Raw genomic sequence first — 58,433 nt, forward strand, 5'->3', positions numbered from 1 at the left:
ATTGGTTGTGCTTGGTCTTTGTGGCTGCGTGCAGGCTTTGTCTAGTCACAGCGAGTGGGGGCTACTCTGTGGTGGTGCAGGAGCTTCTCACAGCTGCGACTTCTCCTGTTGTGGAGCACAGGCTCTGGGCGGGCGGGCTGCCCTAGCTGTGCCTTGTGGCCTCAGTAGTCCCGGCTCTAGAGAACGGGCTCAGGAATTGCAGGGCGCAGGTTTAGTTGCTCCACACCATGTTCAATCTTCCTTGATCAGGGATCAAACCTGAGTCCTCTGCAGTGACAAGCAGATTCTCTACCACCAGGGAAGGCCCTGAGATGTTTTCTTTGTTGTAGTAAAGTACACACAACAAAATTTACCGTTTAATTCATGTTAAGTGTCCAGTTCAATCATGTTTTGTGTGTGTGTGCTGAGTCACTTGAGTCACGTCCGACTCTTTGCAGCTCCACCAGGCTGCTCTCCGTGGGAGTCTCCAGGCAAGAATACTGGAGTGGGTTGCCATTTCCTCCTCCTGGGGATCTTCCCAATCCAGAGACTGAATCCAGGTCTCTTACATCTCCTGCATGGGCCCCCGGGTTCTTTACCACTAGTGCCACTCGGAAAGCCCCTCAGTCATGTTAGGTATATTCATATTTTGTGCAACCAAATTCCAGAACATTTTTCATCTGTCAACGCTGAATCTCTATTTCTATTAAACAACAATTCCTTCTTTTTCCTTTTCCGGTTCCTGGCAATCACCATCTACTTTCTGTCTCTGTGAATCTGATGATTCTAGAGCCTTCACTTAAATGGAATCACACAATACTTCTCAAGTATAGTCACACTTATTTTACTGAGTATGATATCATGTGTCAGAATACCCTTCCTTTCTAGTATGATCAGTGGGCACTTGGGTTGCTTTCATGTTTTAATTATTGTGAAAAATGCTGCTATGACCATGGGTGTACTCTCAGCTCTTTTGGGTATATCCTCACAGGTAGAATTGCTAGATCATAAAGTCCTAAGATTTTTATCTGCTTGTGATGGAGAAAATGTTCACATATTGAATATTTTCAATGGGAAAGTCATTTGGCCTATACATGGTTCATCTTGAACTGTGTGTGAACTAAAACAGCCTGTCTAACCCTCACAGCTCATCTGCTTTAACCATTGAGTTAAAGAGCATCTGGTTTGAAGATAAGAATGAGCATCTCCCTTCTCATGGCGTCCATGTTAACACTCCCTCCAAGATAAGGTTCCCTTCCCGGATACCAGGGCCCTGCTGTCTCACTGTCTACATACTAAGTCTGTTTCTTTTTGAAACCTGAAAGAATACACCCTGTCGTGTGTGATGTATGTTCTCTGTTGGATGAGGCATAAGACTGTGCCGGAAACCATGCTTCAGTGGGATAGTTCTGAGAATTCCCTGGCAGTATTCTGTGTGTTCACTGCAGTGGGCATGGGTTCGATCCCTGGTATGAACTAAGGACCCTGCACACTCCCCTCCTCCCACACGCCATGCAGCAGGCCCAAAAAAGAAAAGAAAACCAGAGCAGTTCTTCAGACTTATTTAAGAGGCTGCCTCCCAGGCTATAGTGCTCAGCTTGGCTCAAGTAAAACTCTTTTATTCCTGTTAGATTGTATATTGATTCTTTCCATGAACACTTGAACTCATTTGATCATAAAGGACCATGAGACATGTGAGCTGTAAGACTTGGGACCCGACTTACAACCCTGCTCCCTCCCAGTCCTCTTGCTGGATACCCACTGTCTACACATGACCTGAGACACTCCAGTGCGGGGGAACACACAAGCCCAGCTGGACCCCAACCAGGAGAAGGGGAGCTTAACGACTCTGATGTTAATTTAAGCAAAGCAAACATGGAACCAGCATCGCACCTGCACCCAGCCTTGCACAAAAGGATGGAAGAGGGTAAAGGGGGTGTGACTTGGACTGCTTCTTCAGGGAGCTCTGTTTGTTGGGAGAGCTGAGCACAGAGATGGAGAAGGAAAACGATGCAAGAGATCAGGAGCCCTGCTCCTCCTGGAAGGAAAACCCGAGAGTGAGAGGGAAATGTTGCAGCTTTGGAGGATGCTAGTGAAGTGGTGACTATATTCTGACCCAAGTCAAGTGACCCACATGCTAGAACACTGGGCACAAACCAGCAAAAGGAGACATAGATGCAGTACTTGATGGACTCTCACATTTGCTTCTTTTTTTAACATTGAAGTATAGTTGATTTACAATATTGTAAGTTTAAAAGAAAAGAAAAACTGCTACACAAGAAGAAAGAGGCTTAACCTATTTCAGAAAGTTTTAGTTTGTTGAGTGAGGATGCACTTGAATCCCCAAAGTTGGTTAAAAAAAAAAAAAAAAAAGTCTAGTGTTCGTCGTTCAGTCGGGTCTGACTCTGTGAGTCCATGGACTGTGGCCCGCCAGGGTCCTCTGTCCATGGGATTCTCCAGGCAAGAATACTGGAGTGGGTTGCCATTTTCTTCTCCAGGGGATCTTCCCAAACCCTGTATTTGAACCAGGGTCTCCTGCATTGCAGGCGGAGTCTACCATCTGAGGCACGTCTGTGTTTCTTGTTGGCTGGGCAGGGTCTTCATGCTGCGGGAGCTTTCTCCATTTGCAGTGATGGTGGGGAGGCTGCTCTCTAGCCGTGGTGCTCAGGCTTCTCTTGTTGGGACCACAGACCCTAGGGTCACAGGCTTCAGCTGTGGCACAGGGGTCTAGAGCACAGGCTCAGTAGTCAGGGGGATTACTTTAAAAGAAGACATTGGAGATACAATGGATGCAGAAAGAAGCCTTCTCGGAGCCTCCCTTATCAGACTTAAAGCAGAAAGTTCTGGTAAGTACAGCTGCCAGAAAGTCCCTCTCTGAGGAGAGGCTGTGCCCAATGGCTCCCAAGAGCCCAATGGTGAGTAAAACTAGGACAATAATCGTGGACACAGTGGGGGAAGGAGAGGGTGGGACACATTGAGAGAGGAGCATGGACACATACATGTGATCATATGTAAAGCAGATGGCCGGTGGAAATATGTATGATGCAGGGAGCTCAGACCTGATGCTCTGTGACACCTAGAGGGGTGGGATAGGGTGGGAAGTGGGAGGGAGGCTCAAGAGGGAGGGGACACATGTCTGCCCATGGTTGATTCATGCAGATGTATGGCAGAAACCAATACAAAGTTGTAAGGCAATTATCCTCCAATTAAAAACAGAGACATTTGCATTTTTTTTTTTTTTTTAATTTTGCTCTCTGGGAGTTTTCTAGCCTGAAGAAGCTGGAAAGACCACTCATACCTGCAGACACAAATACTATTACAAAGCGTCTCATCTCTGATTTCTTAATTTATTTGTCTTTCCCAAAGAAATCCATTTATTCTTCCCATAAAAGCTATTTCTTCCTACACCCCTCTACTAAGTTAGGCACAGAAGCCTGCAGCTTTAATCACTTAGCAAGTTATACTTTCGTTGTCTCCTGCATATAATCCTTCCTCCTGGTAATTTGTCTTTTCTGTGTCTTTTTTGCAGACTTCAGTCAAAAAACCTAAGAAGATAAAGTGGGGAAGTGTTTCTGTTCCAAGAGCAGCAAAGTTTAACTGTTCCCACAATATGATGTTGCTACTGAATAAAATGTGTGGCCAGGTAAAGGAAGTAGTGGACAGAATTCAGGCATTTAACGTTGCCATAGAGACGACTATGTGCCAGGAACTAAAATAGGCATCAGAGACTAAGAAGGAAAGAGCACTGCCCACTTTACAACAGGGGGCATTGGAGACAGTTTATCTGAAATCCATTTCACACATCATATATTTTTTTAATTTTTAATTGGAGGATAATTGCTTTACAATGGCTTATTGGTTTCTGCCACACATCGTCATGAATTAGCCATAGGTACACGTATGTCCCCTCCCTCTTGGGCCTCCTCTCCCACCTCCCACCCCATCCACCCCTCTAGGTTGTCACAGAGCACTGGGTCTGAGTTCCCTGGGTCATACAGCAACTTCCCATTAGTGATCTATTTTACACCTGGTAATGGAAATGTTTCTTTTTTTTAATTAAATTTATTTATTTTAATTAGAGGCAAATTACTTTCAATATTGTATTGGTTTTGCCATACATCAACATGAATCCACCACGGTGTACACGTGTTCCCAATCCTGAACCCCCCTCCCACCTCCCTCCCCATACCATCCCTCTGGGTCATCCCAGTGCACCAGCCCCAAGCTTCCTGTATCCTGCATCAAACCTGGACTGGCAATTCATTTCTTATATGATATTATACATGTTTCAATGCCATTCTCCCAAATCATACCCCCTCCCTTTCCCACAGAGTCCAAAAGACTGTTCTGTACATCTGTGTCTCTTTTGCTGTCTCCCATACAAGGTTATCATTACCATCTTTCTAAATTCCATATATGTGCGTTAGTATACTTTATTGGTGTTTTTCTTTCTGGCTTACTTCACTCAGTATAATAGGCTCCAGTTTCATCCACCTCATTAGAACTGATTCAAATGTATTCTTTTTAATGGCTGAGTAATATTCCATTGTGTATATGTACCACAGCTTTCTTATCTATTGATCTGCTGATGGACATATAGGTTGCTTCCATGTCCTGGCTATTATAAACAGGGCTGCGATGAACATTGGGGTACACGTGTCTCTTTCAATTCTGGTTTCCTCAGTGTGTATGTCCAGCAGTGGGATTGCTAGGTCGTATGGCAGTTCTATTTCCAGTGTTTTAAGGAATCTGCACACTGTTCTCCATAGTGGCTCTACTAGTTTGCATTGCTACCAACAGTGTAAGAGGGTTCCCTTTTCTCCACATCCTCTCCAACATTTATTGCTTGTAGTCTTTTGGATCTCAGCCATTCTGACTGGCGTGAAATGGTACCTCATTGTGGTTTGGATTTGCATTTCTCTGATAATGAGTGATGTTGAGCATCTTTTCATGTGTTTGTTAGCCATCTGTATGTCTTCTCTGGAGAAATATCTATTTAGTTCTTTGGCCCATTTTTTGATTGGGTCGTTTATTTTTCTGGAATTGAGCTGCAGGAGTTGCTTGTATATTTTTGAGATTAATTCTTTGTCAGTTGCTTCATTTGCTATTATTTTCTCACATTCTTAAGGCTGTCTTTTCACCTTGCTTATAGTTTATTTTGTTGTGCAGAAGTTTTTAATTTTAATTAGATCCCATTTGTTTATTTTTGCTTTTATTTCCAATATTCTGGGAGGTGGGTCATAGAGGATCTTGCTGTGATGTATGTCGGAGAGTGTTTTGCCTATGTTCTCCTCTAAGAGTTTTATAGTTTCTGGTCTTATGTTTAGATCTTTAATCCATTTTGAGTTTATTTTTGTGTATGGTGTTCGAAAGTGTTCTAGTTTCATCCTTTTACAAGTTTTCCCAGGACCACTTGTTAAAGAGATTGTCTTTTCTCCACTGTATATTCTTGCCTCCTTTGTCAAAGATAAGGTGTCCCTAGGTGCGTGGGTTTATATCTGGGCTTTCTATTTTGTTCCATTGATTTATATTTCTGTCTTTGTGCCAGTACCATACTGTCTTGATGACTATGGCTTTGTAGTAGAGCTTGAAGTCAGGCAGCTTGATTCCTCCAGTTCCATTCTTCTTTCTGAGGATTGCTTTGGCTACTCGAGGTTTTTAGTATTTCCATACAAATTGTGAAATTATTTGTTCTAGCTCTGTGAAAAATACCATTGGTAGCTTGATAGGGATTCCATTGAATCTCTAGATTGCTTTGGGTAGTATACTCACTTTCACTATATTGATTCTTCTGATCCATGAACATGGTATATTTCTCCATCTGTTAGTGTCCTCTTTGATTTCTTTCACCAGTGTTTTATAGTTTTCTATCCTTCTCCAGGATAGATCACATCCTGGGCCATAAATCTAGCCTTGGTAAATTCAAAAAAATTGAAATCATTCCAAGCATCCTTTCTGACCACAATGCAGTAAGATTAGATCTCAGTTACAGGAGAAAAACTATTAAAAATTCCAACATATGGAGACTGAACAACACGCTTCTGAAGAAGCAACAAATCACAGAAGAAATCAAAAAATAAATCAAAATATGCATAGAAATGAATGAAAATGAAAACACAACAACCCAAAATCTATGGGACACTGTAAAAGCAGTGCTAAGGGGAAAGTTCATAGCAATACAGGCATGCCTCAAGAAACAAGAAAAAAGTCAAATAAATAACCTAACTCTACACCTCAAGCAACTAGAAAAGGAAGAAATTAAGAACTCCAGGGTTAGTAGAATGAAAGACATCTTAAAAATTAGAGCAGAAATAATTGCAAAAGAACAAAGGTGATCATAGCAAAAATCAACAAAGCCAAAAGCCGGTTCTTTGAAAGGATACATAAAATTGACAAACCATTAGCCAGACTCATCAAAAAACAAAGAGAGAAAAATCAAATCAATAAAATTAGAAATGAAAATGGAGGGATCACAACAGATAACACAGAAATACAAAGGATCATAAGAGACTACTATCAGCAATTATATGCCAATAAAATGGACAACGTGGAAGAAATGGACAAATTCTTAGAAAAATACAACTTTCCAAAACTGAACCAGGAAGAAATAGAAAATCTTAACAGACCCATCACAAGCACGGAAATTGAAACTGTAATCAGAAATCTTGCAGCAAACAAAAGCCCAGGTCCAGACAGCTTCACAACTGAATTCTACCAAAAATTTAGAGAAGAGCTAACACCTATCCGTGGAGAAGGAAATGGCAATCCACTCCAGTACTACTGCCTGGAAAATCCCATGGACAGAGGAACCTGGTAGGCTACAGTCTATGGGGTCGCAAAGAGTCGGACACGACTGAGCGACTTCACGTTCACGTAACACCTATCCTACCCAAACTCTTCCAGAAAATTGCAGAGGAAGGTAAACTTCCAAACTCATTCTATGAGGCCACCGTCACCCTAATACCAAAACCTGACCAAGATGCCACAAAAAAAGAAAACTACAGGCCAATATCACTATGAACATAGATGTAAAAGTCCTTAACAAAATTCTAGCAATCAGAATCCATCAACACATTAAAAAGATCATACAGCATGACCAAGTGGGCTTTATCCCAGGGATTCAAGGATTCTTCAGTATCCGAAAATGGAAATGTTTCAATGCTCCTCTCTCAATTCATCCCACCCTCTCCTTCCCCCACTGTGCCCACAAGTCTGTTCTCTATGTCTGTGTCTCTATTGCTGCCCTACAGATAGGCTCATCAGTACCACCATCTTTCTAGTTCTATATATATGCGTTAATGTAGAATATTTGTTCTTCTCTTTCCGACTTACTTCACTCTGTATTAAAGGTTCTATGTCCATTCACCTCATTAGAATTGAGTCAAATGATTTCCTGTTTATGGCTGTGGATCATACCATTTAATTGGTATAAATACTGGACCATTCTTCTGCCCTGGGGACTGCCCCTGGGACTGCCAGGGAAACCCCTGAAGTACAGCTCTTGTCACAATATATGGTTACCTCTGTTTCCTTCCCCTGTGACAATCTATGTGTCAACATTCTGGTTTTGGCTGATTGTGTTTCCAGTGGAAATGTGAATCTATCCCTTATGTTCACGATGAGCTGTAGTTGATCTAGAGGCTTGATGACTTTCTGATTCAGCTTTTCATCAGGACTGTGTTCCAGGCGGTGTTCTGTGTTGCCTGTTAACAGCACACTGGGTAACACGGGATATCTGGCTGTCCCCCAGCGGTAAGGGAAGAACAGCAATCAGGTGATGTCAGCCTCTTCCATCAAAGTTTCATCCAACAGTTTCAGTCTCCATTGTTTCCCAAGTCTGTATTTCAGTAGACCTTGCAAGACAGTGAACATGCAGAATTTTCCTGTTCATCGTCTTCTATTTTGAAATTCATTTAGCAACTTTGCTGCTCAGTTTCTTGACCTCCATCTCCCCTTCTCTCTACTGCAGCTGCTCATTCCCACAAACAGTCCTCTACTTCATGATTACCAATGTCTTCCATGTCCATAATCTCCGTTTCAAGCATTATTTTCTTCAGTAACATCTTTTTATTTTTACTTCTCTAGTTTCACTTCCTATCTTTTAGTTCCACCCAGCCATAACCATTCATCAACCAACCATTACTTCCCAACCCTCTTCCCTCACTTCTGGCAATGCAGGGTTTTTATTTTTCCAATTAAAGAACTTTTCCTCATCAACTCTACTATGTAATTCTAAGAGTCTGTGACAGAAAAGTAAAGTGCTTATTACACAGTGTGATATATGTCTCAGTAAAGCTGGCAGGGGGAGAACGCAATGGCACCCCACTCCAGTACTCTTGCCTGGAAAATCCCATGGATGGAGGAGCCTGTTAGGCTGCAGTCCATGGGGTCGCGAAGAGTCAGACACAACTGAGTGACTTCCCTTTCACTTTTCACTTTCATGCACTGGAGAAGGAAATGGCAGCCCACTCAAGTGTTCTTGCCTGGAGAATCCCAGGGACGGGGAAGCCTGGTGGCTGCCCTCTATGGGGTCGCACAGAGTCGGACACCACTGACGCGACTTAGCAGCAGCAGCAGCAAAGCTGGCGGGAAAGATGAAAATGACCATTTCTCTTCCTCAGTAAAATAATCCATTTTATGTATTATTATTCTCTTTTTCTTAAATTCTCCTTCACCTGATATTAATATGGCTATGCATCTTTCTTGTGTTATTGTTTGCACAGAGTATCTCTTCCTTTCCTTCTGCTTCCAACCCATCTGCTTTCTCATATTTAAAATGCCACTCTTTTTTAAAATTTACATTTATGTTTTTTTCTTAATTTTTGGCCACATTGCACAGTTTACAGGATCTTAGTTCCCCAACCAGGGAATGAACCCTGACCAACCATGGCCGTGAAAGTGCTGCATCCTAAATCCTGGACCTCCAGGGAATTCCCTAAAGTGCAACCTTTTTTTTTTTTAATAAGATTTTAAAAATATTTTTAAAGTCTTTATTGCTTCAGCTTTATGTTTTGTTTTGTTTGTTTGGCTGTGAGGCATATGGGATCCTAGTCCCATGACCAGGGACTGAACCTGCATCCCCTGCTTTAAAAGGTAAGTCTTAATCTCTGGACTGCCAGGGAAACCCCTGAAGTACAGCTCTTGTCACAATATATGGTTACCTCTGTTTCCTTCCCATGTGACAATCTATGTGTTTTCACTGGAAACAGGCACAAGAAGAACTGCTTATGTTCAAGTTAATACTTCATTTCTTCCTCTGGTTTCTGGTTACATTTTTGTATATTTTTCATGAAAATCCTCTTTTCTGGATGTGTATTATGCTTGTAAATGTTTCCTTCAGCATTTGCAGCATTAAAGTCACTTTGTCCACTAGCAATAAATACACGGATGTAAATGCATTCCACCTTCACGTCCATAGAGGCTCACAGTGCCCCTCGAACCAGCAGATCCTCCAGGGCATGGAGGGATTCCACACAGCATCTCTCTCCTGTGGTTAAGATGACTCAGCACCAGGGATGTTTTTGTCCAGTAATTGGGAGTTGGAGGCTGGTGTCTTGCTCAGTGTTCTCCTCCAACTTGTGTCGGATCCCATATCCAAAGTATATGGTAAATCCTAGTAGGGAAATGAGACGAAGAGAAGTAAAAGCAGGCGCTCTCCTCACTTATAAATGCCCAATAGGCCTCCTCTTATGGCATCTGACACAGTTTAGGGGAGAGGTGGTAGGAAGAGGATTGGGTTCAGTCAACCAAGAGGCCTCTTGACTCCAAAAAATCACTTACCAATCCCCATCCAGATGCCAAATAGGACGCTGGTCCAAGTGGTCATGTGCACCATCAGGTAAACTTTCACAAAGATGCTTACCAGTGGGAGGAAAGGCAAAGCATGGACCTGTGGGCAGTGTCAGTTCATCCCTGAACACACACTAGTCACTGGAAAGGGAGATTCTATGCCATGTGGGTGGGACAAGTTCAGTGCCATTCAGGCTGTGTGTTCAGTGCCTACTTAGATAGTGCATGTAAAGCACTGAGTGTGGATCAGGGAAGGGTCCATAGGTTTCAGCAACTCCCCTTCTTCCCTGGTCCAGCAAAGGAAGCTTAGACCTAAAGCACGCAGACCTCCTTCACTCAAGGTGGACACTTTGGGCACATGAGGTCACCTACCCTGAAGTGAAGAGTAGTGGTGTCCTGGGGCTGCCTCCAGATGATGGCCATGACCCCAGTGATGAGCAACAGCAGCAGCAGCACAGCCACTGTTGTGAGCACGGGGTTTCCAGAAAACACCTGGCTGGGCCACTGGGCCAGGATCAGGCTCAGGATGGTCAGCAGGAGAACTGCAAGGGTCAAGGTGGAAGACAACAGGCTGGACCTGGAAGACAAAGATGTCAGGATTCGGGTCACACCCTTCCCTAGGCTACCCACATCAGGAACGGACATCGTATTTCCAAGACTCAATAGACAAATATACATTCCTATCCATCCTGGGAATTTCAGAATATCACCAAAGAGAAGTCCCACTGCTCAGCAAGCAGGAAGGCACATCCATAGACAATCTGGCCAGATTTCCAGGTGGGGATGGTGCTGGGACAGAACCACAGACTCTTTAAAATCCTTGAGGTGTCGGCTTCAAGTATAGAGTCCAAAGACCTTTCTTTGACTACAAGCTCCATCTCAGTTTCTTCCTCTGTTTTTTGCTTCTTGCTTAAATTCTGGTCTGAGTGATACCTGAATTAGAGGTATGATGGCAACATGAACAGCAATCCCTATTCACCCAACATCACACAGCTGAATCCATCTCTTTTCCCACAAAAGCAGAGCAGGACATTTAGAAGGCACCGTGAAGCAGAGAGGATTAGCCCCCATCAATCCCCACAAGCCAAAGACCCCCAGTCAGGGTGGATCGGAGTCTCACCTGAGCACAAGGGCAGAAAAATCGACCACCAAGTTAGCAAGCAGGGACCGAAGTGACATGAGATCCATCAGATCACTGAAATGGAAGAGTAACGCCAAGACCCCTAGAAGGAGGGCATAAACAAGGTGGGGGGATGGAGTGAGAAACAGCTGGAAATATGCAAGCCAAGGAAGATAATCCAAAGGCAGTGGGTTTTGTTTATCTACCTTCAAGGTTTCCAGAAATCATGATGATCCTGATGTGGGTACGTGTACGGGTGTTGATCTGGGCAAGGACTCAGAAAAGGAGCCCGTCCTCTGCCATTGTGTAGATGAACCAAGACATGGCAAACATGGTGTTCTGGAGGCTGGAAAAGAAAACAGAGGAGTGAGAACGTGCAGAAGCATGAGAGACCAGGGCATCTGCTCCCTCGTCTACATGGGGTAAGGTGTCTTTCTTTTTTGTCTCTCAATCCCAAGGGCTGGGATACCTGAGCATCTGACAGTCAATGAGGAGAAAGCCATGACACTGACCTGGATGAAAGAGCACAGAGGATGCCAACAGCCACAGCATATCTGGCAGGGCCCCACCCAACATGGAGAAAAGCCTGTAGAAAGGGGCTGTGAATTTGGTAGTAGGGCACCATGAGGGTGAGTGCTGCTGAGACACCAAAGTGTCACAAAGTGTCACAAAGCAGATCAAGACTGAGACCATGATGCTAATGGGATGGACCGCTGGGGATTTGGGGCTTTTTCCCCTGCAGGACTGGAGGAAATACTGGGTCAGGAAACACACCAGAGTGAAAGCACAAAATCCCCTTTCCTGTTAAACCTCGAAAAGAAACCCCTATGCCCAAGGGCAGCCCAATCCATGCCCACAACCTGGATGGGACACAGGGTGACCATGTTACCTGTAGTAACAATGGAATCAAAACCAATAGACATGTGGAAACATAAAGCTGCTCCTTGGAGAATCCCATCAAGGCCAAAAGGCACAAACCCTCCAGAACCCAGAGAGTTGAAGTTATCATGAGAGAAGAAGCAAGAAAGAACGTGGGTGAGGTGTGTTCGGCCATGTATACTGGACTTCTCCTTTAATATGACAAGTCCTGGGCCCCAAAACCCCCTCAACCGGCATCCATTAGGCCAGGTTTCTTTAGGTTAGTTTCTCAGTTGTGTCTGACTTCAAACTCATGGACTGTAGACAAACAGGCTCCTCTGTGCATGGGATATTCCAGGCAAGAATACTAGAGTGGGGTGCCATTCCCTTCTCCAGGGGATCATGAAGACCCATGAATTGAACCCTGGTCTCCTGCATTGCTGGAGAAGGCAATGGCACCGCACTCCAGTACTCTTGCCTGGAAAATCCTATGCACAGAGGAGCCTGGTGGGCTGGAGTCCATGGGGTCACTAAGAGTCGGACACGACTGAGCGACTTCACTTTCACTTTTCACTTTCATGCATTGGAGAAGGAAATGGCAACCCACTCCAGTGTTCTTGCCTGGAGAATACCGGGGATGGGGGGATCCTGGTGGGCTTCCGTCTTTGGGGTCGCACAGAGTCAGACACGACTGAAACGACTTAACAGCAGCAGCTCCTGCATTGCAGGCACATTCTTTACTGTCTGAGCCACCAGGGAAGCCAGAGATCTCTTCAAGCCCCACATTCCCAGCTTCAACATCTGGAAGTTCTTGTTTCACGTACTGTTGAAGCCTAGCTTGGAGAATTTTGAGCGTTACTTTGCTAGCGTGTGAGATGAGTGTAACTGTGTGGTAGTTTGAACATTCCTTGGAAATGCCTTTCTCTGATATTGGAATGAAAACTGATCTTTTCCGGTCCTGTGGTCACTGCTGAGTTTTCCAAATTTGCTGGCATACTAAGTGCAGCACTTTCACAGCCGTGATTAAGACTATCCCCAAGAAAAGAAAATGCGAAAAGATCGTCTGAGGTGGCCTTAGAAATAAGTTAGAAAAGAAGAGAAAGGCAAAGGAGAAAAGGAAAGATAATATCCATCTGAATGCAGAGTTCCAAAGAATAGCAAGGAGCGATTAGAAAGCCTTCCTAAGTGATCAAAGCAAAAAAAAAAAAAAAAAAGAGGAAAACAATAGAATGGGAAAGACTAGAGATCTCTCCAAGAAAACTAGAGATACCAAGGGAACATTTCATGCAAACATGGGTGGGCACAATAAAGGACAGACACAGTATGAAACTAACAGAAGCAGAAGATATTACAAAGAGGTGACAAGAATACACAGAAGAACTGCACAAAAAAAGATCTTCATGACCCAGACAACCACGATGGTGTGATCACTCACCTAGAGCCAGACATCCTGGAGTGTGAAGTGAACTGGGCCTTGGAAAGCATCACTACGAACAAAGCTTGTGGAGGTGATGGAATTCCAGCTGAGCTTTTCTCCTCCACCAGTTCCTGGAAATTACCCTTCTCCTCTCTGTCTTGATGAATGTGACCACTTCAAATACTCCATTTAAGTGGAATCAAAGAATATTTGTCCTTTCCTTCTGGTTTATTTCACTTAGAGAATGAGTTCATGAGGTTCCTTCATGTTGTAGTATGTGTCAGAATCCCCTTCCTTTTTAATGATAAATAATACTCTATTATTTGTGCCTGCCACATCGGTTCATCTATTTCTCAGTCAGTGGGCACTTGGATTGCTCTCATGCTTTAGTTATTGTGAATAACGCTGCTATGAACATGAGTGTACAAATATCTCCTCCAGAGTGTGCTTTCAATTCCTCTGGGTATATCATCAGAGGTAGAATTGCTGGACCATGGGTTTCTAAGGTTTTTATCTGTTGGTGATTGATGAATGGAGAAAATGTTCAAATATTGAGAGGAGGTCAATTTGGCTTATACATGGATCAGCCTGAACTTTATGTGAACCAAGGTGCATTGTCCAACCCTTACAGCTCATCTACTTTAACCCCTGGGGCAAAGAAGATCTATTTTGAGGATAAGGATGAGTAACTCCCTTCTCATGGGCTTCCCAGGTGGCTCAGTGGTAAAGAATCCGCCTGCCAAGCAGAAGACACCAGTTTGATCCTTGGGTCAGGAAGATCCCCTGGACGAGGATATGGCAACCCACTCCAGTATTCCTGCCTGGAGAATCCCATGGACAGGGGACCATGGCAGGCTACAGTCCATGGGGTCACAAAGGGTGAGACTTGACTTTGAAAACACACACACCACTAAGACAGGCTTACTGATTGATTCTGAAAGAATTGAGAGAATTCTGGCTTTTTCAATTCTAAGAATAAAGAAATCTCTCAGGGGGTTTCCGACTAAGTGGCCATGAATTTGAACAAACTCCAGGAGATAGTGAAGGACAGGGAAGCCTGACGTGCTGCAGTCCATGAGGTCGCAAAGAGTCTGACATGACTTGGCAATTGAACAACAACAACACGATTCTACAGAAATTCGGTACCTAGTTTTTTCCACATTGTCCAATCTCTCTGTGCCTTAATAACCTCTACCCAATCAGACCCATTGAACAAATGACAAAAGCCGTAAAGCTATAAATGCTTTAAAATATGCGATAGACCAGGCTCCAGCATTAGGCCATCCTAACTATAAATTACCATTTTCACTCTTTGCTCTTGAAGATAGAAGATTCCCCCTGAGCATATTAACTCAGAGACATGGTGACCCATATGGACCCATTGGCTATTCTGCACCCGGAGTTAGATTTGTAACCAAATGCAGGTTCAGCCACTTGCTGCTCAACTGCCAATAAATCATGGGGCAAGCTTTCATTGAGAAGAAAGGTGCTTTATTCCGAAAAGCCAGTGATCTGAGGAAAAAGTGGACTTGCATCCATGAGAGTTCTGCTCGCCATGACCACTTTAAAGGGAAACAGTCTCAGTTAGTCATTAAGCGAGGAAGTCATGGTCATTTTTCCATTGGTGCAAGCCTGCTGACTTCCTATTTTATCCAGGACACTGTCTTGCTCGAGTGACCCACCTGCAATCGGAGATTCTCTTGCTTGTGTGGTCCACCTGCTTTTTAATAAGGGGAAGCGAGGGGAGGAAGTCAGTCATTCTTAAACCAATTTTTTTTGGGCTACACCATTGGGCATGCAGGGTATTGTTCCCCAACCAGGGGTTGAACCCATGCCCTCTGCACTGGGAGGGTGGAGTCTTAGCCACTGGACTGCCAGGGAAGTCCGTGGAGTATAACTCTTCATATAATTCATCCTCACCTGAGTTTCCTTCCAATGGGGCAGTCTCTGTGTTCTTGTTAGAAATAAGTGCAAGAAGGTGCTTCTAATGTGCCCATAATAATTTATTTCTTCCTCTAGTTGCTGCTTACATTGTGGTACTTTGTTTGTTAAAATTCATCTTGCTGCACACTTATGAAGCATGCACTTACAAGTATGTATAGTATGCTTTTAAAAGTTTACCGAAAATTGCACAATGGTCCAGTCACTTTCTCCACAAGCAACAAATACAGGGCTTTAGATGCCTCCACCTTCACACTCCACCAAGGCTCACAGTGTCCCTTGCACCAGCAGATCCTCCAGGGCATGGAGGGATTCCACGCAGCATCTACCTCCTGTGGTTAAGATGACTCAGCACCAGGGATGTTTTTGTCAAGAGTCTGGGAAGTGGAGCCTGGTGGCTGGTGGCTGTTGATGATTGTTCCCTGCCAGGCTGTGTCGGATCCCATATCCAAAGTATATGAGAAATCCTAGTAGGGAGATGAGATGATAAGAAGGAAATTTAGGTGCTCCCCTTGCTTACAAATGCTCAGTAGACCTTCTATGGCATCTGATACAGTGTGGGGAGAAATCGTAGGAAGATGCTGGGTTCAGTCATTCAAGAAACCTCTTTATTCCAGAAAGCAACTTACCAAAGGCATTCCAGATGCCAAACAGGGTCCAGGTTGCAGAGGTCGTCTGCATCATCAGGTAAACATTCACGAAGATGCTGACCAGTGGGAGGACAGGCAGAGCAGGGACCTGTCGGCAGAGTCAGTTCATCCCTGAACACAGCCCAGACGTCTGAAAGGGAGACCCTACCCCACGTGGGTGGGAGACTCCTGTCCTCCTCAGGCTTTGCATTCAGTGCTTACTGAGACTGTGTACGCAAAGCCCCGAGTGTGGATCAGGGAAGAGTCCATTGGTTTCAGTAATTCCCCTCATTCCCTGCCCAGGAAAGGATATTTTGCCGTCAAAGGACACAGACTTCATTCACTCAAGGTGGACACTTTGGGCACATGAGGTCACCTACCCTGAAGTGAAGAGTAGTGGGGTCCTGGGGCTGCCTCCAGATGATGACCGTGACCCCAGTGATGAGCAGCAGCAGCAGCACAGCCACTGTTGTAAGCACGGGGTCTCCAGAGAACACCTGGCTGGGCCACTGGGCCAGGATCAGGCTCAGGATGGTCAGCAGAAGAACTGCAAGGATCAAGGAGAAGAAGAACAGGCTGGACCCAGAAAACAAAAACGTCAGGATCTCGGGTAACATCCCTCCCTGAAACCACCAATATCAGGAAAGGCCATCATATCTTCTAGACTCCTCCACTGACAAAATACACACACTCACTCCATCCTGTCAAGTTCAAAATATGACCAAAGAGACTTCCCAGTGCTCACCAAGCAGGAAGGCACATCCATAGACAATCTGGGCAGATTTCTGGGTGGGGGTGGTGCTGACAGGCAACCACAGACTCTTTAGAGTCTTTGAGCTTCCCGCTTCAGGTTCAGAGTCCAAAGGATTTTCCTTGACTAGAGGCTTCATCTGAATTTTGTCTTCAATTTTCTTATTCTTGCTTAAATTGCAGTCTGGCTGGTACCTGAATTCGAGATATTATAGGAATATTAACAGCAGTCCCTACTCATTCAAAAACAGGCATCCTAATGCACCACTTTCCTGCCTTAGGCAGAGCAGGAGTTTAGAAGGCGGAAGGAGGTGGCCAGTGGGGGCTGTGGGGGGGGGGGGGGTGAGGCCAAGATGGCAGAGGAATAGGATGGGGAGACCACTTTCTCTGCCACAAATTCACTGAAAGAACATTTGAATGCTGAGCACACTCCACAAAACAAATTCTGAACGCTGGCAGAGGACATCAGCCACCCAGAAAAGCAGCCCATTGTCTTCAAAGGGAGGTAAGACCAAATATAAAAGATAAAAAGAGAGACAAAATAGTTAGGGACAGAGATCTGCCCCAGGAAGGGATTCTTAAAAGAGAAGTTTCCAAACACCAGGAAACCCTCTCACCGGAGGGTCTGTGGGGGAGGTTTGGAATCTCAGAGGGCAACAAAACCTAGAGGAAAAATAAATAAAATCTACATGTTATGTCCCTAATGCCAACTCCCAGCTGAGAAGTACCCCAGATGCTTTCCTCCACCACCAGCAAAGGGCGGGGTTGGGGCAGTGAATGGGGAGGAGCAGGCTGCATTGTTTAGGGTAGGGACCAGGCCTGAATGCCTTGAGGGCAATCTGAGGGAGCTAACATGAGATACTAACCTAAACTGTGGGATAGCCAGAGAGAGAGAGAGGGAAAATGGGAGAGAGAGGGAAAATGGGAGAGAGAGAGAACTATCCCGCGAAAAGCCCGAACCTAAGGCACTGCCGGCCTGCTCACAGAACAAAGGACTGAGCGAATACCAGAGGAGAGCTAGCTGGCTGCGGACCAGGCCATCCCTAGCTGGAGGCAGGTGGGGGGCAGCCAGAGCCGGAAAGAGGCAATCTCAGCCCCAGATAGGGCATCCCCTAATAAACTGCGAAAAGGCTTCCAGTTTCTAACCAAGACTTCCTGAGATTCTCCGAGGTTAACATCCGCCAGGAGGGTTGCAGCCAGAGATCAGCTCCCCAGAAAAGACACACCGCACACCGGAGATGGGCGTGCCCCAGAAATAGAGAGGCTAGGACCTGGGAGGTGATAAGATGCACCACACCTTAGGAGAGTGCGCTCGCCAAGCACCTGGTCACCTGAGCTGCTCGGATCACGGAAGGGCACAAAACGCGGGCCCAACCAAGTCTGTGCCTTTATGGAGTACCCGAGAAGCTGAACCTGAGCAGCTTAGACCTGGGAAGTGCATGCAACCCAGGGCCCGCTCCCTGCACAGCAACCTGAAGCCTGAGCAGTGTAGACTGGGAAAGCTCACACGCCGTGAGCAGGGGCAAACCCAGTGTGGCTGGGACACTGTGAGCACTCCCCACACACGCCAGTGATATTTGTTTGCAGTGTTCCTCCCTCCCCACAGCACGACTGAACAAGTGAGCCTAAACAAGAGACCACCTTCGCCCCCTTGTGTCAGGTCAGAAATTACACACTGAAGAGACCTGCAAACACAAGAAGCCAAATAAACACAGGGAACCGCTTTGGAAGTGACAGGTGCAACAGATTAAAATCCCTGTAGTTAACACCGACTACACTGGAAGGGGCCTATACATTTTGAGAAGTATAAGCTGGAACAAGGAACTATCTGGAACTGAACTGACCCCACACTGCCCGCAACAGCTCCAGAGAAACTCCAACATATATTTTTACTATTACTATTATCATTTTTTTAATTAAAATTTTTTTTCATTTTTTAAATTCCTCTATTACTCCTTTAATTTTTATTTTTATAACCAACTATTACATTGCAAAAAAACAGACCCTATTTTTAAAGCAAACTTCATATATATTTCTCATACATTTTGTGATTTTTAAAAAATAATATTGTATTTTTGAGAGTCTAACCTCTACTCTAGCTTTTTAATCTTTGCTTTATGGTATTTGTTATCAATTTTGTACATTTAAGAATCCAATCTTCAGTAAAGATTTTTCTTAGGAGTGTGATTACTGGCTTGATTACTCTCTCCCCCTTTTGACTCTCCTTTTTCTTCCCCAGGTCGCCTCTATCTCCTCTCTCACGTTTCTCTCCTCAACCCAAATCTGTAAATCTCTGTGTGTGTTCCAGGCTGTTGAGAATACTTAGGGAACAGAATATGGCCTAGATCTATCTCTCTCCTTTCGATTCCCCCCTTTCTCCTCCTGCTCACTTCTATTTCCTTCCTCCCTCTCCTCTTCTCTATGTAACTCCATGAACCTCTCTGAGGGTTTGAGACTGTGGAAAGCACATCAGATCAGATCAGTCGCTCAGTCGTGTGCGACTCTTTGCAACACCATGAATCACAGCACGCCAGGCCTCCCTGTCCATCACCAACTCCCGGAGTTCACCCAGACTCAAGACCATAGAGTCAGTGATCATACATCATGACCAAGTGGGTTTTATCCCAAGAATGCAAGCATCCTTTAATATCTGCAAATCAATCAATGTAATACACCACATTAACAAATTAAAAGATAAAAAACATATGATTCTCTCAACAGATGCAGAGAAAGCCTTTGACAAAATTCAACATCCATTTATGATTAAAAAAAAAAAAAACTCTCCAGAAAACAGGAAGAGAAGGTGCATATCTCAACATAATAAAAGGTATATATGACAAACCCAAAGCAAACATTATCCTCAATGGGGAAAAATTAAAAGCATTTCCCCTAAAGTCAGGAACAAGGCAAGGGTGCCCATTCTCACCACTACTATTCAACATAGTTTTGGAAGTTTTGGCCAAGGCAATCAGAGCAGAAAAAGAAATAAAAGAAATCCAGATTGGAAAAGAAGAAGTAAAACTCTCACTGTTTGCATATGACATGATCCTCCATATAGAAAACCCTAAAGACTCTACCAGAAAATTACTGGAGCTAATCAATGACTATAGTGAAGTTGCAGGATATAAAATTAACACACAGAAATCCCTTGCATTCCTATACACTAACAATGAGAAAACAGAAAGAGAAATTAAGGAAACAATTCCATTCACCATTGCAACGAAAAGAATAAAATACTTAGGAATGTATCTACCTAAAGAAACAAAAGACCTATATATAGAAAACTATAAAACACCGATGAAAGAAGTCAAAGAGGACATAAATAGATGGAAAAATATACCATGTTCATAGATAGCAAGAATAAATATAGTGAAAATGAGTATACTACCCAAAGCAATCTAGAGATTCAATGCAATCCCTTTCAAGCTACCAACAGTTATTTCACAGAACTAGAACAAATAATTTCACAATTTGTATGGAAATACAAAAACCTTGAATAGCCAAAGCAATCTTGTGAAAGAAGAATGGAACTGGAGGGATCAACCTGCCTGACATCAGACTATACTACAAAGCTACAGTCATCAAGACAGTATGGTACTGGCACAAAGACAGAAATATAGATCAATGGAACAAAATGGAAAGCCCGGAGATAAATCCACACACCTACGGACAGCTTATCTTTGACAAAGGAGGCAAGAATATACAATAGAGGAAATACGATCTCTTTAACAAGTGCTGCTGGGAAAACTGGTCAACCACTAGTAAAAGAATGAAATTAGAACACTTTCTAAGACCATACACAAAAATAAACTCAAAATGGATTAAAGATCTAAATGTTAGACTAGAAAATATAAAACTCCTAGAGGAAAACATAGGCAAAACACTCTCCGACATAAATCACAGCAGGATCCTCTATGACCCACCTCCCAAAGTAATGGAAATAAAAGGAAAAATAAACAAACGAAACCTAATTAAACTGAAAAGTTTTTGCACAACAAAGGAAACCATAAGCAAGGTGAAAAGACAGCTTTCAGAATTGGGGAAAAGAATAGCAAACAAAGCAACTGACAAAGAATTAATCTCAAAAATGTACAAGCGGCTCCTGTAGCTCAATTCCAGAAAAATAAATGGCCCAATCAAAAAATGGGTCAAAAAACTAAATAGACATTTCTCCAAAGAAGACATACAGATGGCTAACAAACACATGAAAAGATGCTCAACATCACTCATTATCAGAGAAATGCAAATCAAACCACAATGAGGTACCAACTCACGCTAGTCAGAATGGCTGCTATCCAAAAATCCACAAACAATAAATGCTGGAGAGGGTGTGGAGAAAAGGGAACCCTCTTACACTGTTGGGGGGAATGCAAACTAGTACAGCTACTATGGAGAACAGTGTGGAGATTCATTAAAACCCTGGAAATTGAACTGCCATAGGACCCAGCAATCCCACTGCTGGGCAACTACTGAGGAAACCAGAATTGAAAGAGACACATGTACCCCAATGTTCATCACAACACTGTTTATAATAGCCAGGACATGGAAGCAACCTAGATGTCCATCAGCAGACAAATGTATAAGAATGCTGTGGTACATATACAAAATGGAATATTACGCAGCCATTAAAAAGAATACATTTGAATCAGTTCTAATGAGGTGGATGAAGCTGGAGCCTATTATACAGAGTGAAGTAAGGCAGAAAGAAAAACACCAATACAGTATACTAATACATATATATGGAATTTAGAAAGATGGTTACGATAACCCTATATGAGAGACAGCAAAAGAGACACAGATGTATAGCAGAGTCCTTTGGACTCTGTGGGAGAAGACGACAGTGAGATGATCTGAGAGAATAGCATTGAAACACGTACATTATCATACGTGAAACAGATCACCAGTCCAGATTCGATGCATGAGATAGGGTGCTCAGGGTTGGTGCACTGGGATGACCCAGAGGGATGGGATGGGGCGGGAGGTGGGAGGGGTGTTCAGGATAGGGAATAAGTGTAAACTCATAGCTGATTCATGTCAATGTATGGCAAAAACCAGTCCAATATTGTAAAGTAATTAGCCTCCAATTAAAAAAAAAAAAAACTTGAAGACGATGAACTGCCATTGAGTCTTTAGGAACATAAGTGCCCCAGTCAGGGTGCAGTGGAATCTCACCTGAGGACAAGGACAAAAAACGCCACCAAGGAGTAAACCAGCAGGTGTCCAATCGACATGAGGTCTACCAGATTACTGAACTCAAAGAGCAATGCCATGATCCCTAGAATGAGGGCACAAACGAGGTGGGGGTCGGCAGTGAGAAACCACTGGACATACCCAGATAAGGAACGGGATCAAAGGAGGAGTGGGTTCTGTTGCTCACCTGCGAGAATTCCAGAGGACACAGTGGCCATGATGGGGGTCTTCGTGCGGGCATGGGTCCGGGCAAGTCCTCGGAAAAGGAGCCCGTCCTCTGCCATTTCCTGGATCACCTGAGGCACGGGGAACAAGGAGCTCTGCAGTCTGGAAGGGATGGTGGGAACACAGGTGGGGATGTTGAGAAGGAGGAGAGACCAGGGCTCTGGCTCTCTAGTCTACATGGGGTAAGGGGTCTTTCCCTCTCTTGTCGCAATCCCCAGGGCTGAAACACCTGAGCATCTGAACAGTTCATGGAGAGAAGGCCTTGACACTGACCTGTATAAAAGAAAACAGAGGATGCCAACAGCCACGACGTATCTGGCAGGGCCCCACCCAACATGGAGGAAAGCCTGCGGAAAGGGGCTGTCAGGCTGAATCTGGTAGTAGGGCACCATGAGGGTGAGAGTCGCCGAGACACCAAAATATGCCAAAAAGCAGATGAAGACCGTGGACATGATGCTGATGGGGATGGAGCGATGAGGATTTGGGGCTTCTTCCCCTGCAGGGTGGGTGAACATCTCCGGTTAGGAAAACACTGATGGCACAGCACAAAATCCACTTTCCTCTTGAACTTTCAAAAGGTTTTCAAAATCTTCTATCAACCCCTATGCCCAAGGGCAGCCCAATCCCCTGATGGGACACACAAGGACCCAGTTACCTTTCGTGACAATGTCATCAAAACCCACAAACGAGTAGAAACATAGAGCTGCTCCATGGAGAATTCCATCATAGTCGAAGGGCACAAACCCTCCAGAACCCAGAGGGCCCAAGCTACAGTGAGAGGAGAGGCAAGAAAGACCATGAGAGAGATGCGTTCAGTCATCTCTACAGGACTTCACAGTTAATGCCACCAGCCCTGGGCTCCAGGACCTCGTTATCCAGATCCACCAGCCCAGATCTCTTTAGTCCTCGCCAGATTCCCAGCTTTGCACCAGCCCCAACAATCATGACAAGGACCAGGAGCACCCTCCTGACCTATAGATGTCACCGGATTCAGACGTGTTCAATGTGTAGTCCTGTTCCGTGAGCTTCCAGTTGTGCAGGTCTCCCTTAATGAAGCCAGACAGGATGATGAAGCTGAGAACCAAAAGGTTGATGCCTGTGGATATTTTTCCAACCAGGACTGACTCACGAACTCCCAGAACCAGTACTCCTGTGGGAAAGATGGAATATGAGACATTCCAAGATAGCCAAATCAAATCCATAGACATAGAAAGCAGACTAGTAATTGCCAGAGGTTAGGGGGCTGTGAGATTAAGATGGATAGTCTGTCTTTGCTCACTGGGTACTGGGTTTCATTTTGCTATGATGAAAATGTTTGAAGCTAGATGAAGGTGATTGTTATATGTCTTGAATGCCCTAAGTACCACTGAATTGCATACTTTAACATGGTTAGTTTCTTACTGTGGCCATTATCATATAATATGGGCTCAGTCACTCAGTCGTGTCTGACCCCTTGACCCATGGACTGTGGCCTGCCAGGCTCCTCTGTCCGTGGAATTTTCCAGGCCAGATTACTGGAGTGGGTTGCCATTTCCTACTCCAGTCACATAATACACACATCTATCAAAGCATCATGATGTTCACCTTCAGCTTACATAATGTTGTATGTCAAGTATATATCAATAAGGCTAAGGAAAAATAATAAAATGGCCAATTTTATTCTATGTTAATTTCCTCCCAATTGAAAAAAGTCTCCGTAGAGAGGAAGAAACTTGTCACTCTAAGTAAATGATTCTCAGCTGGGGGTGATTTGGGTCCCCAAGGGACATTTGGCAATGTCTGGAGACATCCCAATTGTCACAACTTGGGAAATATGAATCACAGGTGTTTAGTAAATGAAGTCCAAAGATGCTACACATCTGACAGTGGTTGATTAAGAAAATCCTGCAGTGCCTGCATCACGCCCCAACACCAAAGGCTGTTTCAGCCTGGAAGGTCAGTAATGCCAAGGGTGGGAAACAATGCTCTACATCTTGACTTCCTGTCTTTCGTATCACAGACCCTAATTTCTAGTTCCCACAGATCTGCCACCTCATGCCTTTCCCACCCTAGTTCCCCCACCGCCCCACATCCCAGTCTTCCCATCCTAACTTGGATCCCTGTCTCACCTGTGAGCAACAGCACCAGGGACAGGGCGACAAAGTCTGGGTACTTGGCCAGATAGTAGGGCATATATGGAGAGAAAGTTCCCTCTAAGGCCTGAAAGATGTGGTTCCCAATCAGGCTGTCGAAGGCGATGCTCCAGGCCCTGGCCACGCTGCCCGTGCCTGAAGCAGAATGAGAAGAAACATTCATTGACAAATATAAATTGGACCCCCCTACACACCAAGACCCCTTTGTGGATCACAGCCTTGTCGGGGTGAAGGGCTAGCATAGCTCAATAAAACTATGAGCCATGCCATGCAGGACCACTCAAGACGGACGGGTCACAGTGAAGAGTTCTGACAAAGCATGGGCCACTGGAGAAGGAAATGGCAACCCACTCCAGTATTCTTGCCAGGAGGACCCCATGGACAGCATGAAAAGGCAGAAAGTTATGACGCCCGAAGAGAAGCCCCCCAGGTCAGAAGGTGTCCAACATTGGAAAGATGGAAGCTAAAAAGAGAAGGGAGTGGGAGAGGATGAGATGATTGGACAGCATCACCGACTCAGTGAACACGAGTTTGAGCAAACTCCAGGAGAGAGTGGAGGACAGAGGAGCCTGGCGTGCTGTAGCCCATGGGGTTGCAAAGAGTTGGACACAGTTTAGTGATGGAAAAACAACAACAAATACACAAAGTCATATATGTTGGGGAAAAAATACAAAATACCAATTCTCAGAGAGCTTCTTTTCATGGGGTGGGGGAAATAGAACCAGATAATTCTAAAATAGGTTAACTATTTAATGTCAGTGGGAGATCAAAGTTATGCAAGAAACGAGGGAAGTGGGAGCAATTTGTCTGGGCGATGAGGATTAAAATTTTAGTTCAAATGCTAATGGAAACTCTTTGAAGGCAACTGCTAAGCAGAGACTTCAGTATAGTGAGGGGATAAGCCTGTGGGCCATGCCTCCCTCTCACCCACTCCCTACAGTGTCCTTGCCTCTGGGTTCTTGATCCATCATTTAAGGACAGCAGGGAAGAGCTGAGAAGAATGAAGTTGTGGACTTTTCCTGACATTATTTCCCTCCTCTCCTCACAGAATGGATGACACAGTTCTCATGCACGACCAAAGACCCAAATAACCACTCCTGGTCTTCCGAACTTCAGCCCCACAGTTATCCCCCACCCATCCCCTTACCAATGACATAGGACAGTATGAGGTTCCAGGCAGTGATGAAAGCCCACAGTTCTCCCACACTGATGTAGCTGTAGAGATACGCAGAACCGGTCCATGAGACCCGTGTCCCAAATTCGGCATAGCAGAGCCCAGACAACACAGAAGACACAGCGGCCACGAAGAAGGAGATGATGATCGCTGGTCCAGCGATGAACATGGCCACTTCTCCCACCAGGATGTACACGCCAGCCCCCAGGGTGCTGGCCACACCGAAGGCCACCAGCTTCAGGGTGTTCAGAGGAGCCGTGGGACTCTTAGAATCATTAGTGGGCTCCAGGAGCCGCCTGCGGACCAACTTCTGACCGAACTGGTGGAGTTCCTGACACCGCATCCTAGATGGAGTTGAGGAGCTGTGATCTGCTGAGGAAACAAGACACAAAGCCATCAGCAAGGTCCACCCGCCCTTGGCCCTGGGAGTCCAATTCCACGGAGCAGTGGAGCGATGAGGGGCAGGTGGTAAAAGGACACTTGGGACAAGGTCTCCATCTCTGAGCTTTGGTTTCTTCAAACACAAAGAAATCTTCTCACATGTTTCAAAGTTACTGGAAAGGCTTTTTAAAGAGAAGCGAGGTGGAGAGGATTAGGTCTCCCCCAAAATGTGCCACTTGGAATATGGATTGTTTGGTGTGTGTATATATACTCACTCCTGTCTGACTCTGAGACCCTGTGGACTGCAGCCCGCCAAGCTCCCCTGTTGTGGGATTCTCCAGGCAAGAATGCTGGAGTGGGTTGCCATGATCTCTTCCGGGTTATCTTCCCGACCCAGGGATCAAACCCGAGTCTCCTGTGTCTCCTGCATTGGCAAGTGGATTCTTTACCACTGAGACCCCTGAGAAATCCCTGGATTGTCTTGGGTTGAGGTCAATTAAGACCCGCAGACGTAAGAAAAGCTTTCTCTCTCTCCTTTAACTGCTCAAGTGTACATGTACAAGCAGAAGCATACGTCCATTTATTGTGCCTCAGTATGCAGCCTTTAAAAAAAAAAAAATTGAACATTTGTGGCAACCATATGTTGGCAGATGATGGTTAGCAATTTTTCTTTTTACAAATACAGTGTCCTAAAATTACAGAATCTGAAGGAGTAAGGAAACCTGGAGCCTGGCAGGCCATAGTCAAAGGGATCGCAAAGAGTCAGACAAGACTGAGCGACTAAACAACAACAACAGGATTGGCGAAGCTTGGGAGAAGTTAGAAGGGGGTCATTTAGAATGTGAGGAGAGTTAACCTCAGTCCATTTTCCCATTTGGGGGCAACAAAGATCTAATTGTAAGATAGCATTGTAATCTAGAGACCCAAGTTTTAGGCCACTTTCCAACCTCCAACTTAAATAAAGGCCAGACATTGTTAAAGCAAACCTGAGTTTTCCCTTTCTTGGCCCATCATGCCTACAAAGGGAATCCTCCCGGGTTTAGCTTCCCTGGGGGCTCAGAGAGTAAAGAATCTGCCTGCAGTACAGGAGACCCAGGTTGATTCCTGCGTGGGGAAGATGCCCCAGAGAAGGGAATGAAAACCCACTCCAGTATCCTTGCCTGAAAATCCCATGGACAGAGGAGCCTGGCGGGCTACTGTCCATGGGGTCGCAAAGACTCGGACATGACTTCATGACTAAACAACAGCTACAACAAAATGGGAATGATTTGCTAGTGGTGGTGGTAGGTGCTGAGCCTTGACTCCAGGCGTGGTTCTCTCAAAGTTGATGAGGAAGCTCTGCTTCGGTGGGGGACAGGCTGGGGGTTGTTGTTTAGGCAGAATGAGAGAAACGGGGAGAGGGGCAAGAAAAAGATAACTGGGGCTCCTTCACTGAGCAGACCTAGATCAAGGCCTGGAGGTCTTGAAAAGAGAACAAAGCAGAGAGTGAGAGCAAGTTCTCCTGGGAGAGGGAGAGTCAGAAGACTCCAGCCAGCAGTTTGGTGGAGACCTGCAGTTTACCTTGAATTCCTGGGTTTCAGCCCCAAATGATCTTGGAGAGAGAGAGAGAGACAACCGTGAGCGCTGGCTTAGTTCTCTGCACAAGAATTGGGCTGCCGTCTATGGGGTCACACAGAATCAGACGTGACTGAAGTGACTTAGCAGCCACAGCCACAGCCTGGATGAAAACCAGGAACCCTAGTCACCAGTCCATCAGGGGCTAGAAACTAGAAACAAGGTTCTTCTGGCTCTAGTCCCCAGTTAAAAAAAAAAAAAAAACATTTCTCCAGGAGGCAAAAACTAAAAATATGGTAAAAGTGTATTACTGGTATTAACTGGAGACACAGCTCAGTCATGAAGGAGGACACAGAGGAACAGTTTGTTTAGTTAAGACAGAAGCCAGGCAGAGTTCACACACATAAGAAAAGCTGTGGGTGTCCTCCCAAAGGAGGAGGAGCCCCATAAAGAGATTGTTAAATCGTCTATGTAGGGCAGTTCTTCCCGTCTTTGTTTACCTTGGCCAATTACCTGATTTTTTTTTCCACACCTGACCTGCCCTAGGACCCTCCCTGACAGATGTGTGCAGCTTTTTTTTTTCTATATGGATTCCAGCAAACAGGCCTGTAGGGCCTGGACATCACCTATTATGAGATGGCACCCCTCCTTTTTGCCCCCTCAAGGAGACTTTCTGCACATGTGTGGTGCCCCAAAGATAGAAAATATGTGACCTCTTGTTCTTTTACACACACAGAGTTTAGCCCCTTTCTGTCCCTGCCATGATTGTTATAGTAACATGTCCATAGCAAGCAAAGTCCAGCTATTTACCCTGTTCCTGCTGTCTGAGGAGGCCTTACAAATAGCTGTGAAAAGAAGGGAAGTGAAAAGCAAAGGAGAAAAGGAAAGATATAAGCATCTGAATGCAGAGTTCTAAAGAACAGCAAGGAGAGATAAGAAAGCTTTTCTCGGCGATCAATGCAAAGAAATAGAGGAAAACAACAGAATGGGAAAGTCTAGAGATCTATCCAAGAAAATTAGAGATACCAAGGGAACATTTCATGCAAAGATGGGCGCAATAAAGGACAGAAATGGTATGGACCTTACAGAAGCAGAAGATATTAAGAAGAGGTGGCAAGAGTACACAGAACTGTACAAAAAAGATCTTCATGACCCAGATAATCACGATGGTGTGATCACTGACCTAGAGCCAGACATCCTGGAATGTGAGGTCCAGTGGGCCTTAGAAAGCATCACTACAAACAAAGCTAGTGGAGGTGATGGAATTCCAGTTGAGCTATTTCAAATCCTGAAAGATGATGCTGTGCAAGTGTTGCACTCAATATGTCAGCAAATTTGGAAAGCTCAACAACGGCCACAAGACCGGAAAAAGTCAGTTTTCATTCCAATCACAAAGAAAGGCAATGCCAAAAGATGCTCAAACTACCACACAATTGCACTCATCTCACATGCTAGTAAAGTAATGCTCAAAATACTTCAAGCCAGGCTTCAGCAATATGTGAGCCGTGAACTTCCAGATGTTCAAGCTGGTTTTAGAAAAGGCAGAGGAACCAGAGATCAAATTGGCAACATCCGCTGGATCATGGAAAAAGCAAGAGAGTTCCAGAAAAACATCTATTTCTGCTTTATTGACTATGCCAAAGCCTTTGACTGTGTGGATCACAATAAACTGTAGAAAATTCTTCAAAAGATGGGAATACCAGACCACCTGACCTGCCTCTTGAGAAACCTATATGCAGGTCAGGAAGCAACAGTTAGAACTGGACATGGAACAACAGACTGGTTCCAAACAGGAAAAGGAGTACGTCAAGGCTGTATATTGTCACCCTGCTTATTTAACTTATATGCAGAGTACATCATGAGAAATGCTGTGCTGGAGGAAGCACAAGCTGGAATCAAAATTGCCTGGAGAAATATCAATAATCTCAGATATCAGATGACCCCACCTTATGGCAGAAAGTGCTACTGCTGCTGCTAAGTCGCTTCAGTCATGTTCAACTCTGTGCGACGCTATAGACAGCAGCCCACCAGGATCCCCCGTCCCTGGGATTCTCCAGGCAAGAACACTGGTGTGGGTTGCCATTTCCTTCTCCAATGCAGAAAAGTGAAGACTGAAAGTGAAGTCGCTCAGTCGTGCCCGACCCTCAGCAACCCCATGGACTGCAGCCTACCAGGCTCCTCTGCCCATGGGATTTTCCAGGCAAGAGTACTGGAGTGGGGTGCCATTGCCTGAGCGCTGAAGAACTGATGCTTTTGAACTGTGGTGTTGGAGAAGACTCTTGAGAGTCCCCGGAGAAGGCAATGGCACCCCACTCCAGTACTCTTGCCTGGAAAATCCCATGGACGGAGGAGCCTGGATGGCTGAAGTCTATGGGGTCAGTGAGGATTGGACACGACTGAGCGACTTCACTTTCACTTTTCACTTTCATGCATTGGAGAAAGAAATGGCAACCCACTCCAGTGTTCTTGCCAGGAGAATCCCAGGGATGGGGAAGCCTGGTGGGCTGCTGTCTATGGGGTCGCACAGAGTCGGACACGACTGAAATGACCTAGCAGCAGCACCAGCTTGAGAGTCCCTTGGACTGCAAGGAGATCCAACCAGTCCATCCTAAAGGAGATAAGTCCTGGATGCTCATTGGAAGGACTGATGCTGAAGCTGAAACTCCAATACTTTGTCCACCTCATGTGAGGAATTGACTCACTGAAAAAGACCCTGATGCAGGGAGGGATTGGGGGCAGGAGGAGAAGGGGACAACAGAGGATGAGATGACTGGATGGCATCACCAACTAGATGGACATGAGTTTGGGTAAACTCTGGGAGTTGGTGATGGACAGGGAAACCTGGAATACTGTGATTTGTGGGGTCACAGAGTCGGATACGACTGAGCAACTGAACTGAACTGAACTGAACTGTCATTTCCATCTCCAAGTGCAAACAGAAGTCTAGTGTAAATGTCTAGCCTGGACCTCACCTGCCTTGTTCCTCAGGAAATGTAAACAGAAGGCTAGTTGTAGATGGAGTTCTTTCTCCTGTTCATCTACCCTTTGTGTGTCTTCTTTGCATGGTCCAGACAGAGAACCTAGGAGGATAGAGTAAAAGAGCAATGAAGTTTAAATGCTTCAACAATATGATGAGGGCTTCCCTGGTGGCTCAGATGTAAAGAATCTGCCTGCAATGCAGGAGTTCCCAGTTCGATCTCTGGGTCAGGAAGATCTCTTGGGTAGGGAATGGCAACCCACCCCAGTATTCTCACCTGGGTAATCCCATGGACAGAGGAGCCTTGAAGGCTATAGTCCATGGGGTCACAAAAGAGCCAGACACAACTGAGTGACTAAACAACAACAAATATATGTATGTATGTATGTATGTATATATATATATATACATATATATATACACACACACACATACATCTGTATTCACACATGCATACAAAGGAATACTACTTAGCCATTAAAAATGAAACAATGATACTTGCAGCAGTATGGACCTAGAGATTATCATAGTTAGTGAAGTAAGTCAGAGAGAAAAAGACAAATACCATATGATATCACTTATATGTGGAATCTAAAATACAACTCAAATGAACCTATCTATGAAACAGAAAGAGACTCACAGATGTAGAGACCAGACATATAATGGCAAAGGGAGAGGGAGAAGGAAGGATTGGGAGTTTGGGATTAGCACATGCAAACTATTCTATATAGATAAACAACAAGGTCCTACTGTATAGCACAGGGAACTATAATCAATATCTTTTGATAAACAGTCATTGAAAAGAATATATCAATATATATGTATATCTGAGTCACTTTGCTGTACAGAAGAAATTATCTCAACACTGTAAATCAACTACACTTTAATAAAATGAAAAGAAAATAGTTCAAATTGAAGCAGCCAATAAGTGAGAGACTAAATTTAAAAAAATAAGACATCTAAAATAGGCATTAGGGATTTAGTAGTAAGGAGCACTCCCCCCTTTCACAACAGCAGGACATTTGGAATCCAACCCACATATATTATATTGAAAAAACTTCCACATTGGTTTTAAAAAATCTGACTGTTTAAACAACTGTAATATAAAAGGAGAAAACATACAGAGTTTAAAATAATATAAGGACAGAAACTTTAGCCATGAGAATGGCATGTCTGATATCATATTGTATAGAATTTTCTTCTTGTTTAGTCACTCAGTCATGTCTGACTCTTTTGTGGCCCCATGGACTGTAACATGCCAAGTTCCACTGTCCATGGGGTTTCCCAGGCAAGAATACTGGAGAGGGTTGCTATTTCCTCCTTTAGGGGGTCTTCCTGTCCCAGGGGTCAAACCCACGTCTCCTGCTTTGGCAGGCAGGTTCCTTACCACTGATGTACCAGGGAAGCCCAGTAGACCACCCCAACTGACAGGCAGTCTCTTCCTGTTATGATTCATGAGAGAGTCACTCAGGTCCAACTCTGCTGCTTTCTCCCCACCCTCTCATCTTTTCAACATAATTTCCCATGTTTTTAATTCATCTCACGGTGACTGCGGTAACTGTCAGAGGTATGTTCACATTCCTGTTCTTTTTCCTTTTTCATTCAACAGTTACCCTGTTTTTCCAAATGAGTGTCCTGATCATTATCCTTTCTCTAACTTCCCTGCTCTCTGACCTCTATCTCTCAAATACTAACATCTTTTCATTTTTATGTACTTCCTAAAGTGTCTGAAATTATTACTCAATTCTATAACCATCGCTGAGTTTGGGTGCTTTGTATTTACGTTATATGTGAATATTTTACATTGATGTTGAGTTCACTGTGACCTGTGATTCACAGTTGATAACCTGCCCTTCCCCCGCCCCTACCCCCTCTGCCCCCAGTCTTCAGCATGTTAGTCCTCCCATCTGTGCCTCCTCTTTCTGCCTCTTTTCTGTCTCAGATGGAAACATTTCTTCATCTCACTCTGTCTCTCTCTTGCCTTCTGCCCCCTCCACCATGCATCCTGCTTTTGACATGAATTCATCACTGTGCCTTGGGCCAGTGGCTTTCATGTCTTGGTTGCATTTGGAAACCAATCCAAATACCAAAGCCAGGCTAGCCCTGACAGAATGGAAACTAAATCACAGGGGAGTCGAGAGAAAATCATGTGACCTGGGAAGAAGATGAAAAAATTCCCTATCATGGTATCGTCAAAGATTCTTCCATTATGAGGGGACCCTCTCAGGAACACGCACACACCACGAGTTTTCTCCATTATCTTGTAAACGGAAGGAGTCTAGAAATAAATGTAGTTTTTTCATGTTTGTTGATGTTCTTACTTTTTGGACTTCCCTGGTGGCACAGTGGATGAGAATCCTCCAGCTAATGCAGGGCACATAGATTCGATTCCTGGTCTGGGAAGATACCACGTGCCATGGAGCAACTAAGCCTGTGCTCCACAATTACTGAGCCTGTGCTCCACAACTACTGAGTCTGTGCTCCACAATAAGAGAAGCCACCGCAAGAAGCATGCACACCAAAGCAAAGAGTAGCCCCCTACCCACAACCAGAGAGAAAGCCCACATGCAGCAACTAAAACCTAGTGTGGCCAACATTTTAACAGTTTTTAAAAAATCAAATGTTTTGTAAAATTTGCCAGTGAAACTATCTTTTCTGTGTTGAGAGGTTTCTTATCACTGATTTAACCTCCTTACTTGTTTGTTATTCATATTGTTTATTTTATCCTGATTTTCTTTTGATATGTTGACTGTTTCTAAAAATTTGGTCTGTTTCTTCTAGGTTATCCAATTTGTTGGCATATAGTTTTTCATAGTAGTTTCTTATAAGACTGTATACTTAAAGTATGATTTATAATTTCTCTTCCTTTATGATTTTATTTGAGTGTTCTCTTTTTTAATTTTTTAAAAAAATTTATTTATCTTAATTGGAGGCTAATTACTTTACAATATTGTAGTGGTTTTTGCCATACATTGACGAGTCAGCCACGGGTGTATTGCTTTACAATTTTGTGATAGTTTCTGCTATATAAAGAAGTTAATCTGCTTTGTTGTTGTCCAGTCACTCAGTCGTGTCTGACTCTGTGCCACCCCATGAACTGTAGCCCACCAGGCTCTTCTGTCCATGGGATTCTCCTGGCAAGAATACTGTAGTGGGTTGTTATTTCCTTCTCCAAGGAATCTTCCCAACCCAGGGATCAAACCAGCATGTCCTGCATTGGCAGGTGGATACTTTACTGCTGAGCTACAAGGGAAGGAAGCCCAGTGAATAGCTATATGTATACATATGTCCCCTCCCTGCTGGGCATCCCTGCCACCCCATCCCCCATTGCAACCCTCTAGGGCATCACAGAGCTGCAAGCTGAGGTTCCTGTGCTCTCTGCATGTTCTGTTTTGCACATGTAGTGTATATATGTCAATCCTAATGCCCCAGTTTGTTCAACCCTCTCTTTTCCCCACTGGGTCCACATGTCTGTGAGCTGTCAACTCACAGGTGTCAGAATGGTCACCATTGGAAAATCTACAAACAATAAATGCTGGAGAGGATGCGGAGAGAAGGGAACTCTTCTGCACTGTTGGTGGGAAAGTAAACTGACACAGCCACTATGGAGAACAGGATGGACATTCCTGAACAAACTGGAAATAAAACTACCATATGACCCGGAAATCCGCTACTGGGCATAAACCCTGAGAAAACCAAAGTCAAATCAAACCAAATCACAAAGATACATGTACGCAAATGTTCTTTGCAGCCCTGTTTACAACAGGCAGGACATGGAAGCAACCTGGATGTCTATAAACCGATGAATGGATAAAGAAGATGTGGTACATATAGGCAATGAGGTATTACTCAGCCATAAAAAAGGAAGAATTTCAGTCACTTGTAGTGAGGTAAATAAACCTAGAGTCTGTTATACAGAGTGAAGAAACTCAGAAAGAGAAAAACAGATATTGTATATCATGCATATGTATGGCATCAAAAAAAAAAAAAATAGGAAAGATCAACCTATTTGTATGGAAGGAATGGCGACGCAGATGTAAGAACAGACTTGTGGACACAGTTGAGGGAGGAGAGGGTGGGACAAACTGAGAAAGTAGCGCGGACGTTTATACACGAGTATGTGTGAAACAGATAGCTCGTGGAAGCCACTGTAGAACACAAGGAGCTCAGTCTTGAGCTCCATGGTGACCTAGAGGGATGGGGACATATACATATAATTATGACTCAGCCTCCTTTGTAAGGCAGAAACCAGCACAACATTGTAAAGTGATTATCCTCCAAATAAAAAAGTGTAAAAATTAAAAAAATAAAGTATTATTAAATTTTGGGGGAGAAAAAAAGAGAAACAGATGACCTCCCAACTGCCTGGAGGGAGAGAGGACTAATCTTTATTCTGAATCAGAAACAAGAGACTGTGTTTTCAATTCTTTGGGACATAAAATATCTCCCCATTACACTGCGCTGCAGGGCTAGGCTGATCCAGTGAACACGAGTTAAGGTCAGGGGGGTTCTGTCCATTTTACTCTATGGTCCGAGTTTTTCGTTATGGTTGAGGGCAAGCATTCAAAGAGTCAGGAAGCTATGATTAGCATCTTGGCCCCACGAACACCTCTCTGCCCTTGAACAAGTCATATACATCTCTGGACCTACGTCTCCTTCTTGTTCAAATGCTGCTGATAAACCTTCAAACCCTGTCGTTAGGAACATAAAATGGTGCAGTTGCTATGAATAAAGTATGGTGGTTCCTCCAAAAAAACAAAACTGAAACTACCATCATGATTGGCCAATCCCACTTCTGAGTGTACACCCAAAAGAACTGAAAGTGAGGTCACAGGAGACGTTTGCATACCTATGTTTTTAGCAGCATTGTTCACAATAGCTGAAAGATGAAAGGACCATCCACGAAAAATGGATAAATAGAAAGTGATGTGTGCATACAGAGGAATATTATTCAGGAATAAAAAGACAGGAAATTCTGACCCATGCTACAACAGGGACAATACCCTTGTGGACAAGAGACTTGAGGACAATATGCTAAGTGATAAAAAGCCAGTCTCCAAAAGACAAATACTGTATGGCTCACTTCTATGAAGTACCTGATATAGTCAAATTTACACAGGCAGAAATAGATCAGTGGTTTACTAGAAACTGGGTGACAGGAAAAATAGGAAGTCATTGGTAAATGAGAATCTGGTTTCAGTTTTACAAGACAAAAAGAGTTCTGCAAATTGGTGGCACAGCTGTGTAAATTTACCCAATATTGCTGAACAGTTCATTTAAAAATGTTGAAGATGGCAAATGTATGTGTATTTTACCACAATTAAAAAAAAAAAAATGATGCCAGTGATAAACAGGAGAGCCAGCTTCAGAGAGACGCTGAGCGTACAAAACTCCAAGGTAACTTAACATGAAACACCAGTGAGTCGTCCTCAGCTCCTAGATGAGGCATCAGCAGACATGGAGGGCAGAAAGGAGACAGGAGACTGAAGGCAGTGGTACCCAAATCACAAACTCTATGTGAGGGTCATCTGAATGTTGAATGAGCACCAGTCTAAAACCGGTAGAAGAGCCTTTGGACATAGATCCAATCTCTCCCAGCCCCTCCCCTTCTCACACAAACTCAACAGCTCCCAGATCCTTCTACCTTCATCTGGAAAACGGGTCTCTCCACCCTCAGGCTGGAGCCGGGCTGACCCCCTGCACTCTGGGGTTGCAGAGGTCTCTTTGGGAGGATGTGAACTCAGCACCCAGTCTCCTACAGAAGAGGGTGACCCGAGACTTACTGGATCCTAGGAGCAGAGTGTGGAGCACTGGGTCAGTCAGGGAGGCTGAGGTTAAGTCGCGCAGGGTAGGAGCTGATGTTTGTCCAAAAACCAAAGAGGGAAGTGCCCGAGCACAGAAGACAAACCTTAACCTCTGGGTAGTTGGGGTGGGGAGGAGGCTGGGAGGACCGGAAGCTTCTGCAAAGTTCCTGTTAGCCCTTAACACTTCTGTGGTTACAGTCAGGGGATTTTCAAAGATGTTTTTTAACTGTGGTAACGTACAACGGACATGGACATCACCAGATGGTAAACACTGAAATCAGATTGATTATATTCTTTGCAGCCAAAGATGGAGAAGCTGTATACAGTCAACAACAACAAAAAAAAGACCAGGAGCTGACTGGCTCAGATCATGAACTCCTTATTACCAAATTCAGACTGAAATTGAAGAAAGTAGGAAAAAGCACTAGACCATTCAGGTATGATCTAAATCAAATCCCTTATGAGTATACAGTGGAAGTGAGAAATAGACTTATGGACCTAGATCTGATAGAGTGCCTGATGAACTATGGAATGAGGTTCGTGACATTGTACAGGAGACAGGGATCAAGAACATCCCAATGGAAAAAAATGCAAAAAAGCAAAATGGCTGTCTGGGGAGGCCTTACAAGTAGCTGTGAAAAGAAGAGAAGTGAAAAGCAAAGGAGAAAAGGAAAGATATAAACATCTGAATGCAGAGTTCCAAAGAATAGCAAGAAGAGATAAGAAAGCCTTCCTCAGCCACCAATGCAAAGAAATAGAAGAAAACAACAGAATGGGAAAGACTAGAGGTTTGTTCAAGAAAATTAGAGATACCAAGGGAACATTTCATGCAAACATGGGCTCGATAAAGGACAGAAATGATATGGACCTACGAGAAGCAAAAGATATCAAGAAGAGGTGGCAAGAATAAACAGAAGAAGTATACAAAAAAGATCTTCACGACCCAGATAATCATGATGGTGTGATCACTGACCTAGAGCCAGACATCCTGGAATGTGAAGTCCAGTGGGCCTTAGAAAGCATCACTATGAACAAAGCTAGTGGAGGTGATGGAATTCCAGTTGAGCTATTTCAAATCCTGAAAGATGATGCTGTGAAAGTGCTGTACTCAATATGCCAGCAAATTTGGAAAACTCAGCAGTGGCCACAGGACTGGAAAAGGTCAGTTTTCATTCCAATCCCAAAGAAAGGCAATGCCAAAGAATGCTCAAACTACCGCACAATTGCACTCATCTCACACGATAGTAAAGTAATGCTCAAAATTCTCCAAGCCAGGCTTCAGCAATATGTGAACCATGAACTTCCTGATGTTCAAGCTGGTTTTAGAAAAGGCAGAGGAACCAGAGATCAAATTGGCGACATCTGCTGGATCATGGAAAAAGCAAGAGAGTTTCAGAAAAGCATCTATTTCTGCTTTATTGACTATGCCAAAGCCTTTGACTTTGTGCATCACAATAAACTGTGGGAAATACTGAAAGAGATGGGAGTACCAGACCACCTGACCTGCCTCTTGAGAAATCTGTATGCAGGTCAGGAAGCAACAGTTAGAACTGGACATGGAACAACAGACTGGTTCCAAATAGGAAAACGAGTACATCAAGGCTGTATATTGTCACCCTGCTTAACTTTAACTTCTATGCAGAATACATCATGAGAAACGCTGGACTGGAAGAAACACAAGCTGGAATCAAGATTGCCGGGAGAAATATCAGTAACCTCAGATATGCAGATGACACCATCCTTATGGCAGAAAGTGAAGAGGAACGAAAACGCCTCTTGATGAAAGTGAAAGTGGTGAGTGAAAAAGTTGGCTTAAAGCTGTACATTCAGAAAACAAAGATCATGGCATCTGGTCCCATCGCTTCATTGGAAATAGATGGGGAAACAGTGGAAACAGTGTCAGACTTTTTTTTTTTTTTTTGCTCCAAAATCACTACGGATGGTGACTGCAGCCATGAAATTAAAAGACGCTTACTCATTGGAAGGAAAGTTATGACCAACCTAGATAGCATATTCAAAAGCAGAGACATTATTTTGCCAACAAAGGTCCGTCTAGTCAAGGCTATGGTTTTTCCTGTGGTCATGTATGGATGTGAGAATTGGAATGAGAAGAAGGCTAAGCGCCGAAGAATTGATGCTTTTGAACTGTGGTATTGGAGAAGACTCTTGAGAGTCCCTTGGACTGCAAGGAGATCCAACCAGTCCATTCTGGAGATCAGCCCTGGGGTTTCTTTGGAAGGAATGATGCTAAAGCTGAAACTCCAGTAGTTTGGCCACCTCATGCGAAGAGTTGACTCATTGGAAAAGACTCTGATGCTGGGAGGGATTGGGGGCAGGAGGGGAAGGGGACGACAGAGGATGAGATGGCTGGATGGCATCACTGACTCGAAGGACGTGAGTCTGAGTGAACTCCGGGAGTTGGTGATGGACAGGGAGGCCTGGCGTGCTGCAATTCATGGGGTCACAGAATCGGACATGACTGAGCGACTAAACTGAACTGATACTGTGTTATTGGTACCTACCACATTGGCTTAACCATGCTTTGGTCAATAAGCACTTGGGTTGCTTTCATGTCTTAGTTACTGTGAATAATGGTGCTGTGAACACGAGTGTACACGTCTCTCCCCAAATGTGATTTCAACTCTTCTGGGCTTATCCTCGGAGGTAGAATTGCAGGATCATATGTTTCTAAGATATTTTATATTCTGTGATGGAGAAAATGTTCACATACTGAGATATGGGGAAGTCAGTTTGGCTTGTCTGTGGTTCAGCCTGAACTTTGTGTAAACAAAGACAGCCTATCAGACCCTCAAAGCACATCTGCTTTAACCTTGAGGTAAAGAAAACTTTTCGAAATATTAAAAGCAGAAAGGGAAAAACAACAAATAACACACAAGGGGATTCCCATAAGGATAACAGCTGATCTTTCAATAGAAACTCTTCAGGCCAGAAAGGAATGGCAGGACATACTTAAACTGATGAAAGAGAAAAACATACAACCCATATGACTATCCAGCAAGGATCTCCTCAAATATGAAGGAGAAATCAAAAGCTTAACAGACAAGCAAAAGCTGAGAAATTCAGCACCAGCAAATCAGCTCTTCAACAAATGCTAAAGGATCTTCTCTAGACAGGAAACACAAAAAGGGTGTATAAACTAGAACCCAAAACAACAAAGCAAATGACAACAGGATCATACTTACCAATAATTACCTTAAATGTAAATGTGTTGAATGCCTCCAACCAAAAGACAAAGACTGGCTGAATGAATACAAAAACAGGACCCCTATATCTGCTGTCTACAAGAGACCCACCTCAGAACAAGGGACACATGCACACAGAAAGTGAATGGCTGGAAAAAGATATTTCACACAAATGGAGACCAAAAAAAGAAAAAAGCAGGAGTAGCAATACTCATATCAAATAAAATAGACTTTAAAACAAAGGCTGTGAAAAGAGTCAAAGAAGGACATTACATAATGATCAAAGGGTCAATCCAAGAAGAAGATATAACAATTAAAAAGGTACATACATCCAACATAGCAGCACCGCAATATGTAAGGCAAATGCTAACAAGTAGGAAAGGGAAAATTAACAGTAATACAATAATAGTGGGAGACTTTAATATCCCACTCACACCTATGGATAGATCAATTGAACAGAAAATTAGCAAGGAAACACATACTTTAAATGATACAATGGACCAATTAGACCTAATTTATATCTATAGGACATTTCACCACAAAACAATGAATTTCATCCTTTTCTCAAGTGCACACGGAACCTTCTCAAGGATAGATCACATCCTGGGCCATAAATATAGCCTTGGTAAATTCAAAAAAAATGAAATCATTCCAAGCATTTTTTCTGTTCACAATGCAGTAAGACAACAGGAAAAAACAAAACTGTTAAAAATACAAACATATGGAGGCTAAACAACATGCTTCTGAAGAACCAACAAATCACAGAAGAAATAAAAAAAATAAATCAAAATATGCATAGAAAAGAATGATAATGAAAACACAACAACCCAAAACCTATGGAACTTAGTGCTAAGGAGAATGTTCATAACAATACAAGCTTACCTCAGGAAACAAGAGAAAAGTCAAATAAATAACCTAGCTCTACACCTAAAGCAACTAGAAAAGGAAGGAACGAAGAACACCAGGGTTAGTAGAAGGAAAGAAATCTTAAAAATTAGGGCAGAAAGAAATGAAAAAGAAACAAAGGAGATCATAGCCAAAATCAACACAGCTAAAAGCTGCTTCTTTGAGAAGATAAATAAAATAGACAAACCATTAGCCATATTCATCAAGAAACAAAGGGAGAGGAATCAAATCAACACAATTAGAAATGAAAATGGAGAAATCACAGCAGACAACACAGAAATACGAAAGATCATAAGAGACTACTATCAGCAACTATATGCCAATAAAACGGACAGCTTGGAAGAAATGGGGAAATTCTTAGAAAAGTATAACTTTCCAAAACTGAACCAGGAAGAAATAGAAAATCTTAACAGACCCATCAGCACAGAAATCGAAACTGTAATCAGAAATCTTCCAGCAAACAAAAGCCTAGGACCAGATGGCTTCACAGCTGAATTATACCAAAAATTTAAAGAAGAGCTAAAACTTATCCTACTCAAACTCTTCCAGAAAATTGAAGAGGAAGGTAAACTCCCAAACTCATTCTAACAGGCCACCATCACCCTAATATCAAAACCAGGCAAAGATGCCACAAAAAAAGAAAACTACAGCCCAATATCACTGATGAACATCGATGCAAAAATCCTTAACGAAATTCAGCAAACAGAATCCAACAACATATTAAAAAGATCATACATCATGACCAAGTGGGCTTTATCCCAAGGATGCAAGTATTCTTTAATATCCACAAATCAATCAATGTGATACACCAAGTTAACAAATTAAAAGATAAAAACCATATGATTATCTCAATAGATATAGAGAAAGCCTTTGATAAATTTCAACACCCATTTATGATAAGAATCCTCCAGAAAGCAGGAGTAGAAGGAACATACCTCAACATAATAAAAGCCATATATTATAAACCCACAGCAAACATTATCCTCAATGGGGGAAAAAATTGAAAGCATTTCCCCAAGAGTCAGGAACAAGACAAGTGCCCATTCTCACCACTACTATTCAACATAGTTTTGGAAGTTTTAGCCACAGCAATCAGAGAAGAAAAAGAAATAAAAGGAATCCAGATTGGAAAAGAAGAAGTAAAACTCTCACTGTTTGCAGATGACATGATCCTCTACATAGAAAACCCTAAAGACTCCACCAGAAAATTACTAGAGCTAATCAATGACTATAGTAAAGTTGCAGGATATAAAATTAACACACAGAAATCCCTTGTATTCCTATACACTAACAATGAGAAAACAGAAAGAGAAATTAAGGGAACAATTCCATTCACCATTGCAACGAAAAGAATAAAATACTTAGGAATAAGTCTACCTAAAGAAAGAAAAGACCTATATATAGAAAACTATAAAGCACTGATGAAAGAAATCAAAGAGGACACAAATAGATGGAGAAATATACCATGTTCGTGGATTGGAAGAATCAATATACTGAAAATGAGTATACTACCCAAAGCAATCTACACATTCAATGCAATCCCTATCAAGCTACCAATGGTGTTTTTCAGAGACCTAGAACAAATGATTTCACAATTTGTATGGAAATACAAAAAAACTTCGAATAGCCAAAGCAATCTTGTGAAAGAAGAATGGAACAGGAGGAATTGACCTGCCTGACTTCAGACTATACTACAAAGCTACAGTCATCAAGACAGTATGGTACTGGCACAAAGACAGAAATATAAATCAATGGAACAAAATAGAAAGCCCAGAAATAAGTCGACACACCTATGGACACCTTATCTTTAACAAAGGAGGCAAGAATATACAATGGAGAAAAGACGATCTCTTTAACAAGTGGTGCTGGGAAAACTGATTAACCACTTGTAAAAGAATGAAATTAGAACACTTTCTAACACCATACACAAAAATAAACTCAAAATGGATTAAAGATCTAAACGTAAGACAAGAAACTATAAAGCTCCTAGAGGAAAACATAGGCAAAACACTCTCTGACATAAATCACAGCAGGATCCTCTATGACTCACCTCCCAGAGTAATGGAAATAAAAGCAAAAATAAACAAAGGGGACCTAATTAAACTGAAAAGCTTTTGCACAACGAAGGAAACCATAAGCAAGGTGAAAAGACAGCCTTCAGAATGGGAGAAAAGAATAGCAAACAAAGTAACTGACAAAGAATAAACCTCAAAAATATACATGCAGCTCAATTCCAGAAAAATAAACGACCCAATCAAAAAATGGGTCAAAGAACTAAACACACATTTCTCCAAAGAAGACATACAGATGGATAACAAACACAAGAAAAGATGCTCAACATCACTCATTATCAGAGAAATGCAAATCAAAACCACAGTGAGGTACCATCTCACACCGGCCTGAATGGCTGCTATCAAAAAGTCTACAAACAGGAAATGCTAGAGAGGGTTCAGAGAAAAGGGAATCCTATTACACTGTTGGTGGGAATGCAAACTAGTACAGCCACTATGGAGAACAGTGTGGAGATTACTTAAAACACTGGAAATAAAACTGCGATACGAACCAGCAGTCCCACTGCTGGGCATACACACCACGGAAACCAGAATTGAAAGAGACACGTGTACCCCAATTCATTGCAGCATTGTTTATAATAGCCAGGACATGGAAGCAAGCTAGATGTCCATCGGCAGATGAATGGATGTGAAAGCTATGGTACATATACATAATGGAATATTACTTGGCCATTAAAAGAGTGCATTTGAATTAGTTCTAATGAGGTGGATGAAATTGGAGCCTATTATACAGAGTGAAGTAAGTCAGAAAGAAAAACACCAATATAGTATACTAACACATATATATGGAATTTAGGAAGATGGTAACGATGACCCTATATGCAAGACAGCAAAAGAGACACAGATGTAAAGAACAGTCGTTTGGACTCTGTGGGAGAAAGTGAGGGTGGGATGATTTGAAAGAATAGCATTGAAACGTGTATATTATCATATGTGAAGTGGATCACCAGTCCAGGTTTGATGAATGAGACAGGGTGTTCAGGGCTGGTGCACTGGGATGACCCTGGGGGATGGGATGGGGAGGGAGGCGGGAGGGGGCTTCTGGATGGGGAACACATTTGCGTCCGAGGCTGATTCATGTCAATGTTTGGCAAAAACCACTACAATACCGTAAAGTAATTAGCCTCCAATTAAAATAATTAAATTAATTTAAAAAACAAGAAAGTCTATTTTGAAGATAAGGATGAGCAACTGTCTTCTTACAGGTCCATGCCCTGGAAGGTAAAGTTCCCTTCCTAGACACAAGGGTCCTGTCGTCTCACTGTCTGTGCACTAGTTTGTCTCTTAAAACCTTGAAGGAGAGCACCTTGTCATGCGTGGTGTTTGTTCTTTGGTCAGACAAGGTATAAGACAGTATTGAAAAAGGTGCTTCAAGAAAGCAGTTCCTCAGAGTTATCTGAGCATTTGTCTCTAGAGTATAATCCTCAATTTAGCTCAAACAAAATGTTTCCCTATTCCCATTACAGATTGTTTATTGATTATTTCTTTGGCTGCTTAAATTTTTGATCACCAAGGACCCTGCAAAGTAGGGGCTGTGAAACTGGGGGTCCCACTCAGACCCTGCTCCCTCCCAGTCCTCTTACACTTCTCAACTCCCCACAGTCTGCACATGACCTGAGACACTCCAGTGTAGGGGGACCCCAAGCCCAGCTGGACCCCAACCAGGAGGAGAGGAATTTAACATCTGATATTAATTCAAGCAGCACAGCATTGAATAAGCATCGCACTTGTGTTCAGCCTTGCACAAAGGGGTGGAAGAGGGTAAATGGGAAGGTGTCCTCCTTGTCTTCTTCTTCAAGGAGTTCTGTTTGCTGAGCACACAGGCAAGGAGGGAAACGGGATGTAAGAGGTAAGGAGCTCCAGTCTTCAGGAAGGAAAACCAGGGAGCGGGAAGTGGAGTGGTGAAGGGAGTGGTGTGGGGTATTGGTGAAGGGTTGACTAGATTCTGAAATCTATCAAGTAACCCCTAAGATAAGACCCTGGACACAGACCATCAAAACAGGACTTAAATGTAGTAGTTGACTCTTACACTAACTTCTTTATTTTTTTATTGTACAAAAAAGATCTTCATGACCAAGATAATCATGATGGTGTGATCACTCACCTAGAGCCAGACATCCTGGAATGTGAAGTCAAGTGGGCCTTAGAAAGCATCACTATGAACAAAGCTAGTGGAGGTGATGGAATTCCAGTTGAGCTATTTCAAATCCTGAAAGATGATGCTGTGAAAGTGTTGCACTCAATATGCCAGCAAATTTGGAAAACTCAGCAGTGGCCTCAGGCCTGGAAAAGGTCAGTTTTCATTCGAATCCCAAAGAATGCTAAACTACCGCACAATTGCACTCATCTCACACACTAGTAAAGTAATGCTCAAAATTCTTCAAGCCAGGCTTCAGCAATACGTGAACTGTGAACTTCCAGATGTTCAAGCTGGTTTTAGAAAAGGCAGAGGAACCAGAGATCAAATTGGCGACATCCACTGGATCATGGAAAAAGCAAGATAGTTCCAGAAAAGCATATACTTCTGCTTTATTGACTATGACAAAGCCTTTGACTGTGTGGATCACAATAAACTGTAGAAAATTCTTCAAGAGATGGGAATACCAGACCACCTGACCTGCCTCTTGAGAAATCTGTATGCAGGTCAGGAAGCAACAGTTAGAACTGGACATGGAACAACAGACTGGTTCCAAATATGAAAAGGAGTTCATCAAGGCTGTATATTGTCACCCTGTTTATTTAACTTATATGCAGAGTACATCATGAGAAATGCTGGGCTGGAAGAAGCACAAGCTGGAATCAAGATTGCCGGGAGAAATATCAATAACCTCAGATATGCAGATGACACCATCCTTATGGCAGAAAGTGAAGAGGAACTAAAAAGCCTCTTGACGAAAGTGAAAGAGGAGAGTGAGAAAGTTGGCTTAAAGCTCAATATTCAGAAAACAAAGGTTATGGCATCTGGTCCCATCATTTCATGGGAAATAGATGGGGAAACAGTGAAAACACTGGCTGACTTTATTTTGGGGGGGCTCCAAAATCACTGCAGATGGTGATTACAGCCATGAAATTAAAAGACGTTTACTCTTGGAAGGAAAGTTATGACCAACCTAGATAGCATATTCAAAAGCAGAGACATTATGCCAGGGTCCAGCCCCGGTGGATCCAGGGAATTCGAAGCCAGGACGGCGTCGGTGAGGATCAGGAAACAATTGCTTAATTAAACGTTAATTAAGGATATAAAGAGTGGTTAAATAAGGAGAGCTCAGTGAGGAAATTCAGTGGAGAAAAGAGGCTGAATAATTCAGCCAGAAGGTGAGAGAAAGAACGACATGGGGAGACCAAGTTTCCGTGAACAAGGCCCACACTTTATTTTCCAAAGTAGTTTTTATATCTTAAGTTATGCATAGAGGATAATGGGGGAAGGGGTAGAGTCATGCAGTAAGCCAGGCTTTCTTCCTGCAAACTTATCATATGCAAAAGTTTAGGTGATTTGCATCATCTTCTGGCCCAGAGGCCTGTTAACATTTTAAGACCCTTTCTTCAGAAAACTTATTTTTCTCTAAAAGTGATTAGTCAAGCGCCACCCTCCAAAAGCATTAGATAAAGTTGCATTCCTATAGGGCAAAGGTGTGGTGGGCTATAACAAGAAAAAGAATTAACTCAAGGGTCCAAGGTTACAAACATTAAAGCTACTACTTACACCAATTATACTGATCAATACACTGCCAGGGACACAGCAGGTAAGGGATATGGAGACTTAGCAGCAAACATTGGCCCAACCAGTGAAAAACCCTTCACCAATACAATTTCTAATCAATCTTTTAACTGCTCAAAGGAATCTGTATTCAGACAGTTTAGAACATCTCATGCCTCTCACAGCTGGGAGGCTCTGAGCAATCACATGTGGCCAGAAAAACCTATTCAGGCAGGCTAGAGGACTTCCAAAGGAGTTTGTACTATTACACCCAGGAACTTTATTAACTGGAGCTGTAAGTTAACTCTTTTTTTCAGAGAGAGGTAGTGGGGGACAGCCCCCCGTAAAGTCAGAGGTGTAGGTGAGAGCACAAAGCAGAAAGTAGGCAGACTCTGGTTTTGGGGGTAGATGCTCGAGAATTTCCAGGGGGACTCCTGAGGCTCGATCCCACCTTTGCGTATACCAAGCCTCCTTCCTCATGACCTTTGCCACGGGCGGAGCTCCTGCTCCCGGCAACATTACTTTGCCAATAAAGGTCCATCTAGTTAAGGCTACGGTTTTTCCAGTGGTCATGTATGGATGAGAGAGTTGGACTGTGAAGAAGGCTGAGCGCCGAAGAATTGATGCTTTTGAACTGTGGTGTTGGAGAAGACTCTTGAGAGTCCCTTGGACTGCAAGGAGATCCAACCAGTCCATTCTGAAGGAGATCAGTCCTGGGTGTTCTTTGGGAGGACTGATGCTGAAGCTGAAACTCCAATACTTCGGCCACCTTGTGTGAAGAGTTGACTGGAAAAGACTTCACTGGAAAGAGTTCACTGGAAAAGACTCTGATGTGGGGAGGAATTGGGGGCAGGAGGAGAAGGGGACGACGAGGATGAGATGGCTGGATGGCATCACTAACTCGATGGACGTGAGTTTGGGTGAACTCCGGGAGTTGATGATGGACAGGGAGGCCTGGCATGCTGCAGTTCATGGGGTCACAAAGAGTCGGACACGACTGAGCGACTGAACAGAACTGAACTTCCTTTGGCATGTGGGTTACCCGACCAGGGATGGAACCTGTCTGTTCATCATCCCCTCTCCCTACCATCCCTACCCACAGTCTCCAGAGAAGTCCCTGGCTGATGAAGTTTTCAGTTGAAATGTGAATCTATCCCTATGTCTGCTATGAGCTCATAGTTGATCTAAAGACGTGATTAATTCTGATTCAAATTTTCTTCAGGACTACTTTATGGGCAGTGTTGTGTATTGCCTCTTACAGCACATTGGGTATAATGTGAGAGTCAATAAGGTTATTCCACGTCAGTAAGGAAGAATGATAACCAGGTGGTGTCAACCTGTTCTATCAAAGTTTTACCCAAAAGATTCAGTCTCCGTTAATTACATCTTAAGCCTGTAATTCATTCAGGCTTTCACTTGAAAGGTAGTGATTTTCCAAATTCTATTCATCTTCCTCCATTTATTCATAGGTTCATCTAATAACTTGTATTTGGTTTCTTGACATCCATCCTCCCTTCACTCTACTTCAGTTGTTCATTCCCACAAACAATCCTCTATTTCATTCTTACCAGATTCTTGAACATCCATAATCTTGATTTTGAGCATTTTGTTCTGTAGCAACATCTTTTTGTCTTGTCTCTCCAAGATAACTTCTTACCTTTTAGTTACAGTTTGGTTGCACTCTTTTTTTCCATTACACTAAAAGTTACTAACTTTTCTTACACTAAAAATTATCTTTTAGTTATTCTTTTAACTTCTTACCTTTTAGTTACACCCATCAGTAACCATTTATCAACCAGCAATTACCTATGACTCCATTTCCCCACTCCCCAATGCAGGAGTTTTGGTTTGGTTGTTGTTTTTAATTAAGAAGTTTTCTTCATCAGCTCAACTGTGTTACTCTGAGTCTGAGATAGAAAGCTAACGGGTCGCTAAGAGTCGGACACGACTGAGCGACTTCACTTTCACTTTTCACTTTCATACATTGGAGAAGGAAATGGCAACCCACTCCAGTGTTCTTGCCTGGAGAATCCCAGGGACGGGGAGCCTGGTAGGCTGCCGTCTTATGGGGTCGCACAGAGTCGGACACAACTGAAGCGACTTAGCAGCAGCAGCAGCACACTGCCTCAGTAAAGCTTGGAGAAAATAAAAATATAATCATTTCTCATTTTATGGTGAAATAATCCACTTTATCTATATTATTTCTCTTTTTCTCAGAGTCTACTTGGATAGTAATACAGCTACCCTGACTTCCTTGTGTGACTATTTGCACGTTTACTTCCAGTTTGTTTGTGTCCTAATGTTTAAACTGTAAATCTTGACAAAATACTTAGTTACCTGTGTTTCCTTCCTAAATGGCAGTCTCTGTGTTCCTGCTGGAAAGAGGCACAAGAAGTTGTTTCTCACATGTCTGGTTAATATTTTATTTCTTCCTCTGGTTACTGGCTACCCTGTGGTAATTTTGTTGTGAAAATTCATTTTGCTGCACACTTAGGAAGCATGCACTTTTAAGTATGTCTATTATGCTTTTAAAAGTTTGCTTTAAAAGTATACAACATCCACTGGCAATAAATACAGAGCTATAAATGCATCCCATGTTCACACTCCACAGAGGCTCAAAGTGCCCCTTAAACCAGAAGATACCTCCAGGGTTTGGAGGGATTCCACACAGCATCAATTTCCTTGAGTTAGGCAGATTCAGCACTGGGGATGTTTTAATCCAGAGTCTGGAGGGTGGAGGCTGGTGGCTGTTCATGTTTGTTCCTTGCCAGTCTGTGTTGGATCTCATATCCTAAGTATATGACAGATCCTAGTAGGAAAATGAGACAATGAATAGGAAAAGTAAGTGCTCTCTTCACCAACAAATGCCCAGTAGGCTTCCTGTTATGGCATCTGACAGTTTTGGGGAGGGCTTCTAGGAAGAGGATTGGATTCGGTCACTCAAGAAGACTCTTCACCCTAAAAAGCCTCTTACCAATCGCCATCCAGATGCCAAATAAGATCCAGGTCCCAGAAGTTATCTGCATCATAAAGTAAATGTTCACAAAGATGCTCACCAGTGGGAGGACAGGCAGAGCAGGAACCTGTGGGCAGAGTCAGTTCATTCCTGAACACAGCCCAGACGTCTGAAAGGGAGACCTGCCCCATGGTGTGGGAAGACTCCAGGCTTATTCAGGCTGTGTGTTCAGTGCCTGCCCAGACTGGGTCTGTAAAGCAGCGAGTGTGGATCCAGGAAGGGTTCATTGGTTTTAGCAACTCTCTTTATTTCCAGGTCCAACAAAGAAGTTTAAAGCTCAATCACCCAGGCTTCATTCACTCAAGGTGGACACTTTGGACACAAAAGGCCACCTACCCTGAATGTAAGAGGACTGGGGTCCTGGGGCTGCCTCCAGATGATGACTGTCACCCCAGTGATGAGCAGCAGCAGCAGCACAGCCACTGTTGTGAGCACAGGGTCTCCAGAGAACACACGTGTGGGCCACTGGGCCAAAATCAGGCTCAGGATGCTCAGCAGGAGAACTGCAAGGGTCAAGGAGGAGGAGAACAGGCTGGACCCAGAAGACAAAGATGTCAGGACCTTGGGTCACACCCCTCCCCAGGCTGCCCACCTCAGGAAGGGCCATTGTATCTCCAAGACCCCTTCTCAACTGCCAAAGACACAGAATCCCAACCTATCTTGTCAATTTCAGAATATGACCAAAGAGAAATCCCACTGCTCACCAAGCAGAGAGGCACATCCATAGACAATCTGCCCAGATATCTGGGTGGGGGTGGTGCTGGTAGGGAACCACAGACTCTTTAGAATCACTAAGGGTCCTGCTTCAGGTACAGGTTCTGAAAGACTTGCTTCATGACCAGAAATCTCATTTCCCTCCTCTGTTTCCTCCCTCTTGCTTAAAATCTGGTCTGGTTGGTACCTGAAGGAGAGATATCAGGGCAGTATTCACAGCAGGCCCTACCCTAACATCAGACAGTATAATCTACCTCTTTCTTGCCTTAAGCCTAGTGAGACATATAGAAGGCAGCAAGAAGGCAGAAGAGGATCACCTTCCCATCAACCCCAAGAGTCCAAGGCTCTCAGCCAAGGTTAGTGGGTCTCACCTGAGGACAAGTATGAAAACAGCCACAAGAGTGTAAGCAGGCAGGATCCCGGCTGACATGAGTTTCACCAGATCGAGGATCCTGAGGAGTGATGCCATGAGCCCTAAAATGAGGGTTAGGGGAGGGAGTGAAAATTCCCTTGAAACATTCATGTTAAAGAAATTGGTCAAAGAATGATCCATTGATGGATGAATGGATAAAGAAGCTGTGGAATATACATATACAGTGGAATACTATTCAGTCATAAAAAGGAACACATTTGAGTCAGTTCTAATGAGGAGGATGAACCTAGAGCCTATTATTCAGAGTGAAGTAAGTTATAAAGAGAAGAACAAACATCATATATTAATGCATATATATGGACTCGAGAAAGATGGTACTGATGAACCTATTCACAGGGCAGCCATGGAGATGCAGACATGGAAAACAGACTGACGGACAAGGGCAGGAGAGAAGGAGAGGGTGAAATGAATGGAGGGTAGCATGGAAGCATATACACTAATGTATGCAAATTTGACAGCCAATGGAAATTTTCTGTATGACTCAGGGAGCTCAAAACGGGGCTCTGTAATAACCTAGAGGGGTGAGAGGTGGGAGGGAGACTCAGGAGGGAAGGTTCATAGATATACTTATGGCTGGTTCATGTTGATGTATGACAGATATCAAATCAATTTTGTAAAGCAATCATCAATCATTAAAAATAAATACATAGAATTATTTTTTTAAAAAAGTAAAGAAAAGGTTTCCTTTATTCACCTGTAAGAGTTCCAGAAGCCAAGATGGCCATGATGGGGGTGCCAGTATGGGTGTGGATCTGGGCAAGAGCTCGGAAAAGGAGCCCGTCAGCTGCCATTGTGCAGGTCAACTGAAACATGAAGAACATGGCACATAGGAAGCTGGAAGAGAAGATAGAAAATGTGAGAGGGTGTGCAGAAGCAGGAGAGACCAGGGCGCCCTCGGTTCCCAGTCTACATGGCTCCTGTCTACATGGTATCCTTCATTTTGTCTCTCAATCCCAGGGGCTGGGGTACCTGAGCATCTGACAGTAGATGGGGAGAAAACCAGGACGCTCACCTGTATAAAACAGTACACAGTAAGACAACAGCCATGACATATCCAGCCGGGTCCCATCCGACCTGGAGAAAAGCCTGCGGCAAGGGGCTGTAGGGGTATATCAGGTAGTAGGGCACCATGAGGGTGAGCGCCGCGGAGACCCCAGAGTACGCCAGGCAGCCGATGAAGATGGAGACCACCAAGCTCAAGGAGATGGAACGCTGAGGATTTGGGGCTTCCTTCCCTGCAGGACAGGAGCAAGTACTGGGTCAGGAAAGATACTGGAATGAAAGCAGAAAATCCCCTTTCCTCTCGCAAGTCCGAAAGCAGGCTTTTGTTGTTTAGTTACTCAGTCATGTACGACTCTTTGCAGCCTCATGGACTGCAGCGTGCCAGGCTTCCCTGTCCTTCACTAGCTCCCTGAGTTTCCTCAAACTCATGTCCATTGAGTCGGTGAAGTCATCCAACCATCTCATCCTCTGTGGTCCCCTTCTCCTATGTCCTCAATCTTTCCCAGTATCAGGGTCTTACCTTTTACCAACCCCTATGCCCAGGGGCAGCCCAACCAGTGCCCACACCCCTGATGGGACACACAGTGACCATGTTACCGTCAGTGACAATGCCATGAACACCAAAATAGAAGGTGAAAAGTATAGCTGCTCCTTGGACAATCCCTTCAAGCCAAAGGGCACAAACCCTCCAGAACCCAGAGGGCCCAACCTATGGTAAAAGAAGGAAAGAGGAAGAACGTGCATGAGGTGTGTTAAGCCATCTCTACTGGGCTCCTCCCTTCATATCACAAGTCCTGGGCTCCAGGACCCCCATCACCTGTATCCACCAGCCCAGATATCTTTAGTCCCCACCGTGTTCCCAGCTCTGCACCAACACCACCCATGTATTACCCAGAGGACCCTCCTGACCTAAAGGTGCTGCTGGATCCAGATGTGTTTGATCTGTAGTCCTGTTCTGTGAGCTGCCAGTTGTGCAGGTCTCCCTTAATGAAGCCAGAGAGGATCATGAAGATTGGAATAAAAAGGTTCAAGCCTGTGGACACTTTGATAATCAGGGTTGTCACACGAGCTCCCAGAACCAGTAGTCCTGTGGGAAAGATGGAATATGAGACATCCAAGGTAATTAAACCCATAGACACAGAAAGCAGGCCAGTGGTTGCCAGGGCTTGAGGGTGGTGGGGGTGTGGTGGATGGGTGGATAATGACCGTTTGGTGGGTACAGGGTTTCCTTTTGGGGAGATGAACATGTTTGGAACTAGATGGAGATGATGGTCGTCACACTGTGAAGGGACTAAGTCCCTCTGGACTCTACACTTTAAGGGTCTTCCCTGGTGACTCAGCAGTAAAAAGCCTGCCCGAAATACAGAAGAAGAAGATGCATGTTCAATTCCTGGATCAGGAAGATCCCCTGGAGGAGGGCATGACAACCCACTCCAGTATTCTTGCCTGGAGAAGCCCATGGACAGAGGAACCTGATGGGCTACAGTCCATGGGGTCACCAGGAGTCGCACATAACTGAAATGACTGAGCACCCATGCAGACACAAGCACTTTAAGATGGCTAATTTCTTACTGTACCAGTCACCTCACAACACACGTCTGTCAAATCATCACTCTGTACACCTTAAACATAGACAATGTTGTAGGTCAATTATATCTCAATAAAACTGAAAGACAATAAATCAGTTTTATGCTATGAGAATAGCCTCTAAATTAAAAAAAAAATCTGGTCTCAACACAGAGGAAGAACTTTGTCATTCTAAATAAATGATTCTGAGCTGGGGTGATTTTGTCACTCAAGAGATGTTTGACAATGTCTGGAGACATTCTGATGATCACAATTTAGCACCAGTATCTAGGGAGTAAGGCTGGGGATGCAACTCAACATTCAACTATGATTTATAAAACAAAAACAAAACCCTACAGTGTGAAGTTCAGGACAGCCCTCAAGACCAAAAGATGAAGCATCACCAAGTGTCAAGGGTGCCAGGGTGGGAAAGCAATGGTCTGTGTGCCTTGCCGCCCTTACTCATAACTCTGGTCCTTCTTTCCAGTCCTAATTTTACCTTCTGCCACCCCACAACTTTCCAACACCAGTTCCCCCTCCAAACCCCACTCTTCCCATCCTATGTCTGACCCCTTCTCACCAGTCATCAGCAGCACCAGGCCCAGGGCAATGAAGTCTGGGTATGAGGCCAGGAAAGAGGGCATGTGTGGAGAGAAAGTTCTCTCTAACGCCTTAGAGATGTGGTTCCCAATGAGGCTGTCAAAGGCGTAACTCCAAGCCCTGGTCACACAGGAAGCAGCTGCAGTGGCAGAAGGGAGATTAATGGACAATAATTAAACCCCTACAATGCACCCTGGGATGTACTTAGGGCGGAAACAGACAAAATACTCATCCTCAAATAGTTTCTTTTCATGGGATTGGGGAGAGAAGAATAGATGATGCAAAAATAGGTCAACTATTTAATGTTAGGAAAAGATCAAAGTTATGCAAGAAAAGAACACTTTTCTTGGAAGTGGGACCAGGAGGGCTGAGAGATGAGGACTGACATTTTAAATCAAGTGGTAAAGGAAAATCCCATGAAGGCAACAGCTGAGCAGAGACTTCCATACGGTGAGGGGAGGAGACTGTGGGAACTGCCTCCCTCTCACCCACCCCCGACAGTGCCCTTTCCTCTGGGTTCTCGGCCCATGTTTAAAGAAAGCAGGCTAGCTCAGTACAGTGAAGCTGTGGGGCTTTCTGGAGCTTCCTTCTACAAGCTGCATAACAAAGTGTTTATGAACGAGTGAAGATCCCAGTTACCCTCCTAGTTTCCTGATCTTAAGCCCCACATCATCCCCCTTCCCATCATCTCACCAGCCACTAAATACAGTAAGATGTTCCAGCCAATGATGAAGGCGCATGGTTTTCCCATGGCGATGACACTGTAAAGATACACAGAACCGGAGCGTGGTACATAGGACCAAAATTCGGCATAGCAGAGTGCAGACAACACAGAAGACAGGGCAACCACCAAAAAGCAGATGACGATCGCTGGTCCAGCGACGAGCAGGGTTATGACACCAATCAGGACGTACATGCCAGCCCCCAGAGTTCTGCACACACCCACGATCACCAGGTCGAGGATGCTCGGAGGAGCTCTGCGACTCTCAGACTCCTCCCGGGGCTCCAGTGGCCACTTGCGGACCAGCCCCTGACGAAACTGGCGAACATACTGACGCAGTATCCTAGACGGAGTTGAAGAGGTTAAGATCTGCTGAGAAAAACAACATACAAAGCCGTCAAGAATGTCCATCCTTCCTTGGCCCTGGGAGTCCAGTTCCACGGAGCAATGGAGTGATGAGGGGTAGGTGGTATAAGGACAGAATGGGCAAGTTCTCATCTCTGTGCTTTGGTTTTCCAAACATAAATCAGGCATTTAATATGTTTCAAAGTTACTGGAAGGGTTGCTTGAATAGAACTGAGGGGGAGTGGTTTTATCTCCCCTAAATGTGTTCTTTTGACATGTGGGCTGTATTAAGCTAAAGATGATTAAGACCCAGCAGACTCAGGAGAAGCTCCTTGCCTCTCCCTTAACTGCTCAAAATAATGTAGATTGTACTGCCTATGCCAGGAAGAGAGCTATCACCGGAGAGAACTTCTAATTTCAGGAAAACATACCTGCCTGGAGGAGCAAACATTTGTTCATCAGGCACTTGCTCTTCCCATCCTCCTGTGGGTTGTCTTCCTCCTCCTTGAAGCCCCAGATCCCTACCCGCTTCTCCTTAGCCCAGGGGAGTGTATAAGCCTTAAATGCCTGAGTCTCAAGAGTCTTTTGAGGGGCTCCTGTAAATGTATTAATCTGTCTTATGTCAACTTAGTTATTTACACCAGCCAAGAAACCTAGAGAGAAAAGTTTTCCACCCCTACAGAAGCAAAAGCCTCTAACACAGTGCCAGGTACACAGTAGATGCTTAATTGGTATAAGTTTAATGGACAGAGTGGGTTCCTCTGGTGGCTCAGATGGTCAAGAATCTGCCTGTAATGCAGGAGACCTGGGCTCAACCCCTGGGTTGGGAAGATCCCCTGGAGGAGGGAATGGAAACCCACTCCAGTATTCTTACCTGGAGAATCCCATTGACAGAAGAGCCTGGAGAGGTACTGTCCAAGGGGTCACAAAGAGTTGGACACGAGTGAGTGATTAACACACATGCACACACAGAGAATTGGACCGGGGAGACTGGAGGGCTACAGTCCGTGGGGTTGCAGAGTCGGACATGACTGAAGTGACTTAGCATGCTCAATGTACACTGGCACAATTGGATAAGAATGCTTGTTTCTGAATTGAAATCAACCAGATCAGCTGGTTCAAATCCAGCTCTGCTCTGTATTAGCTTGTGTGACTTTGCACAAGCTTTGCACCACTCATTATCCTCTTTTCTTCTACAGAACTGGGGAAAATGTGTTATTATTATTATAATTTTCCCCTCCCTTCCTTTATAAGTGTGCCATGACTCTCTGAGTAATCCGAGATCTCAGACTCCATACATTGCTTTGTCAAGGATGCTGAAACCTGGCAGATTTATACCTCACTGCCTGCAGTGTGAAAAGAAATTAGAACTCTGAGTCTGTGCAGAAGGAGACGGAATTTGTAGGAGGTGTAGCCCAGCTCAGTTAAAGCATCAAACCACACTGGCCTCCTGTCTTGCTGAACCTGCTCACAGCACCAGTTGTCTCACTGTATCTCACTGTGCACACTCTTTGCTGAACCCAGAGTAAGCAAGGCAGGAGCAGGAAAGCTGGAAGAAGACTCAAGGAGCCGGTGGAACTGCAGACGTGTTTATTCTCTCCTGGCTGATGCAGCAGCCATAACATCATGTAACATAGCCCTAATGTGGACATAACACAGCCATAACACAACCCCACCTCCAGGGCTTTCCAGGGGGAGCTTATCTATATACTTACAGAACAAAAGCCACTGGTGGCCAATCGAGTACCTTGTGACAGGCATGTGCAGTGCTATAAGTAATCTCGGCTGTTACATAATCATTATTTACAAAACATGGGGCAAGAGCGAGAGGGCTTGGGGTGAGAGAGACTGACTGCGCCATCTTGGCTAATTTGCTCTTTCCCTACAACTCCCAAGTGCCTAGAGGGAAGTGGGGACTAACCTTCATTCTGAATCAGAAATGACAGGACTCTGTTTTGCTGCTCCTTTGGGGTTTGAAATGTCTCCTCACTACACTGCTCTGTAGGACTAGGCTGACCCAGTGACCACCAGTTATTGTGAGGGGGGGTCTCTGCCTAAGGGTATTCAAAAGTCCAATGTAACATTTTGGTTGAGAGCAAGTATTCAAAAATCCAGGGAACTAGGATTAGAATCTTGGCTTCCCCGCCACCACTGTACCTCTGCACAAGTCATTTACTTCTCTGGACCTCTGTTTTCTTCTTTGTCAAATGCCACTGGTGAGCCCTTGGGAAGTGTTAGTAGGAATGCAAAATGGTGCAGTTGCTATGGATAAAGTACGATAGTTCCTCAAAACACTAACGATGGATTTACCATGTGATTCAGTAATTCCATATCTGGGTGTACATGCACAAAAAAATGGAAAATAGAGTCTCAAAAAGATATTTGCACACTCATGTTTACAGCAGCATTATTCACAGTAGATAAAAGTTGGAAGCAACCCAAATGTTCATCCATGAAGGAATGGATAAACACAATTGTGGTCTATGTATACAGTGGAATATTATTCAGCCTTTAAAAGGCAGGAATTGCTGACTCATGCAACAACATGGAGGACCCTTGAGGACATTATGCTAAGCGACATAAGCCATTCACCAATATACAAATAATGTATGATTTCATTTCTGTGAAATCAAAGGAGGAGTTAAAGCCATGGAGACAAATGCAGAATAGTGGTTGGCCAGGGCCTGGGGTGAAGGCAAATTAGGAAGTTATTGTTAAATGAAGGCACCGTTTTCAAATGTTTTAGAGATTGGCTACATAAAAATGTAGATATACTTAACATTATTCAACTCCATACGTATTAAGTTGGCCAAATTTACACTATATGTATTTTACCATCATTTAAAAAATTGCTGCCCATGATAAATAACAACCAGCTTCACACAGTTACCGGGTGCAGCAAACCCCAAAATGACTGAATATGTCACCATGCCTTCATCTCCACATTTACCAAAATCTGTGGATGTCCAAGTCCCTTACAGTTGCCCCAAAGTCAACAGAACAAAAACCCATAGATTCAAAGGGCCAGCAGTATGCAGGAGACTGAAATCAGTGGTCCACATCATAAGCCCTATACAAGGGTTGTGGTTGTGTAGTGTGCCTAGTCGCTCATTCATATCCAACTCTTTGCATAATTAATCTCGAATATTATTTGAACATGAGTAAAAATTGTCTTAGAGCCTCAGAGCACTGATCCATCCCCCCTACCTTTCCTTACACACATACACACATGCACGCACACACACACAGTGCAGACACTTTCATCTAGGAAATGGGTCTCTCTACCCTCAGGCTGGAGCCAGGCTGACCCCCTGCACCCTGGGATTGCAGAGGTCTCTTTGGGAGGACATGAACTCAGCACCCAGTCTCCTACAGAAGAGGGTAACCCGAGACTTACTGGATCCTTGGAGCAGAGCCTGGAGCACTGGGTCAGTCAGGGAGGCTGAGGGTAAGCCGTGCGGGGCTGGAGCTGAGACATCTCCAAGAACTGAAGTGGGGAGTCCTGAGCACAGAAGACGGTCCTCATCCCTGGGTTGTTGGGGTGGAGATGGGGCTGGGCGGGCGGGGAGCATCTGCAGTGTTGCTATCAGCCCTGACTCCTCTGTGGTTACCCTCAGGGGGAGGTTCTGAGAGGTTTGTGTGTGTGTGGGTGTGGTAAAATACCCATAACATAAAATTGATCATTATAGCCATCTTTAGGTTTCCAGTTCAGCTGTGTTAAATACCTTCAAATTTTGTGCATGCAGACTCCAGGACTTTTTTCATCTGGCAAAACTTCAACTCTGTACCCATCAACAATTCCCCCTTCTTCTTTCCCAGTTCCTGACATTCACCATTCTACTTTCTTTTTCTGAGTCTGACCACCCTAGGTACCTCGTTTAGGTGGAATGATGTAACACGTGTCCTTTCCTATCAGGTTTATATCACTTAGTAGAATATCCACTAGGTTATTCTCTGTCATAGCATGTGTTAGAATTCCCTTTCTTTTTAACACTGAAGAATATTCTCTTGTGGGTGTATACCACATTTGGCTTATCCATTTCTTGGTCAATGGGCATTTGGCTTGCTTTCATGTTTTCGTTATTGTGAATAATGCTGCAACAGGAGTTTACAAATGTCTCTTCCAGGGTATGCTCTCAATTCTTTCAGGTATATTCTCAGAGGTAGAATTGCTGGATCACAAAGTTCTAAGATTTTTATCTGCTTGTGATGGAGAAGATGAAAACATATTGAGGAAT

At 43.9% G+C, this 58,433-nt stretch overlaps 4 protein-coding genes across 10 annotated transcripts; all 4 read right to left on the reverse strand.

The window, feature by feature from the left end:
- Positions 1 to 9,235: 9,235 nt before the first annotated feature.
- Positions 9,236 to 12,026, reverse strand: LOC113876044 (cationic amino acid transporter 3-like). Of its 3 annotated transcripts, XR_003506378.1 has the most exons (5): positions 11,095 to 12,026; positions 10,889 to 10,991; positions 10,141 to 10,701; positions 9,760 to 9,868; positions 9,236 to 9,592 (listed from the first exon to the last, which is right to left on the reverse strand). XR_003506378.1 is itself a non-coding variant. In XM_027514854.1 (4 exons), the coding sequence occupies exons 2-4, from the start codon at positions 10,444 to 10,446 to the stop codon at positions 9,483 to 9,485; spliced, it is 525 nt and encodes a 174-aa protein (XP_027370655.1). In that variant the 5' UTR covers positions 10,447 to 10,701; positions 10,889 to 11,088; the 3' UTR covers positions 9,236 to 9,482. The 3 variants fall into 3 exon arrangements, 1 of the variants encoding a protein (XP_027370655.1); XR_003506379.1 differs by lacking the exon at positions 9,760 to 9,868 and having other exon boundaries at positions 11,095 to 12,025; XM_027514854.1 differs by lacking the exon at positions 11,095 to 12,026 and having other exon boundaries at positions 10,889 to 11,088.
- Positions 12,027 to 14,943: 2,917 nt separating this feature from the next.
- Positions 14,944 to 36,008, reverse strand: LOC113876041 (cationic amino acid transporter 3-like). 3 transcript variants are annotated; one of them, XM_027514848.1, is made up of 13 exons: positions 35,900 to 36,007; positions 30,112 to 30,219; positions 25,178 to 25,576; positions 24,007 to 24,165; positions 22,871 to 23,048; positions 22,554 to 22,666; positions 22,172 to 22,394; positions 21,861 to 22,000; positions 21,656 to 21,758; positions 16,479 to 16,678; positions 16,114 to 16,280; positions 15,734 to 15,842; positions 14,944 to 15,571 (listed from the first exon to the last, which is right to left on the reverse strand). In XM_027514848.1, the coding sequence occupies exons 3-13, from the start codon at positions 25,545 to 25,547 to the stop codon at positions 15,474 to 15,476; spliced, it is 1,860 nt and encodes a 619-aa protein (XP_027370649.1). In that variant the 5' UTR covers positions 25,548 to 25,576; positions 30,112 to 30,219; positions 35,900 to 36,007; the 3' UTR covers positions 14,944 to 15,473. The 3 variants fall into 3 exon arrangements, with proteins under 3 accessions (XP_027370649.1, XP_027370648.1, XP_027370647.1); XM_027514847.1 differs by lacking the exons at positions 14,944 to 15,571; positions 15,734 to 15,842 and having other exon boundaries at positions 16,063 to 16,280; positions 35,761 to 36,008; XM_027514846.1 differs by lacking the exons at positions 14,944 to 15,571; positions 15,734 to 15,842 and having other exon boundaries at positions 16,063 to 16,280; positions 25,178 to 25,573.
- An 11,899-nt stretch (positions 36,009 to 47,907) lies between these two features.
- LOC113876042 (cationic amino acid transporter 3-like) lies at positions 47,908 to 51,110 on the reverse strand. The gene is made up of 7 exons (XM_027514849.1): positions 50,974 to 51,110; positions 50,656 to 50,795; positions 49,900 to 50,002; positions 49,519 to 49,715; positions 49,151 to 49,317; positions 48,773 to 48,881; positions 47,908 to 48,607 (listed from the first exon to the last, which is right to left on the reverse strand). The coding sequence occupies exons 1-7, from the start codon at positions 51,090 to 51,092 to the stop codon at positions 48,513 to 48,515; spliced, it is 930 nt and encodes a 309-aa protein (XP_027370650.1). The 5' UTR covers positions 51,093 to 51,110; the 3' UTR covers positions 47,908 to 48,512.
- Positions 51,105 to 57,766, reverse strand: LOC113876043 (cationic amino acid transporter 3-like). Of its 3 annotated transcripts, XM_027514853.1 has the most exons (6): positions 57,593 to 57,765; positions 53,823 to 54,222; positions 53,110 to 53,268; positions 51,873 to 52,050; positions 51,561 to 51,672; positions 51,105 to 51,196 (listed from the first exon to the last, which is right to left on the reverse strand). In XM_027514853.1, the coding sequence occupies exons 2-6, from the start codon at positions 54,043 to 54,045 to the stop codon at positions 51,158 to 51,160; spliced, it is 711 nt and encodes a 236-aa protein (XP_027370654.1). In that variant the 5' UTR covers positions 54,046 to 54,222; positions 57,593 to 57,765; the 3' UTR covers positions 51,105 to 51,157. The 3 variants fall into 3 exon arrangements, with proteins under 3 accessions (XP_027370654.1, XP_027370653.1, XP_027370651.1); XM_027514852.1 differs by lacking the exon at positions 51,105 to 51,196 and having other exon boundaries at positions 51,408 to 51,672; positions 53,823 to 54,219; positions 57,593 to 57,766; XM_027514850.1 differs by lacking the exon at positions 51,105 to 51,196 and having other exon boundaries at positions 51,408 to 51,672; positions 57,593 to 57,766.
- Between the last annotated feature and the right edge of the window lie 667 nt (positions 57,767 to 58,433).

Source organism: Bos indicus x Bos taurus, chromosome 18 (assembly GCF_003369695.1).
Source record: "Bos indicus x Bos taurus breed Angus x Brahman F1 hybrid chromosome 18, Bos_hybrid_MaternalHap_v2.0, whole genome shotgun sequence".
Classification (NCBI taxonomy): Eukaryota; Metazoa; Chordata; class Mammalia; order Artiodactyla; family Bovidae; genus Bos; species Bos indicus x Bos taurus.

Excerpts from the sequence above, each read along its gene's own strand:
- LOC113876044 (XM_027514854.1), bottom strand. The coding sequence starts at position 10,446 with ATGTATATTTGTCTATTGAGTCTTGGAAATACGATGTCCGTTCCTGAT. Across the intron at positions 9,869-10,140 it reads CCACTACTCTTCACTTCAGG|GTCCATGCTTTGCCTTTCCT; the intron begins GTAGGTGACCTC and ends CACTGCCCACAG. Across the intron at positions 9,593-9,759 it reads TGGCATCTGGATGGGGATTG|GATTTACCATATACTTTGGA; the intron begins GTAAGTGATTTT and ends TTTCCCTACTAG.
- LOC113876041 (XM_027514848.1), bottom strand. The coding sequence starts at position 25,547 with ATGCGGTGTCAGGAACTCCACCAGTTCGGTCAGAAGTTGGTCCGCAGG. Across the intron at positions 23,049-24,006 it reads CCTGGTGCTGTTGCTCACAG|GAGTACTGGTTCTGGGAGTT; the intron begins GTGAGACAGGGA and ends TCTTTCCCACAG. Across the intron at positions 15,572-15,733 it reads TGGCATCTGGAATGCCTTTG|GATTTCTCATATACTTTGGA; the intron begins GTAAGTTGCTTT and ends TCTCCCTACTAG.
- LOC113876042 (XM_027514849.1), bottom strand. The coding sequence starts at position 51,092 with ATGGTGCCCTACTACCTGATATACCCCTACAGCCCCTTGCCGCAGGCT. Across the intron at positions 49,716-49,899 it reads GTTTTCATACTTGTCCTCAG|GTACCAACCAGACCAGATTT; the intron begins GTGAGACCCACT and ends TCTCTCCTTCAG. Across the intron at positions 49,318-49,518 it reads TGGATGTGCCTCTCTGCTTG|TTCTCCTGCTGAGCATCCTG; the intron begins GTGAGCAGTGGG and ends TGACCCTTGCAG.
- LOC113876043 (XM_027514852.1), bottom strand. The coding sequence starts at position 54,045 with ATGTACGTCCTGATTGGTGTCATAACCCTGCTCGTCGCTGGACCAGCG. Across the intron at positions 53,269-53,822 it reads CTTACTGTATTTAGTGGCTG|CTGCTTCCTGTGTGACCAGG; the intron begins GTGAGATGATGG and ends CTGCCACTGCAG. Across the intron at positions 51,673-51,872 it reads GGATCCAGCAGCACCTTTAG|GTTGGGCCCTCTGGGTTCTG; the intron begins GTCAGGAGGGTC and ends CTTTTACCATAG.